At 37.4% G+C, this 72,089-nt stretch overlaps 2 protein-coding genes across 4 annotated transcripts; one reads left to right on the top strand and one right to left on the bottom strand.

Annotated features, from left to right (window-relative positions):
- Nucleotides 1–58,154: 58,154 nt before the first annotated feature.
- Nucleotides 58,155–62,657, top strand: LOC126655179 (uncharacterized). 2 transcript variants are annotated; one of them, XM_050349209.2, is made up of 3 exons: nt 58,155–58,398; nt 59,042–59,110; nt 60,419–62,657. In XM_050349209.2, exons 1-3 carry the CDS (start codon nt 58,389–58,391, stop codon nt 62,539–62,541), a joined length of 2,202 nt encoding a protein of 733 aa, XP_050205166.1. In that variant the 5' UTR covers nt 58,155–58,388; the 3' UTR covers nt 62,542–62,657. The 2 variants fall into 2 exon arrangements, with proteins under 2 accessions (XP_050205166.1, XP_050205165.1); XM_050349208.2 differs by having other exon boundaries at nt 59,036–59,110.
- A 67-nt stretch (nt 62,658–62,724) lies between these two features.
- LOC126655180 (65-kDa microtubule-associated protein 3) lies at nt 62,725–67,732 on the bottom strand. 2 transcript variants are annotated; one of them, XR_007632971.2, is made up of 14 exons: nt 67,525–67,732; nt 67,343–67,415; nt 67,056–67,262; nt 66,381–66,620; nt 66,079–66,288; nt 65,845–66,000; nt 65,586–65,745; nt 65,349–65,500; nt 65,171–65,258; nt 64,796–64,869; nt 64,624–64,698; nt 64,233–64,494; nt 64,011–64,119; nt 63,280–63,371 (listed from the first exon to the last, which is right to left on the bottom strand). XR_007632971.2 is itself a non-coding variant. In XM_050349210.2 (13 exons), exons 2-13 carry the CDS (start codon nt 67,400–67,402, stop codon nt 62,914–62,916), a joined length of 2,142 nt encoding a protein of 713 aa, XP_050205167.1. In that variant the 5' UTR covers nt 67,403–67,415; nt 67,525–67,731; the 3' UTR covers nt 62,725–62,913. The 2 variants fall into 2 exon arrangements, 1 of the variants encoding a protein (XP_050205167.1); XM_050349210.2 differs by lacking the exon at nt 64,011–64,119 and having other exon boundaries at nt 62,725–63,371; nt 67,525–67,731.
- Between the last annotated feature and the right edge of the window lie 4,357 nt (nt 67,733–72,089).

Below are 72,089 nucleotides of genomic sequence, written 5' to 3'. Positions count from 1 at the left end.
AGGACGTTTGGAAGATTATAACGAATATAAAAGTAAAAGGTATTTGGATTATTAAACGATACGACGTTTTAATTAATCTATACAGCTTGCGTCTTATCGACCTCTACCTTTACTTACCAGATATATTTAACTACTGCATTGCATTAGATGGTTCTCTCTAGAAAAAACCCTTATCAACCCCGATGCTCAAAGGCGCTCTCACGTCTTTGCGTTGCATTCCAACTTCCAAAGAACGTCTTATGCGAAGTAGCATCACTCATAGCCCAATACCTCAGTCGCTTGTACTCGTGATTGAGGAGACCTATCAAAGGTATATCAGTTTGTGGGAGCCTTAAGCTGGTTATTACCAAAATCCTCGACTCAGCCCTACAATTCCAGCTTAGACACTACCCTTTAGGAGAATACCCAAAATAATGTGTGTATTTGAGGCAAAGTGTAGATGTAAGGTTTTCAAGTCCAATTTTCAAAACTACCATTTCAATCTCAGTCTTAGGTCCGACCTAACAAATTTTCCAGTTTTCAAAACCAGGTTTTCAAAACATTTAGTTAGGCCAGACCTAAAATATAAAACTCGATCAAGTGAAACCCCTTCACTTAATTACAAACTCCAATACCAGTCCAGTCAAATGTCTTTCCATGCACTTGACCAACTACAAGGTAAATCACTCAAAATTTCAAAAACGGGTCGTCAGGTCCACCCTATGTTTGCACACCTCCAGAATAGAAGAAACGAATTCATACTTTGACTATTGTCGCTTGTCTGTTTAGAACTGCTAAACCGAGCTTGCAGGTATACGTCGACTTTTGCATTGCGATGCGAGGGTCCAAACCAAAACACCAAGGAATGAAACCTCGCCTTGAACACATGTGTGGGAGAAATAAGGTTGGAAGGAACAATTGGTCTCCGTGATATCAAACTGTTGTACGTGCTAAATGCTATGTGCTACGTGTTAATACTAACCCATGCATATCATGCATCTGCATATCACGCATCTCATGCATCCTTAATTCAAAACACCATGTACTAACCCCTTATGGATGCAGCCGCTGAGGAAGCTCGTCTGACTGCTCTCTAACACAGACAATCAGGAGGATCCACCAAACAGACTAGTTCCATCATAATACAAGCAGAGTAAGCTAAGATGGAAAAATCAAGTGAAAAAGCGCCTACAAGCCGATCTGGATGAGCTTAGGAAGGAAGTCATATGGTTAGTCAAGAGATAGACAGACGAGATGAAGTAATAGTTTATGGGACGCATGAATTCTCAGGATAGACTGGCAACCAGCCAAAGTAGTGAGCTCACATTCGCCACCAGAAAAGCGAATATCACCTCTAATGGTAACTTCACCGCGGTAAAGGGAAAGCAAGCTGAAGATACACGAGGGTATCAAGAGGAACATATCCAGATCAGGACTGAAGTCATAAACCGGCCCGCCAATGACCAGAAATGGCTCACCAGTGTCCTTAGTGAGAGCCAACGCCAAACGAAAGTGAAAAATGGGAATATAGAAATGGAGGAGATTCGATGACACATCCTGCCATACCTAAAGAGCTTATCTAATATCTAATGGGCAAAGTTGAGCAAGTTTTGATTTAGCACCATCAGATCCATCTTCCACTTTCGTGCAAACCTGGAATTCCTGCATGAAGCCGCCAACTTTTGGGACCCAAAAGCCCATGTCGTCAGATTCAACAACATCAAAATATGCCTGCTCCTGGAAGAATTCGAAGCAATCATAGGGAAGGACACAATGCAACATAATCTATTGCACTACCCACAGTGGATTTCCCATCGATACAAAGACTAGTACCCTGGTGCAATCTTTCACCTGACAACATGGACGGGTCAAGAGAAGGGAACTACCTCCATCTTCTGAATACCATCACCAGAGTCTAAAACATGGGAAGGACAAGCAACAGCTGGGCAAGAGCAACCGGCCTATGCCTCTATGCACAATTCCTGTTATGCTCAACTAACGGACATACTGATGTCAAGATCTCAGGGATCATGAAGCAAGTTGAAGAAGGAGGAAATCCCTTTCCCGTGATTCTTGGAGAGATTTTGGTCGGTCTTGACAACTTTTATGGGACGTCTTACAGGGAGCCCTCTCATATTACAGATCTAGCTACAAGAGAAGCTACAGATGATTGACCACCAAGAAATCCATTATTATACTCACCGAAGAACCTGATGAGTCACCGCATGATCACAGTAAAGCCAGACTGGAAATCCATGTTCGAAGCAGTCACTAAAATGGTCATCCACTATAAATGTACCTGGTGGAAGATCAGCCATGTCACCAACGAGGTCTACGTTGGATGCATTCCCCTACATGAATCAAGCACCACCTCATGTTTACGAACCAGCCCAACTACGCCGACAATACGGGATGAAGTAAGAAATCGTGGAGTTCCCCTCCCTTTTCTCGGGTATACCCCTTTGTGGACTCTTCTTGGATAAACTCATGGTCTGTTGGCCAAGAAGATGAATGGAACGAATTCTATACACGAACACGAATGGCATTGTCAGTGAACACTACAAAGTTTGGGTCAACCTGAATGAAAATAATATGTCAACTCTACTGAAGAAAAAGAGAACCAGAAAAGTCAGGGAAGCCCAAGACGAGGTAGAAAGGCTCGAATATAGGAGGCAAGCGAGCTCAGATTTCTGCATGCTTGGCATCCCTTGTCAACCTCAGCATCCATGATGCCACCAGTAAGACTAAAGTAGTGACCTTCCCATGTTGGGGGCACTTGTAGATCTATCTCCTAAACTATCTTGCTGTAATAGTTTAGTTTAGTTGTAGTTTTTATTTTCGCATTCAGATATTTTTGAACGATTCGTTTATTTGATTTGATTTGATCTCCAAAGTCAATGATGAACTCCAAGTTTGCTCATTTATGCGAATGTCTTTCCTAATGGACATGTTATTTTCAATCGATTTTATATACATGCATGATAAAATTGAGCCATTCGGTTAATCCATTCAATAATTAGTCTAATCAGAGATAATTCTGTATCAATGGGCCCTACCCGTGATAAAATGTGAGTTGATCAAACTGTCTCAAAAATGACAGCGGCCTGCTAGTAGGTTTTGGCCTATTAGCCAAAAAGATTTGGCCATAAATTTTTTACGAAGGGGAGGCATAAGTCAAAACGGACCGTCTAGTCAGGATAGGACAACACCAAAAACTCCACCGCCAATAGCCTCCCAACACCCTATCTTGGAGCGGGATGGTCTAAGTAGTGAGCTTAAATAGACTAATTGATAACAGGGGTACGACCACTTGAAACAGAATGTATCCCAAATATACCAACTATTGAATGAATAAGTCGAATGGATCTTTTATCATATGTGCATATCAGGATTATTGACCAGCACATATTCTTAGAAAGGACACACGAATGACCATAAATCTAAAAAGCATAACTTTTGAGACAATGGAATAAATTTTTTTATTTAAACTTTGAAATTCAAAATTTTCTTATGCATCTTCTTCTAGTAGCGCTGTTTATAGTTTAATGTGCATAAACTGTCATAAAAACTAGACAGTGGTCCGTTCAAGGCCAGATCACAAAATTGAGAATGAACGCAGCAAGAGCAAGACTCTTCATTGAACCATCCAGTCCCCTACCAGAAAAATGAATGCTTTAATGAGGGGGCAATACATAGTCTAGAATGGACAAGAACAAAAAATGAAAAATGAGGCCAATTTTCGCAAATTTGGACGCCCGAACAAGCTCATAAGCCTCCACAATCAGGTTACATATCAAGAACCACGGGCTACAAGCCCTTATATCTCAAAAACAATAGACGTCGAGCCTCTAATGCCAGGATTACCCTGACTAGGCGTCATGCCATCAATATCCTGAGACAGAAACCCAGGCAATACAGAGGGCATTAAATTCCTCATCCCAGATGACAAGGGGCATCAAGATCCCCCAAAAAGGCGTCGGGCCTTCTTCCAGAATCAAGACGGACTTACGGCCTCCTACTCCATAAGCATTCAGAAAAGGCGTCGGACCTTCCTCTAGACACAAGACGGGCTTCCGGCCTCTTACTTTAGAAAAGGTGCCGGGCGTTCCTCCAAAAACAAGATGGACTTTCGGCCTCCTACTCTAGAGGAATTTAGAAAAGGTGTCGGTCCTTCCTCTAGAAACAAGACGGGCTTCCAGCTTTTTTCTCCCGAAGTATTCAAGACAAGCGTTGGGCCTTCTTTCAAAATTAAGACGGGCTTCCGTTCTCTTACTCCAAAAATACCCGGACCAAGCGCAATGCCTCTACTATCCTGAACGGAAATCTGGATAGCAGGGGCCATCAGGGCCCTCCCATGAACTTCAATAAGCCTTTACTACCAAATAGTAGGGGACATTAGTTACGAGACTAAGGCCTCCCACAACTCAAACACTTACAGGACTACGGGCTCCCAATTACAAAGCACAAAGAGGATGGCTATTCCTCACAGAATAGAAACTCAAGCACGTATTCAAAATACACAAACAAAAGATCACGGTTAGGGCAGTACAACAACTAGAATGTTAAACAAATACAGTATAAAAGGGTATAATCTACCCATCAGAGTCCCATTCGTGTGACAACGGCTTAGTGTTGCCACCCTCGGTCTCAGAGAGAATGTCATCATCATCGCACCCAGCCTGCGCATGACTAGAAGAAGAATCATAATCTCCACGACCGCATCTCCCTCGAAGTCCATAGCCTCCAAATCCATGACCTCTTCACCTATTTTTTGGGCAGTTAAAAATGATAAGGAACTGAAACGTCCAATGATGATTTCTAGAGAAACTCATCCGGGTGACGAGCTAGCGGTCCGCATGTTTGAACTCATTCGGGTGACGAGCTAGTGTACAATGATGAATTTGAGGGATTGAAGCATAATTAGCCACAAATGGCCCATAAAAATCCAAAGGGGTCACAATAAAAGTTTAAGAAATTGGACTAATTGGAATGCTTTAGAAGTTTATATGCCAATTTGCAAATTTGACAGACGAAATTGACCATACCAAAACCCTTATGGCCCCAAAAGCCCTTGTTGATATTTCTAGGGACCAAAATAGCGCTTTAGCCACCTTTTTCATAACATACCTAATTTAATATGAATCTAAGTTGTTAATTATCTAACTTAGACTTATAAGCTTACCTAAATACTCATTTGTACAATCTTGATTTAATATGTATATCTAGTAAACCCTAGGGTTAACCTAATCCTATTTAAACAACAGTAACTCACTAACCAAGGGGAGAGACCGGACTAGAGAATTAATACAGTACAACGGAAGAGAATAAAAACCCTAAAAAATACTAAGTTTGGCCGAACCTACCACCACCACCACACACACACCAATCAATCAAACAAGCTTCTACGCTTCGATTCAATCAAGAACGAACTGCTGCCTATGAATTCTAAACTGGAATCTTTGTCCGCATTGCCAGAAAACGAGCCAAGGAATCAGAACTATACTTCTGAGGACCCAAATCGTTCTTTTATCATCTTTTATTGTGTATAAATCAAAACTTCTTAATTTCATGAAACTAGGATGCATGCTTAGTTTATTTTCAGTATTTTTTGCCATAAATTGTCATATTCATTGATTTTGCCATGATTGCCATGAATTGATCTAGAAACATATTTTTAGGATGTTTTTACAAGTTTTAATCAACATATTTCAATTCCCAAATTTCCATAATGTTTTTGTGTGTTTCTGACTGATATTTGGTTGTTTCTACATGTTGTTTTGCCAAACAGACAAACTGCCACATACCAGCTTTTGGCGCCGGCACCGCCACAACAAAGTAGTGCAGATACCACTCAAAGTTGTGCCGGATACACTCAAGGTGGCGCCATGGTTCTTCAGCTCCAAACCCTCCTAGATCTTCTTGATTCGGTCCATATTGCATTTTTATGTTTCCGAGCTCGGTTGAGCTGAAAAATTGGGCCCCGTTTGAGCCCATAGATTTTTATTAGTTGTATAAATTTATATCTGTAATGTAATGGACCTATCCAAATCACCATCGGCCTGCCACATTAGATTTGTGGGCTGCCACATCATACGATTCCTAAAGCCCAAGCCCGTCCAAGACCAGCAACTTCTAGACGCGATTCCGAGTTCATTTGACCTGGAAATCGGCCATAGTATAAACTAGTGGACTCATATCAACTAGACAAAGAACTTTTGTGTTTTGACCAAATCCAGATAGATTCCGACTGCACAGGCAGGCAGACGACAAACGAGTCCAGATGCTCCGGCTTTTCAAGGTTAATAGTATCTTTGACATTGAAAGTATATTAACTGTATATGGGCATGCTTATATTGTTTATTGCTTTGAATGTATATTAATATCCAACGTTGACAGACTTAATAAGTTAACCATATTAACTTAGCTCTAAACCTAGCAAATCACCTAAAAAATCTTAGAACTGCTATGAAAATATAATTAGTGGCTGTATAGGCATTCAAGATGAACAAATTAAAATCAATCTCACATGTACATCCAGTTTAGGCTTTATGCATGCAAAATGAATAAAACTACCTTTATCTGCTATGTGATAGAAACCCCTGGAATAGATGTTTATTTAGGAGTATTTGCTACATACTCACATGCTAGTCCAGATCGAGTCATATGCGCGTCTGACATGATCTCCAGCTTTCTATTTACTATCTTTCCGTACTTGTTTACTTTTCAATATTATCCTGTTATAATAATCCGTGTTTTCCCGGCTTGTTACGATGAACTGTCTGTTGTGTTATGTTTGATCTTTGGTGGTTTGACTCTTTTAAACCTTGGTTTGATATGCATAAACCTTGTTTTGATGTTTGATTGTGTTTCAGGTGTGTTTAAGATCGTTTGGCTTAGGCCCAAAAAATCAAAAAATTTAGAGGCAGAGCCTCTATCATGGGCGTGATAGAGGCATGTCACTGGCGTGATAGAACACTAATGGGGTCGTCGTTTTCTATAAACTGACCCCTTATTCGACCTAAAAATATTTCCAATCATTTTTAAAACCCTAGAACGGCTGACACCTCTATCAAACTCTATTCCCCACTCATCCTTATTATATTTTCATCCTTGGTAAGTAATTCTATCATATTTTACATGGTTTATTCATTGGATTCATAGTTTGTATTATCTATATTCAATAGCTAATTGGAGGCTTATAATTGATTATTATTTTTGGGTATTTGATTTCCTTGGCTTCAAAGCGGTATATGATTCCATTTTCCTTGTATATTATGAAGAGATTGTTAGGTTGTTGCGGTGGATTTTATACTTTGGGTGTTGTGGCATGTATTTTTTTATTTGCTATGTTTAAAATCTGAAATTATATATTGAGTGCTGGAATTAGCCTGTTTGTTCATGATTTTACATTGGGTGTTTTGAATCATGAATTGGTTTCAGGGTTATATTGAATGGTATGCCATGTCATGTTTTACTTGCTACTTTTAAAATGTTCAAGTGGATGGAAATGCATGACCTAGGGCTGTTTTAGTACTTTAGAATTGATGCTTTGCTTATTCAATTGCTTGGTATATTAATGGTTGATTCTCGAACTTGTTATGCATATTTATGTGTTGTTCGAATGGGTTACATGTCGAGGTATGTTAGTAGGTGCCTATGTATGTTACAAGATTGTTTTTAGTGGATTAAACATGTTGGTATTGTTTAAGTTTGTTTGGAAATCGATTCATAATGTTGTGACCAAGTTATGCTATGTTTTTCCATGGTTAAATTGGTGGTTTAAATTATTATTATTATTTCGGATCTGAGTTTATGTATTTAGAATCATTATTTATTTCATCTAAGGTGGTTTAACACATGTATCTACGTTGGGTGATTTTGCCAAGTATTGGTTAAGTTGTTTGGCATGTTGTTGCTAGTAGTTTGTTGGTTTGTTAAGCTTTGTTGAGTTTTTTGTTTTCAAATAGTTATTGGTTTTATTTAAAGGTTTCTAGATTTAACTTTGATTTTCACCTTGGTTTATATTTGGGTCGGGTTAAACTTGGATCGCCCGACATATGTTGTTAAGCTTGTAGAATGGTTTTTCATATAACACACTTTCACGACCCAATTTTTGAATCGCGACTAGCTCGAAGGATTGAGAGTGGTTGCTCCGAAACCCGTAGCAAGCCTAAAAACGATAAAACGTTTTCGTCCGAAACATGCATACTAACAAAACTCAAACAGCACACCTAGTACATGCATGTACCGTATATATACAAGTCACTTAGTAACCGATACTATATTGGTGAGCTTCTGGCTTCCGTATCTACACATGTACTAGCTCCACCACAATCACATACAAAAGCTATCATATAGACAAGCTGGTGTACCGTAACTAGACAAACATGGGCAACTATAACACCATGGTAAAAATACTAAGTCTTTCAGCCTACAAAATATATATACAAAGACAACAAGATAAACAAACACAAATGTAACACCATGTTGTAACGGCTACGACTAGCTATCAACTACTATAGCTCCTAACTGAAGTCATGCACTACACATGCCAAAAAGAAGACTCCTGAAATAGATCAGGAAGTCCTACTTGTCAGACTCTAGGTACCTGAAATGTTTAAACAACAACAGGGTCAGATTATGCTGAGTGAGTCCACAATTACTTAAGGTATTATATAAAATAACATTGCATATAAAGACAAAACTATTATAAACATACACAAGTATTAGAACCGATTAAAACCCTAATCCTGAAACAAACCTAAACTAGGTATATTCCTAGTATAAACGAGGGATATTGATTTCTTAAATCCTTATGGTAAGGTCCCGAGATAGTTCGACCGAGTTTAACCTATACCAAGTGGTACAGTCTCGGGATAGTTTGACCGGGTTAAACTAGTACCATTACTTATAACCAAAGGATCGATTAATGTGTGTCCCGAGATAGTTCTACCAAGTTCAACCGACTAGACACATTCCACCGAGTTTAACCTCGTGTCCAACACGAAAGAGTTAGTCTATTTTATTATCTAAGACTTACCCGACAACGGTGATCGCACATTCCTATTAAAGTCCAATAGGTGGCCCGTTCCCTCAGATCACTCTACTGGTTTTTGTACTTTTAGGCAAATCACAAACAATAATCATTTTGATAAAATCAATAGTATGCAATGTGTTTCATATAGTATATCATATAATAAACATCTTTATATAACAATACACGTAAGTAATATGTAAACTCACTGTAACCGCTATATGATGTTACTAAGACAACTCGTCGATCGATCGATCCCTCGAATATGCAACCTTGTCGGCCCGGTAGCTCCTCGGACCCTCTGTTGCAAACCAAAGTTAGAATGCGTATACTACTGTAAACGCTAACTCTCACAACACCATGATTCTATACAATCTCGACATATGAAACCCTAGTTCATATGTTCGTTGTTTACCTTAAAAACTCAAACACGTAACGTCTTATAACTCAACTTAGAATTCCTTAAACTTATTCAATTACAACTTAATCAATCGATGTAACATTCGTTCATTACCTCAGTAGTCCTTTTATCAATTCAAAAGGTTCTCGCTTCACTTTTGAAGTCCAATTACGTTCAAATGGATAGCCGGGGTCAAAACTTGGTCAAATTGCATCATTCGGTACTTTCGGTCGTTGTGCGGTCGCACAGAAGGCACTGTGCGCCCGCACAGTTCCGTTGTGTTGCGTACAACTCTGGAACGTCCATTCCTAGTTATTCCGACATGCTTTGAGGTCATGAAACACATGAAAACCATCCAAAACTCAAAACCAATACCAAAACATTCATCAAACATCACAAAATCACCAAAACGACTAGGTTACGGAACTTACGATCAAACCGCAAATATCAAAAACGAAACAGCCCTTAAACCCTTTTTTTCAGAAACCAAAACTTGGGATTTACCTTGATTTGAAGCCCTTGAACGATAGATAATCCTTCTCCCATTCCAACAGAATAAGAATCGTCCAAAACGGTTGTCAAACGAAGGAACCCTAAGCTTTTTAAGTTAACATGCACTTTTGATGAAGATGAAGATGATTTTCATGTTTCTGGATTATTCAAATATTATTTGAATTCATATGCTTGTGCTATATATACTTTGGTCAAAGTTCTTTCTTAGTTCCTCATCTTTTGCTTCAAACGATTACTTCTTATGTCTTTTTTTGTTCTTTTTAGTCCAACGATCACTTAATCGTTTTAACTCAATTACTTACGTATTATTTATAACCAAATAATTAACAGGGTTAATTATATAAAAAATCACGACCTTTACACGTAATTTCATTTTAATCACGACTTTTAAAAGTTGGCATTTATATGAACGACCTTTCATTTTGTATCAAATCTATCATCAAAGTAAAATTCGGTGTGTTTTTTATGACTAAAAATTCATAATCCTACATACTCTAACCGAACGATTATAAGATTTGGTGTCGATTTTATAATTTGAGTCTTTAATTAATGATTTAATGAGGAATTTAGTCAACAGAAATACATTACCTCGTGTCTGATAGAGGTTATGTATTTACCTCTTACTTCTGGAAGAGCTTACAAGAAGCGTTAGGGACGCGATTAAACTTCAGCACTGCGTTTCATCCTCAGACAGACAGCCAGTCTGAACGAACGGTTCAAATGTTAGAAGATATGCTTCGACTATGCGTACTAGACTTTGGAAGTAGTTGGGATATGTATCTACCTTTAGTCGAATTTGCCTACAACAACAGCTATCATTCGAGCATCGAGATGGCTCCATACGAAGCGTTATACTGGCGTAAATGTCGATCCCCTATCTGTTGGGATGAAGTCGGTGAACGGAAGCTCACTGGAGCAGAGATCATCCAGATTACATCGGAGAAGGTACCGTTGATAAAGCAACGTCTGAATACTGCTTCCAGTCGACAGAAGAGCTACGCAGACCCCAAGAGAAAAGACATCGAATTTCAAATCGGAGATTACGTCTTAATTAAAGTATCACCAATGAAAGGAGTAATTCGCTTCGGAAAGAAGGGCAAGTTGGCTCCGAGATATGTCGGACCATACCAGATCATAGAACGCATAGGCTCAGTTGCCTATAAGCTAAACTTGCCATCAGAGATGTCACAAGTTCATCCTGTCTTCCATATTTCTATGCTTCGGAAATATGTACTAGACCCTTCTCGAATAATTCAACCACAAGTGGTGGATGTGAGCGAGGAACTAACATACGAAGAGCGGCCAGTGCAGATTGTCGACATGCAGATACGACAATTACGGACGAAGAGAATCCCGATGGTGAATGTCCTATGGAGGAATAAGTCCGTAAAAGAGTGTACGTGGGAGACAGAAGAGGATATGAGGCAGAAGTATCCTTACCTTTTCACTCAAGGTACGTGGCTAAAGTTTTAAATTCGAGGATGAATTTATTTTAAGGGGGGGGGGGCTTGAATGTAATACCCCAAATATTTTTAAAGAAATTACGTCGTGCCACGTGTCGAAATTTCCGATAAATTAAATTAAGAAGAATTTAGTTTAATTATATCGGGAATTTAGAATAACTTTTATTAAGAGAATTAACGAGATTTAAGGATATAACTTCGAAAATTAATATAAAATAAAATATAAGTCCCGTGACGGAAATTATTTGGCCAAAGTCCGCGAAATATTTTATAGTAATTATGGTAGAAGTTTCGAGTCAATCGGAGACCTTTTAAAATTTGGACGCGAATAGGTTTTGCGCTAAATTGTAACTTTTGAAAATTTCCAAGGATCAAAGTGCAATTTAGCCAATAAATATATAAGAATGAGATGAGAAGGAATGGTCCAGAAGCATTCATCAGATCATCACTATCATTTTTCCTATTCCTTCATCGTTTGGACGCGAATAGGTTTTGCGCTAAATTGTAACTTTTGAAAATTTTCAAGGATCAAAGTGCAATTTAGCCAATAAATATATAAGAATGAGATGAGAAGGAATGGTCCAGAAGCATTCATCAGATCATCACTATCATTTTTCCTATTCCTTCATCGTTCTCACTGATTCCGTCGCTCGATCGCCGTTTCTCGTCCGTTTTCGACGTTCTATAGCTCGAATCGATCGTATTTCGAAGGGCAATCGCGGTAAGCAAGTCTTTTTTCCGTTTATTTGAGTTTATTTGATGGATTTTTGGTTAAAACGTTAAGGTTACGGCGAGATCGTATCGAAGTTACGTTTTTGATTTGTTTTAAGCGTTTTGCTTGCGTTTCTGACTAGCTTGATTGATGATTTGATGAATCTATTGATTAGGGATGTTTAAACATTGAGTTTTGGGGTCGGAATTGCCGTTTCGGACGGCTGGAGTCGTGCCCACGAAGGGGCACGACGTGCTCAACATCAGAGCACGTCGTGCAGGGGCACGACATGCACCAATGAGGTGCACGACGTGCAACCAAGGTTCACGACGTGCACTAGGGGGTTCACGACGTGCACCACCCTTCTTTTAAAGGGGAATGATCCTAAAAACCTAATTTGATGATTCCCCATCCCGATATCGACTCTCGGACTCCGAAAATGCGAGATTCGGACGTAAAACGAGTAAATTATGACTAGTTGTTTGGGATGAGTTAGTTTATGGATATCAATTGGTTTTATTAAGAAAACCTATATTCTATATTGAGAATTGAATCGAGAAGTATTAAGATCGGAAGAAGTATGAATCGCTTATCGGAAAAGATTACGTTTAAAGCACGACGGTTAATGAGTGCAGCGTGTTGTGTCTCCAGTCTAGAGTCAATCTTAGAATAGGATTCTAATACAAGTCAAATGTTTTAAAATTTGTTTTAGATCCGGCGAGACAAGAAGCAGATGGACCAGTAGTTCGGGAAGCTTGACGTTCCTAAGGCCCGACGTATTTTTGGATAAGCGTTTTCTGTGAGTTTATACGATTTGTTTTTAAAGTATTTATTCAAACAATTATTTTATATTGCTTTATGTTTGAGTTGCATGTTTTATATGCGATATTTTTATATGAATTGTGCATACGCTTGATTTGAAACCGGTATTGATCCGATGGAACGTGCTACCTATTGAGCAGCAATAGGACCGCGTGATCACCAGTTTTGATTTGATACAGCTGTGAGTTGATTATGATTATAAAATTCGAGATTTGAGGTATGATTTTGATACGAGCGAGCATTCGGTTACGGTGTAACCTGGAGTCCCCGTATCTAGTGGGTTGTACCCACCAGTGAGTTGGACTCACAACTTGATATTAATGATTGGGTTGCATGATAGATGATTAATATGTTCGAGGATTAGGGTTTCAATAAGATCTTGTACATGGCTGCATATGATTGAATATTGTTTTATGTTTTATTTGAATACTTATTAGTAAATGTATGAACTCACTCAGTATATCCCAATATACTGATCCCTCACAGACTTTCTTTCAGGTTAAAGACGCTTTTGAAGCAACGAACTTCTATCCTACTTCCAAAAGTCTGTATTTTTGAAAGTATGTAAAGAAACAGTACTTTACTCTTAGAGCTGCAGTAGATAAGTGTTTTGCAAGTCAGCTTGTAATATATGGTTTTCTGTAAATATAACTTTAATGTTTTAAAGTTTTAAATGTTTTATGCTTGCTGTGTTTTGATATTTGAGATTGCCAGAGGATATGTATGCCTGGGATGTGTGTTCAGCATGACACGTGTTATTGAATGTCATGCATGACGAATATGAATCGCAAAAAATTATTTTACGTTTTTAGGCTTGCTACGGGTTTCGGAGCAACCACTCCCATTTCCTAGCGCCGGTCTCGGCCCTGAGATTGTGTCGTGACCATGTTTGTATCTGAGCATGGTCAAGTTACCATTGCTTATGTCAGATAAGTGATTGATTTTTCTAGAAATTCTACTGCAGCACATAGGACTCGGGTCTTGCCTTTGTTACGTATTCATATGATTTCCAAACTTTCAGCTTTCCCTCTAGGATGTGAGTCTGTCATACGTGTGTTCGCATGTGATGAGATGCGCATTTAATACGATATGCGTTTGTGATGATATGCGATTATGCGGCTAAGTCACGTTGTTTATCTTGGTCAGGATGTCTGACCAACGACAAGATGTAGAGCGAGCAGCCGCTGCAGCACGAAATGTTATAGAAGGGGCGCATGACGTCCATCCAGAAGCTCAAGATGAGTCTTCTGTTCACGGAGGAGGTGGTGGCCAAGAGGCCCAGGCGCAGGCACCTAGAGTGCAAGCGCAAGCCCAACAACCTAATGTTGTGGGTTTCAATCTGAATCAGTTTCTTACGGGAATTGCGGCTATGCAAGCTAATCAGGATGAGGTGCAGATTTGCATCGTGAACAACTACAGCAGCAACAGTTTGTTGCTTTCACTGATCGAGATATCGTCTTGGCTTACAGGCGCCTCAAGCCAACTAAGTTTGACGGCTCAGGTGATGCTCTAGACTTCCTCGAAGACGTAGAACGTAATGCTCGACGTCTACAAGCTAACGAGAGACAGACCATCATTATGGTGGAAATGTCAATGTAAGGACCCGCGAAAGATTGGTTTCAGCAGCACATTCAGCCAACCATCGACACTATGACCTCGGCTGAATTCGTGAATCGTTTTAGGGAATTTTTCTTACCGTATGCGGTGATGGAGAGTTTTCGTAATCAGTTGCTGACCCTGAGTAGAGGCAATCGGTCTGTGCAAGAGTTTGTAACAGAGTTTACCAGAGTGAGTAGGTTTGCACCAGACTTGACTGCAGACCCAGTCAGAGTGAACTCGAGGTTTGTAGAGGGTCTAGGAGCCGAATATGTGAGTTTGACATCTGATATTGAAAGAACCCTAGTGCAACTGATCGACAACGCTAGGCAAATGGAAGTTTCTCCGATCCGTTTTGGGAAGATTCCCGATCCTTCCAATGTTGCGCCTATGAGGAGTGATGTGTTCCGCAGCGTACAGAGCGCACCTACCCAATCATATGTTAGAAGTCATTCTCGACCCACATCACGTCAGTAGAGAAATAAAAGAGCGCGATATGGAACTAGAGTCAGTACTTCAGGCACCAGATTTGGTGCCAGATCTATGAGTGATATGGGAGGCGGAGTTCCTATATGTCTGAACTGTAATAGGAGACATTACGGCGCGTGTTACATTGCTAGTGGAGCATGTTTCAACTGTGGTCAGCGGGTCCATTTTGCTAGAGATTGTCCAAGGCAGATGCCCCAGGGCTCGATGACTACTATGATGCAACCTTCTTAGCAGCAGAGGACTGCGCATCAGGCAGCGTCAGGATATGATCAGACAGGAAGTACCTTTACTGGCCAGAGAGGCCGTGGTTATACATATCGAGGAGGAAGAAACGGTGGGGGACGTGGTACTGGTCAGACTTTGCAGGCTGGCGGGAGTCAGGCTAGGGTCTTTGCACTGAATCCTCAGGAGGCTCAGGCTTCCAATGCTGTGGTGCAAGGTACCTTTCCTATCGCTACTCAAGACGCATTAATTTTGTTTGATCCGGGTGTTACGCATTCATTTGTTTCGCATAGTTTTGCGAGTAGGCTAGGTGTGCAACCAGCGTATCTTAGGAATTCTTTGTCTGTAGCTACTCCAGTCGGAGAGAGTGTGGAAGTTAGTATCGTGTATCCGTCTTGTCCAGTGAGAGTTCAAGGACGAGATTTGTTAGTTGATTTGATTTTACTCGAGGTAATAGCTTTTGACGTCATACTAGGAATGGATTGGCTAGCACAACATTATGCTAATGTGGATTGTCGAAAGAAAATAGTATCGTTTAACACGCCTGGAATTGAAGCTGTCTCAATTCAGGGTGATAAGATGGAATCTCCTACGAGTATCATCTCAGCTATTAAAGCTTGTCGCATGTTAAAGAAGGGATGTCAAGGATTCTTAGCTGTAAGACGAGATGTGGAGAAGAAAAATGTAAAATTAAGCGACGTACCAGTAGTATCTGAGTATCCAGACGTTTTTCCAGAGGAGTTACCTGGATTACCCTCAGATCGTGAAATTGAGATCTGTATCGAATTGGCCCCTGGTACGAAGCCGATATCGATACCTCCCTATCGAATGGCGCCAGCAGAGCTCAAGGAACGTAAGGATCAGTTAGAGGAGTTGTTTGATCGCGGTTTCATCAGGCTGAGTGTATCCCCGTGGGGTCCACCAGTGCTCTTCATGAAAAAGAAGGATGGATCACTTCGACTCTACATCGATTATCGACAGCTGAACAAGGTAACGATCAAGAATATGTATCTGTTACCTAGAATCGACGATTTATTTGATCAGTTACAAGGAGTGAAGTACTTTTCCAAGATCGACTTGAGATCAGGCTATCATCAGCTAAAGATTCGCGATGATGATATTCAGAAGACTACTTTTCGAACTTAATACGGTCATTACGAGTTTCTTGTAATGTCATTCGGATTGACAAATGCGCCAACAACCTTCATGGAGTTGATGAATAGGATATTCAAACCTTACTTGGATCAATTCGTGATTGTGTTTATTGACGATATTTTAATTTATTCGCGTACAGAAGAGGAACATGCGCATCATCTGCAGATAGTACTACAGACGCTAATAGAGCATCAGCTTTACGCCAAAATTTCTAAATGATGGCTAACAGAAGTGGCTTTCTTAGGTCATGTGGTTTCACAAAGCAGCATTAAGGTTGACCCAAAGAAAATCGAGGTTGTGATAGAATGGAAACGACCTGAATCAGTTACGGAAGTTAGGAGTTTCCTTGGCTTAGCGGGATATCATAGACGATTTGTACAGGATTTTTCAAAGATCGTCGTACCTTTGACGAAGTTAACTCAGAAGAACGCGAGATTCAAATGGACGGACCAGTGTAAGCTCAGTTTCCTGAAACTAAAAGAGTATCTGACAACGGCACCGGTCTTAGCATTACCAGAAGGAACGGAAGGATTCGCAGTTTACTGCGATGCGTCAAGAGTTGGATTAGGATGCGTCCTTATGCAACATGATCGAGTAATTGCATACGCTTTGCGACAGCTTAAAAAGCACGAAACAAACTATCCGACGCACGATTTAGAACTAGCGGCGGTGATATTCACGCTGAAGATCTGGAGACATTACTTATATGGCGCCACATGCGAGATATTTACTGACCACAAAAGTCTCAAGTATATTTTCGATCATCGAGAGTTGAATCTCAGACAGCGAAGGTGGATGGAGTTATTAAAAGATTATGGCTGCACGATACAATACCATCCGGGCAAGGCCAACGTTGTGGCAGATGTGTTAAGCAGGAAGTCTCGCGCATATTACAACGACATGGCGGAGACCATTAATTAACGAAATTCACACGATGTTTAGCCAAGGAGTGGAGTTCGAGATTTCATCACTCGGAAACCTAATGGCCCAGTTAACAATACGATCGACATTGATAGATTGAATTAAAGAGTTGCAAGCAGATGATCCTCAATTAAGGCATTTAATTGAAGAAGTACAACAAGGAAAGAGTCAAGATTTCAGTATCGTCAACGGAATACTGAAATATGGCAATCAAATGTGCGTTCCAGACGTGGAAGACTTGACACAGAAGATCATGGAAGAGACGCATGGAACGATGTATAGCGTTCATCCAAGTTCCACAAAGATGTATCACGACATCAAGACAACATATTGTTGGAGTGGAATGAAGAAGGACATTACAGAGTTTGTGGCGAAATGTCCGACTTGTCAGCAAGTCAAGTTGGAGCATCAGCGACCTTACAGATTTCTTCAGCCATTACCCATCCCGGAGTGGAAATGGGAACAAATCACGATGGATTTCGTAGTCAGTCTACCCAAGACGCAAAAAGGTTTTGATTCCATTTGGATAATCGTGGTTCGTTTGACGAAGTCGGCACACTTCATACCGATCAAGACGACGTATTCTGCATCAAAGTTAGCTCAAGAGTACATCGATAAGATTGTGAGCTTACACGGAGTTCCCGTGTCAATCGTGTCTGATAGAGGTTCTGTATTTACCTCTTACTTCTGGAAGAGCTTACAAGAAGCATTAGGGACGCGATTAAACTTCAGCACTGCGTTTCATCCTCAGACAGATGGCCAGTCTGAACGAACAATTCAAATGTTAGAAGATATGCTTCGACTATGCGTACTAGACTTTGGAGGTAGTTGGGATACATATCTACCTTTAGTTGAATTTGCCTACAACAACAGCTATCATTCGAGCATCGAGATGGCTCCATACGAAGCGTTATACATGCGTAAATGTTGATCCGCTATCTGCTGGGATGAAGTCGGTGAACGGAAGCTCACTGGAGCAGAGATCATCCAGATTATCGGAGAAGGTATCGTTGATAAAGCAACGTCTGAATACTGCTTCCAGTCGACAGAAGAGCTACGCAGACCCCAAGAGAAAAGATATCGAATTTGAAATCGGAGATTACGTCTTCCTTAAAGTATCACCAATGAAAGGAGTAATTCGCTTCGGAAAGAAGGGCAAGTTGGCTCCGAGATATGTCGGACCATACCAGATCGTAGAACGCATAGGCTCAGTTGCCTATAAGCTAGACTTGCCAACAGAGATGTCAGAAGTTCATCCTGTCTTCCATATTTCCATGCTTTGGAAATATGTACCAGACCCTTCTCGAATAATTCAACCACAAGTGGTGGATGTGAGCGAGGAACTAACATACGAAGAGAGGCCAGTGCAGATTGTCGATACGCAGATACGACAATTACGGACGAAGAGAATCCCGATGGTGAAAGTCCTACGGAGGAATAAGTCCGTAGAAGAGTGTACGTGGGAGACAGAAGAGGATATGAGGCAGAAGTATCCTTACCTTTTCACTCAAGGTACGTGGCTAAAGTTTTAGATTCGAGGACGAATTTATTTTAAGGGGGGTGAATGTAATACCCCAAATATTTTTAAAGAAATTACATCGTGCCACGTGTCGAAATTTCCGATAAATTAAATTAAGAAGAATTTAGTTTAATTATATCGGGAATTTAGAATAACTTTTATTAAGAGAATTAACGAGATTTAAGGATATAACTTCAAAAATTAATATAAAATAAAATATAAGTCCCGTGACAGAAATTATTTCGCCAAAGTCCGCGAAATATTTTATAGTAATTATGGTAGAAGTTTCGTGTCAATCGGAGACCTTATAAAATTTGGACGCGAATAGGTTTTGCGCTAAATTGTAACTTTTGAAATTTTTTAAGGACCAAAGTGCAATTTAGCCAATAAATATATAAGAATGAGATGAGAAGGAATGGTCCAGAAGCATTCATCAAATCATCACTTTCATTTTTCCTATTCCTTCATCGTTCTCACTGATTCCGTCACTCGATCGCCGTTTCTCGTCCGTTTTCGACGTTCTATAGCTCGAATCGATCGTATTTCGAAGGGAAATCACGGTAAGCAAGTCTTTTTGCCGTTTATTTGAGTTTATTTGATGAATTTTGGTTAAAACGTTAAGGTTACGGCGAGATCGTATCGAAGTTACATTTTTGATTCATTTTAAGTGTTTTTCTCGCGTTTCCGACTAGCTTGATTGATGATTTGATGAATCTATTGATTAGGGATGTTTAAACATTGAGTTTTGGGGTCGGAATGGCCATTTCGAACGGCTGGAGTCGTGCCAAGAAAGGGGCACGACGTGCTCAACATCAGAGCACGTCGTGCAGGGGCACGACATGCACTTGGGGGTGCACGACGTGCACTTGGGGGTGCACGACGTGCACTAGGGGGTGCAAGACGTGGACCACCCTTCGTTTGAAGGGATATGATCCTAAAAACCTAATTTGATGATTCCCCATCCCGATATTGACTCCCGGACTCCGAAAATGCGAGATTCTGACGTAAAACGAGTAAATTATGACTAGTTGTTTGGGATGAGTTAGTTTATGGATATCAATTGGTTTTATTAAGAAAACCTTTATTCTATATCGAGAATTGAATCGAGAAGTATTAAGATCGGAAGAAGTATGAATCGCTTATCGGAAAAGATTACTTTTAAAGCACGACGGTTAATGAGTGCAGCGTGTCGTGTCTCGAGTCTAGAGTCAATCTTAGAATAGGATTCTAATACAAGTCAAATGTTTTAAAATTTGTTTTAGATCCGGCGAGGCAAGAAGCAGCTGGACCAGTAGTTCGGGAAGCTTGACGTTCCTAAGCCCCGACGTATTTTTGGATAAGCGTTTTCTGTGAGTTTATATGATTTGGTTTTAATGTATTTATTCAAACAATTATTTTATATTGCTTTATGTTTGAGTTGCATGTTTTATATGCGAAATTTTTATATGAATTGCGCATACGCTTGATTTGAAACCAGTATTGATCCGATGGAACGTGCTACCTATTGAGCAGCAATAGGACTGCGTGATCACCAATTTTGATTTGATACAGCTGTGAGTTGATTATGATTATAAAATTCGAGATTTGAGGTATGATTTTGATACGAGCGAGCACTCGGTTACGTTGTAACCTGGAGTCCCCGTATCTAGTGGGTTGTACCCACCAGTGAGTTGGACACACAACTTGATATTAATGATTGGGTTGCATATAGATGATTAATATGTTCGTGGATTAGGGTTTCAATCAGATCTTGTACATCGCTGCATATGATTGAATATTGTTTTATGTTTTATTTGAATACTTATTAGTAAATGTATGAACTCACTCAGTATATCCCAATATACTGATCCCTCACAGACTTTCTTTCAGGTTAAAGACACTTTTGAAGCAACGGACTTCTATCCTACTTCCAGAAGTCTGTTTTTTTGAAAGTATGTAAAGAAACAGTACTTTACTCTTAGAGGTGCAGTAGATAAGTGTTTTGCAAGTCAGCTTGTAATATATGGTTTTCTGTAAATATAACTTTAATGTTTTAAAGTTTTAAATGTTTTATGCTTGCTGTATTTTGATATTTGAGATTGCGAGAGGATATGTATACCTGGCATGTGTGTTCAGCATGACACATGTTATTGTATGTCATGCATGACGAATATGAATCGCGAAAAATTATTTTACGTTTTTAGGCTTACTACGGGTTTCGAAGCAACCACTCCCATTCCCTAGCGCCGGTCTCGGCCCTGAGATTGAGTCGTGACAATGTATGTTTTACTTTGACTTGTACTTTGGTTGCAGTTTGAGATACTAGTCTTATGTGGTGTCTAGTATTCTTAGAGTTAGGGGTTGTATGGATTTTAACTTGTGCCTTTTTTTTAGACCATCGTCTGATCGTGTTTCGGAGTCCGCACATGGTTAGTTTGCTTGCCAGGATTTTCACGTGGTTTCCCAAGCATTGAATTTGTAGTGCTATTTACCTTTATTAAGTAACTTATGTATTTTAGTATATAAATATTTTTGAACTTGTTTTGAATGAGTATGGAACTGGTTTGGAACGAGCTACTCGATAGACATTATCGAGAGTGTGTGCACCGGTAAGTATTTTGGGTTCGGCTGCCAAGATATCTGGCTTACTTTGTGATTGGCAAGAATTTGTTCCCGTTTACTTTGGGATTTACTTTGGGTTTCATTTCAATATTATTTCCATAATGTTATATATATTAGTATGAAAGGGTTTTATGGTTTTAAAGTTTTTTAACTTAATAAATGTAAATAGTATCATGAACTCATCTCAATATATATGACCCTGTTGTTTTCCCCATTTCTAGGTTTATGATTTGAGTGCTTTTGGTTGATCTCCGACTTCTTTCATTCTTCGTAGGTTCCTTTAATTTTAATAAAACTAGTCAAACTATTTTAGACTCTAAGACCGCAGTAGAACTAGTTTAACTTTTATTGTTTATCTATACTTTGGTTTTTCGGATTGGTCCGACTGTTTTATTATGTTGTTGGTATGTTACCTTGGATTCAGTTTATTTATATAATTGGCATGATGTTGGAGTCTCGAGTTTGAGCCGAGCATTTGACTATATAATTATTTATATAAACTGCTAGATTTAGGTTAGAGTCTCGGTTACCCCTGAGCATTGGTTTCTTTGCATGTTTTGTTTGTTTGTATGTTATCCGCGAGGCTAGATACTATCATACCCATACCCTAGTGTTGGTCACGATCTCTAATTTTGAGTCGTGACAAAGTTGGTATCAGAGCTTTGGTTATGAAAACCAAAGCCTTTTTGCATATTATTTGTTTATCGTTTATGGCATGTTAAGTCGTTGTTGTGTCATGGGAGCCCCCGAACCCCGCTCTGCTCTTAATAGCGACTCCACTAGCAATGACTAAAAAACTATTTTTAAATATTAAGAATCCAAAACATTTTAAAAGTGTTTTTAAAAAGGCCTAATTACTTAAAAACCACCCACGTTGAAACGTTTTTTTTCGTTTATACCCTGACCTAGAAAAAAAGTAAGTTGTACCTTTTTTTGAATTTTTATGTTTCACCTCTAACCCGAACAAGGATACAATCGACGATTTAATTAATTTAAGGATGAAAATGTTAAAAACAACTAAATAGATGGTTTATATCATATATTTTTTTATTTGAAAAAATGCAAACAAGTTCTTCAGCTTTAAAAATATTCAAATAAATCCTAATAATTAATTGTTTTTAATTTTTTTTATTAAAAATTAAAGGCCTAGTCACTTAAAAACCCTCCACGTTGTAACTTTTTTCATTTATACCCCGACGTAGGAATTTTATCAATCGTACCCTATTTCAGGTTTTTAGGTTTCACCTCTACACTAATGAGTTTAATTGACCTCTTTTTATTTGAAAAAAAGTTCAAATTAATCATTCATTTTTAGCTTATATTCTAAGTAAACGTTAATGTTATTAATAGTTTAAAAACACCTTCTTCCTTAAAAAATCCAACTAAAAATAAATATTTTATTTAATTTATTCAATATTTTTTTTAAAATTAAAAAACGCAAAATAAATGCCTTTTATAGAAAATAAAGTCGATTTACGAAAAAAAATTAAAATATTTCACTAAAAAATTTATTTCTAAAAACTGATCGTTCTTCAGGAAGAACATACCCGCCGGGTTTATTTTTTCTTGAAGAACTGGCCCATTAGGGTCGTTCTTTCACTGAAGAACTGGCCCATTAGGGTCGTTCTTTCACTGAAGAACTGGCCCATTAGGGTCTGTTGTTCCACTGAAGAATAGACCCATTAGGGTCTGTTCTTCATTCTTCCATAAAGAACAGATCCGTCAAATCTGTTCTTCCCTTTCACGAGGAAGAACAAATATGTTCTTCCCTTGGCCGGGAAAGAACAGATCTGTTTTTCCCCGCCAAAGGGAAGAACATGAGTTGTTCTTCTCCAGCCACGAAGAAGAACAACTATTTTTTTCTGTGGCTGGAGAAGAACAAAGCCATTCTTCGGCCATGTTGGCCGGAGAATAAAAAAATTAAAAATTTAAATTTAAAAAAATTATTAAGTATTAGGATGTATTTGAAAATTTTTAAAGTTGAAGAATTTGTTTGTATTTTTTTAAATAGAAAAAAGTAACATAAACCTCTATATTCAGTTATTTGGAATGTTTTCATTCTTGAATTAATTAATTGTTAAAATTTTAAAATTTAGGGTAGAGGTGAAACCTGAAAACCCAAAATATGGTACAATTGAAAAAATTCATACGTCGGGGTATAAATAAAAAAAAGTTACAACGTTGAGGGTTTTTAAGTGATTAGACCAAAATTAAATAAATTACAAAATACCCCCGACCCACTACCGTACTACTCCAGTTTATGAACCCGCCAATGGATTTTTTTGTAAAAAAATAATTTTTATTTTTTCCGTTCTTAAGCGAGAAGGAGAAGGAATCTTCCTCCTCGTCTGAGAAGAGGAGTCAATGCTCCTCTTCTCAAGGGAGGAGCTGCAACTCCTTCCATGGAAGGAGGAAGACGAGCTGCTCCTCACTCGAGCAAAGTAGGAGCACGAACTCCTCCTCCTTCCATGAAAGGAAGAGTTGCTCGAGCTCCTCCTCATTCCATGAAAGGAGGAGCTGCTCGAGCTCCTCCTTTAGGAATCGAAAAAAATAAAAAAAATTGATAAATTTTGTTTTAGTGTAAATTGCCTTTTTTACGTTTTTTTATTTTAAAAAATTATTGATAGTTAATATAAATTAAACTATTATTATTAGTTGAATCTTTTAAAAATTAATGTGTTTTTGTACTATTAATAACATTAAGGTCTAATTAGAATATAGGTTAAAAATGAAGGACAATTTTAAACTTTTTTTCAAATGAAAAGAGGTCAATTTAATGCTTCGGGGTAGAGGTGAAACATGAAAATCCAAAAAAGGGTACAATTGACTTTTTTTTTGTCACGACCCGAAATCTCGAGTCGAGACCGGCGCTAGAGAACGGGAGTGGTTGCTCCGGAACCCGTAGCAAGCCTAAAATGAGTAAAAAAATGTCGCAATATAATGTATAATATAAACGAAACAACCCTTCATAAAACATTTTCATAAACTTGAAATATTACAATACTTGTAACATCGTCCGAAGCGATGTACGATAAGCCAGGATCTTATTATGCGAAGTAACACATCAAGTATATACCGGTTTGCAAAATAAAGTAGACGGTTAAAAGCTCAGTTTAAAACTTCATTTACATATCAGAGTTTGGATAAAACATTAAAACCGTTCAACAAAGCCATATTTATAACTAGGACTTGACATCTACTGCAACACTATCGATCGACGTCTTATTATTTACATACTTCCAAAATACGGACTTCTGAACAAGGATAGAAGTCCGTCACGTCAAAATATTTTACCTGAAAGGAAAGACTATTTGGGGGTCAGTCAACGCTAAGTGAGTTTATAGTTTACAAGTGACTATTATTTAAAACAAAACAATACTATAAATATTTATTCATATGCATCCAAATATAAATTCCGAATGAAACCTTATACCCAAATAAATCATTCATATTCGAGAATCATTGTAACCATAGTATATAACATCATATCATTTAATCCTTAGTGGTACGGTCCCTAGATAGTTCGACCGAGTTACTGCTACCATGTGGCATAGTCCCGAGATAGTTCAACCGAGTTACTCATGCCACTACTTAATCCCAAGGTGTGAGTCCCGAGATATTTCGACCGAGTTACTCACTATATACGGGTCCCGAGATAGTTCCACCGAGTTACTCTCGTATCTATCAAAAACATATTACTCCTTCCGATTTCACATTTCTAATCATAAAGCGCTCAGATCAAAACTGGTGATCACACAGTTCCTATTGCCGCCCAATAGGAAAGCTTGTTTCATCGGACATACATTGGTTTCAAAACAATGATGCATGTCATTTATATTAAACATTTTAATAATAAAACAATTCTATGCAATTTATATAAAAGTTTTGCATTTATAAGTAATGCACAGTTAATACGTTAAATGTAAACATATATAAACTCACCGCTTGCTACTCCTAAAACCTCGATCGATTAAATGCCGTCTAGTTTAAGGTGCTCCTTGTCCGTTAGCTACGTTCCTTGCCGGATCTAGATAAGATATAAATTAACTTAAATAAGATTCTAACTCGATAGACTTTATAGACTTAAGGTAAAACGCAAACTTAATTCGCTATAATTTAACCGCGTCTAATCTCGACGTAAAACTAACTAAGTGAACCTTTTTAAGATCTCATAATTCTTAATTATTTCCGTTGAACTTTAGTTCAACTTCTATCTCCAATCTCACACAATCCTAAGTCCAAGATTTTATTGAATAGAAGTTTATAAAACTTCTAGCAACTTAACGTACTAATAAATAAAGTCTTAATTATCGATAAAATTATTAACAACCAAAACATTCCAAGTTTTATCTCAACAATTCAAATAAGTAACATTATGTTAGTATTCAATTCACGTCGAACTCTTAATCGACATTTAACAAATCCATTTTTTTTCTTTAGGCGTTACGATTTTTATCGTAACTTAAACTTCTATTTATAGCTTTTAACTTTTTAAAAAAGTTCCATTTTTTTAACCAATCTTAAATATTATTTTATCTAACTACTAACTAATCTTAACTTAATCTAAAAATGTATATTCATACATTTTTTTCCATCTCTTAAACCCTTCTGTAAATTATTTTCTATTAATTTCGTTCATTGTTAATAACCCGTCAAACTTGCGCTTAATCGCACCAATCAAAAACTATACAAACGAGGACCGATACACGTCGAATTTCCCTCTCCCCCGACGACCGAGGGCTGGAATTGCAGCCTCAAAGGGCTGCCTCAGCTCTGCTCTTTTAGAGTAGAGCTGCTGCCCTGCGGTAGAATTCTGCCGAAGCAGAATTCTGCCCGTAAGGGCTGCTCTTGGTGAGCAGCGTTTGCTGCTCACCGGAGCTATCCCCGGCCGCCGGAAAACCTTACCCTAACGCTCCTAAGATCAGCCATCACCCTACCTCTTTCTTTGTTCAATTTTACCATCAAACAACTCTCAAACTCACCAAAAACTTAAGAACAAACCATAAATTCTATAGATGAATTTTAATCATCAAAATTACCAAAACCTAACATAATAATTCACTTATAAATAATTATATTTAATCAACCAACTTTGAAATAGATTAGATATAAGTAATTACCTTAGATTATAGAGTGAAATTCCTCCAAAATCTTTAAGCTTTGGTGAGAAAGGGAGAGGGGTATGGGTTTCGCAAAGATGAAGTTGTTGGTGAGGGTTTGGAGTTTCTTGGAAGCTTTGTTGGAAGATAATGGGAAATATGGATAATAAATATGACTTAATAATTAGTGGATTTTACAATGGGCATTAGTAAATGGGCTTTAGTAATTTAGTTCCATTTTTTTTACATTTTAATTTTCAATATATTTTATCTCATTTCCGTAAAAATAGTCGTGTCAAATCCGAATCGGTTCCTTAAACTTGACACTTCTCGTATTAATTTCATTTTTTTATACTTTATTCGGATATTTAATTTATTAGTTACGACTAATTTCTTATTTATTTATAATCCCACTAATAAATATTCTAGAAAAATACAATTTTCGCTTAGACCTTATTTTCTAGATTACTTAAATTATCTAAGATCCGTCAAAATTTTAAAGTCTAATCTCTTTTTAGTCTTTCTTACTTGAATTTCTAAACTCCAAATTTTTCCGGTACTAACTATTCCTTAAATATCTTGCGGGTTATTACATTCACCCCCCCTTAAAATAAATTCGTCCTCGAATTTAAACTTTTGTTACGTACCAGGGTCAAACAGGTACGGATATCTCTGTCGCATACTATCTTCTGTCTCCCACGTACATTCTTCGACAGAATGATTTCTCCAAAAAAATTCACCATTGGAATCTCCTTGGTGCGTAACATTCGCACTTGTGAGTCAACGATCTCTACCGGTTCCTCTTCATACGTTAATTCCTCACTCACTTCTACTGTTTGTAGTTGGAAAATACGGGAGGGATCTGATATGTATTTTTGGAGCATAGAGATATGAAACACAGGGTGAACCTGTGACATGTCTAGTAGTAATTCCTACTTATAAGCCACTTTTCCGATTCGCTCCACGATTAAATATGGACCCACATATCTTGGAGATAATTTTCCTTTCTTGCCAAAGCGAATTACACCTTTCATAGGTGATACCTTGAGGAAAACGTAGTCTCCAACTTGAAATTCTATATCCTTCCTCTTCGGGTCTGCGTAACTCTTTTGTCGACTAAAAGCAATATTCAAGCGTTGTTTGATTAATGGTACTTTTTCCGGTGTAACTTGTATAATCTCTGCTCCAGTCAATTTTCTTTCCCCAACTTCCTCCCAACAAATAGGAGATCTACATCTGTGTCCGTATAGAGCCTCATAAGGAGCCATCTCAATGGTCGAATGATAACTATTATTATATGAGTACTCCACTAAGGGTAAATAGGTATCCCAAATTCCTCCAAAATCCAAAATACATAATCGGAGCATATCTTCCAATGTCTGGATTGTCCTTTCAGACTGACCATCTGTCTGAGGATTGAAAGCAGTACTAAAATCCAGTTGTGTACCCAAGGCTTCTTGCAAGTTTTTTCTGAATCGTGAAGTAAAAACTGAACCTCTATCAGATACAATTGACATTGGAACTCCATGCAAACTGACAATTTTATCAATATACACTTGTGCCAATTTCGCTGCAGTATATCTCGTCTTTATGGGTATAAAATGAGCTGACTTTGTCAGACGATCCACAATTACCCTGATAGAGTCGTAACCTTTCTGCATCCTAGGTAAACCAACCACAAAGTCCATAGTTATCTTTTCCCACTTCCACTCTGGAATGGGTAAAGGTTGTAGGAATTCATATGGTCGTTGATGTTCCAATTTAACTTGCTGACAAGTCGGACACTTGGCTACATACTGTGCAATATCTCTTTTCATCCCATTCCACCAATACCTTCCTTTGATGTCTTGATACATCTTGGTTGATCCAGGATGTATACTATACGCAGTTCCATGGGTTTCTTCCATAATTTTCTGTCTTAATCCTTCCACATCTGGAACGCATAGCCTTGTGCCATGTCTTATCACTCCATTATCTATGTTGAAATCCTAACTCTTTCCTTATTGAACCTCATCCATTAATCGTTTTAGTTGAGGATCATCCACTTGCAATTTCTTGATTTTGTCATCCAATGTCGGTTGAATGCTTAACTGAGCTAACATATTTCTCAAGGTTTGAAACTTCAAACTTAACTCCTTGACTAAACAACTTGTGCATTTCCCTAACTAACGGCCTTCGCCATACTGCCGTAACGTGCGCAAGGATACCTGCAGACTTTCTACTCAGGGCATCCTCCGCTACATTGGCCTTCCCTGGATGGTATTGAATAGTACATTCGTAATCTTTCAACAATTCTAACCATCTCCTCTGCCTAAGGTTTAGTTCTCTTTGATCAATTATATACTTTAAACTCTTGTGATCCGTGAATATCTCACACTTTGCTCCATACAGGTAGTGTCTCCAAATTTTTAATGCAAAAATCACTGCCACCAATTCTAAATCGTGAGTTGGATAGTTCACTTCATGCTTTTTCAGCTGGCGAGAAGCATAAGCTATTACTCGACCATGCTGCATAAGGACACACCCTAATCCAACTCTCGAAGCATCACAGTAAACTGTGAATCCTTCCGTTCCCTCGGATAAAGCTAACACGGGTGCTGTCGTTTAGAACTCATTCAGTTTGATCTTACTCTCTAATAGTCCCACTTACCAACCCCAATGCTCATAGCTGATCTCACGTTCTGACATTGAACTCCAATATTTAAAGCGTCTTATGCTGAGTAGCATCACTCGTAACCCAGTACCTCGGTCGCTTGTACTCGATATTCAGGAGACCTATCACATGTATTTTAGTTGTGGGGACCTTAAGCCAATTACTACCAAACCCATCAACTCAACCCACATGCATTCCAGTATAGAAATTTCCCTCTAAGGAAATACACAACATAATGTTTTGTATTTGAGGCATATTGTCAATGTAAGGTTTCTAATCCAATTTCAAAATATCCAATTTCAATCTCAGTCTTAGGTCGGACCTAACAACTTTTATCCAGTTTTCAAAACCAAATTTTTAAAAACACCCTGTTATGCCAAATCTAAATACCATATGCAATCAAATAAGTCCATTTACTTGGTCAACCCGAATATTTAGTCCATTCAAATAAAATCTATTACTTGATCAGCCGCCAGGCTTAATTATAATCTAGATTTTCTTTCAGGTGACAGTCATGTCCACCATTTTTATGTTTGTACACTTTCCAATTAAGGGGACAAACAATTCTTACATTGACTATGCCACTTGTCTATTTTAGGACTACTAGAAGACAGCTTGCAGGTACACGTCAACCATAACATTTTAGCTGCGGCAGTCCATACCATAAATTCTAGGAATAAATCTCACCTGGAACCGTGTGTGGGAGTAATAAGATTGGAAGGAACAACATGTCTCTGTGATATCATCTGTTCTACGTGCTACATGTTAACTAACCATGTACATCATAAGCATGGATATTATTCATATCATGCATGCATCACGTACTAACCCCTCGTGGATACAGCCATATAGGAAAGATAGTTTTGACCGCTGCTCACGAAGGTAAGGGTCTAGGATATTCAGACGCTCAAGCCAGTTATCTTCAACTACATGATGACATATCGCGACAACAAGAACTAGATTGCTAGCCAGATTGAACTGAAGTTTTTCATGGTCTTATAATGACATGCCTGGTATTGAACAACAGATAACAGAATATAATCTGCCAATGAAGTTAGATGTAAAACTGATAAAGCATAAATTTCAGAGACTTAAGCCGAAATGGGCATCACTAGTAAAGGACGAGGTAAAGAAACAATTCGAGGCAAATTTTCTAGAAGTGGTCTAGTACCCAGAATGGCTGGAAAACATAGTACTCGTAACGAAAAAGGATGGTTGTATCGGGTTCTGCGTTTATTATAGAGATCTGAATAAAGCAACTCCTAAGGATCATTTTCCCTTACCAGACAGAGACACATTGATTGACAAATGCTAGCGCAGTGTTCTCATTCATGGATAGGTTCTCCGGGTATAACCAGATCATGATGGTCTTGATAGATAAGATCAAAAAAGCCTTCATCGTGGAGTGGGGCATTTATTGTTATCGGGTGATGCCATTTGGTTTGAAGAATGCAGGTGCTACATACCAAATAATGGCCATGACCATCTTTCATGACATGATCCACAAGGAAGTAGAAGTCTACGTTGATGATATGTTAGTGAAGTCAGAGATAGAAGACAACCATTGGGAAGCCCTCAATAAATTCTCGGCAAGAACCGAACGCTACAATCTAAGGCTCAATCCTAAGAAATGTATCTCTAGAGTGACGGAAGAAAAGCTGATAGGACACATAGTCTGCAGACACGGAATCAAAATCGACCCAGACAAGGCTAGTGGTATATCAAGCTAAAGAAGAATGAGAAGTCGGAGAAGAGAGGCTGAAACCCTACCATGACCAGTTAACCAACGTGTTGGCCGATTCAAAAATTCCATGTTCTCTCATCTTCAGAGAGAAGAGAATTAGTAGGTAGATGTCTTAGCAACTTAATGTGCGTATGGGATAATCCTACACAAATGAAGATGAATTCAAAAAAATATATCAATTATGTAAAAAATCAAACAAATAGAGAAAAACTAGCTTCATTCTAGGTCTTCTTTTTCGCTTATTTGCTTTGTCTCGAGCTGGGATCAAACCAATGATTTTTGATCTAGATTTCAACCTTTCTGATCATGACTTTGGCAACCCGGTTTGTCACACGATAGAGAAAACACTGGTCATGATGAAATCTAGGGGCCAGTCCTATAAAAGCGAGCAAGTAATGAATGTGTAATTTGGACCTAAAGAGAAACCATGGTTCTACGATTTCCAGAAATTCATAGAAGACATAAAATATCCAAAAGATGCGGATTGGAAAGAGAAATACGGTCTTATAAAGTTCTCTAGAAGTTTTTTATCCCACGCAGGGGTGCTATACAGAAGATCCACTGAAGAGGTATTACTCAGATGCATTGCTCAAGCAGAAACAAATGACATCATGGAAGAAGTACATGCGAAAGTGTGTGGTCTGCATATGAATGGACACGTCTTAGCAAAGAAGATCTTCTGTCACGGTTACTACTAGCCAACGATGGAACAAGATTGTATCAAAATGGTCAGACATTGTACAAAATTTCAAATGCACGGGAACATCCAGCATGCCCCATAAAGCGAATTAACTAGTCTTTTTAGCACCATGGCCATCCTCAACATGGGGAATAAACATCATCAGCGAAATCATGCCGACGACATCAAACGAGCACATATACATAATTGTGGCCATAGACTTCTTCACCAAATGGGTAAAACCAAAATCCTACACCAACATTGTGTTCAAACATATGGCCCAATTTATTAAAGAACTCCTGATCTGCATATATGGGGTCCCGCACCACGTGGTGATAGATAGCGGGGTTCAATTCTAGAAACATGCTAGTGAACTCATGAAAGAGAACGGGATTGAGCATCATAAGTCATCTCCCTATAGATCACAGGCTAACGGAGTGGTCAAAGTGGCAAATAAGAATATTAAGTTGATCCTCTCAAAGATGATTGAGACTTAAAAGACTGGTCAGAAAAGTTACCATATGCTTTGTGATGATATTAGACCACTGATCAAACATCAACCAAGATGTAACCTTTTTCTCTAGTATACGGATGTGAAACCGTACTTCCCATCAAAGTAGAATTCAAGTTGCTACGAGTTTGTCACAACCAAATTTCATAGATCGTGATCGGCACTAGGGTATGGGAATGGTAGCTCCGAAACCCGTAACTAGCCTCGCGGATAAACATACAGCACAAATAATAACACCATTAACATAAAACCAATGCTCAGGGGAAACCGAGACTCCAACCTAAGTCTAGAAATTATATCAACAACATATAAATAATGCTCCGCTCAACTCCGAGACTCCAACAAACTGGCATATATAATAATAAGAATCACCCAAAGAATAATCATGCTAACAACAATAATATAACAATCTGACAAAACACAAGTCTAGAATAATGTAAAGACATCAACTAATACTACTGCCGTCTAAGAGTTAAATAGTTTGACCATTTTTGTTTAAGTAAAAGAAGACCTCCAAAAGAAAGTGAAAACTGAAGATTGATCAGGTAAGCTCAAAAATTTTAAACCTGGAAAATGGGGAAACAACGGGGGTCAGATATACTGAGATGAGAAAATGTCTCTGTTGATCCCAAAGTAGGCTAGACGAATGTCTGCCGATCTCAAAGTACTTATCGGTGCATACAGTCTCGATGATACCCATCGAGTAGCTCGTTTCGATTCAGATCCATAATGATTCAAAGTAGTTTGAAATTACGTATACAATATATATTACAAAATATATATTTACTTAATAAAAGGGTAACTAATAATATAAACTAACAGCTTGCTAATCCCTAACACAGTCTTGAAAGCAACTGAGCCTGGTTTGACTTCGAAGCACGAGCAGTCGACGAGTCTAAGAAACAAGGCAAAAGTTAAAAGCAACTCAACCCCTAACTATAAGAATATTAGACAACACAAAGTACTAGCACAAAACCAACAAGCCAAAGCATAAACCAAAGTAGAGTAACCATACATACTCAACATAACCAAACTCATACAATAGCCAAGTCAAATTGAGATCCCACTTTGAGAACATAATCCGGAAAATCATATCAAATAAATTAGTTAAAATTATAAAACCAAGTTTGAACCAAAGTGGTGAGCTAGTAGAGTTATTATAACTGCCAAGCATATACTCACAAATTGGGCAACCCTAGTCTAACCAAAACCAAAGATCCAAGCAAAGTAAAACAATTTATTTAAAGTCCGGAAACACTTTAATAAACCAAAGTCTCAATTTGAAAAACAAGGGAACTCAAATTCAACATAAAACCCACGTATAGTATCATACTTACAAAGTGTTCGATAAAAGTTCCCAAAGGACAAACACATTCAAAACGGCCAAAATCCAACATACAATTGCCCTAGCATGCATGTTAATCACATTTGATATAACAAATTCCATAGCAAAATATCCAGAATCAAAAAACATGCTTCTCACAAAGACATGCCAATTAAGCATTCACAACACTTAAAGCAATACGGGTCTAAACATGCATCGCCAAACCCAAACACCTAATATAATATTATACACATGATAAAATCAAAAATATGAAAACAACTCGGATCCTAAGTCATCACAAAGTATTGAATCCGCAAACATAGCATTAAGGGTAAAACTAGCTAGTTTCGTACTTTAAGTTACACGTACAAATATAGGAAGGAATCAACATACCCAACTCATATAGATCAGTAGTATATAATACATAGATACAATATATCAAAACAAAGCAGATGTAATCACATGCCAAAATTTCTAATTGAATCGATAACACAAATTCGCTAAAAATTGCCTAAACATGCCAAACGAACCAAATCAAGCATTCATTGACTAAAAATATGTAATCACTTATCCTAAACAATATAAACATCATATATATCATATTATAACGATAGGTATGTTATTTCAAAACATTCATGTAACTACAACTTTTGTAAACCAAAAATTTGCCATATTACGCAACTTCGCATAATTAAGTAAATCAAAACAATCCCAACACTTAGCTGTAATACCCCAAAATTTATAATTATCTAATTGGATCAGGTGTCCAGTTTGGACTCGCTAGAGTGGCGTTATCAGAAAGTTTTCCGATAAGATTAAGATAAATAAGTTTTAGTAGGTCGGTTTTGGAAATGATTAGTGCGGAGAATTTAATATTATATTTCAATATAAAAGTTAGAATTGGAATTAAAAGGGAAAAAAAGTGTCAAGAAAGGTACAAAATAAGGTACAGGGACCAAAGTGGTAATTTATCCACTTGGTGTCGAAAACGGAAATTTTAGGTTTTGACGGGAAAATATTAATATCGAGATTTGTATTATTTATTGGATATAAATAATACGTAAAGGTAATAATTTAAGAAGTTATTGATTTAGTTATGGATTAAATTGAATAAAAGAAAAGTTTAAAAGATTAATGATAATAAACAAAAAGAACAAGGATCAAAAAGGCACTTTAGCCAAGAAATATAAAGAAAGAAAATATGAAAGAAGAAGAGCAGAGAGAGTTCCAGAGAGAGCGAGAGAAATTCGTTCGATACCGTCGTTTCGCCGCCGTTTCGGCGTTCGACGTCCGATTCATGTGATTTTCGCGGCAATTTCTTCGGAATTCAATCCTCTACTGATTTCCGAACTTCGTTTTAAGGTAATATCTCGATATTGGGTGGAAAATTTGAATAAATGGTGGTTTTGGTTTAAAATAGGAATTTATTGATTTAAGCTCGGTTTTAGCGTTTTTGGAAAAACTAAAATACGGGTTTTGTCGGAAATGAAGTGTTTGGCGTGTATGGCGAGTGATAGCACGACGGGAAGCCCGAAAACGATGTTTCCGGGACTGCGTGCGAATCGCACGTGGTGTACGATCGCACACCCGTGGTGTGCGAACGCACACCTGTGATGGTTAAGGAAATAAATAAGTTATTAAGGACCTACTGAATCCGTTAAGGATGAAAGTTAAAGATGAAGTTAATTAAAGGTTAAAGATAAGAAAAAAGTTCAGTGAAAGTTAATTAACGAGAAAGATTCTCGAAACAGTTAAATGATAAAGAAACATATGAGATTCTTATGAGGTCATCATAGATAAGGAACTGTGACGTAAAGGAAGAACATCATTGAGTAAAGAGTCAATAAGAGATTCGAGACGAACCTCAAAGAAGCAACTAGAGGGAAGTGAAGAGGATAAGAATACGAGTAGCACTAGTAAATAAGAGCAACTGTACAAGTCATACAATCGAAAGTAACGTGAAATGAAACGTTTAAGACAATAGTAAAGGATGAAGGATCAAGACCAACAGAACGACGTGAAGTTCACGATAGATTAAAGGAGCAAAGGAAAGAGAAATGGAAGATAGTGAAAAATGTATCAAGTTTAGCTACGTTAAGAGAAAGTGAAAGTATTTAACATAGTGCAAGTTGAGAAAGATTGGTTAATGAAGAATGAAGTGTCAGACAATGATAGAAAGGAGTGAGAAATGACAAGAACCAGTTAAGAAAGGAAAGTGATAATTACAGACGATAGTAAAGATCATAACCGCAGGTTATGATTACGAGAGAAAATATTCATAGGAATACGCATAAAGTAAGTACGTCATTAAGATGAAATTGACACGTCGTGACCATTCACGTATAAAGAAGACGAGTAGCAACCCTATGGCTACTAAGAATGAAATGATGAAACGAGAAAACATTAGATTATGATTAGTGACAACTAGGTGGGATTGATGTAAGGACTATGACATCAATAATACGTCCAAGGACCATTCTATCTCGGAAAAGATAACAGATGAGACGAAGGTACCAGTAAGAGAATTCTCAACGATGTAACAGCAAGCAACTATCAAGAGTTGAATAGACAATCGATTAGCAACAAGTATGAAATTATAGCTGTGCATGGAAAACTAATAGTTTCAATAAAAGAAAAGGCTACGACTAACGCGTAGCAATGAACATCAAGAGAAGTATAAGGACAATTTTAAGATCCCAAGAAGTTTTATGAAAATTCGAGGAGGAATTTTTATAAGGGGGGAAGAATGTAATACCCCAAAATTTATAATTATCTAATTGGACCAGGTGTCCAGTTTGGACTCGCTAGAGTGGCGTTATCGGAAAGTTTTCCGATAAGATTAAGATAAATAAGTTTTAGTAGGTCGGTTTTGGAAATGATTAGTGCGGAGAATTTAATATTATATTTCAATATAAAAGTTAGAATTGGAATTAAAAGGAAAAAAAATGTCAAGAAAGGTACAAAATAAGATACAGGGACCAAAGTGGTAATTTAGCCACTTGGTGTCGAAAATGGAAATTTTAGGTTTTGACGGGAAAATATTAATATCGAGCTTTGTATTATTTATCGGATATAAATAATACGTAAAGGTAATAATTTAAGAAGTTATTGATTTAGTTATGGATTAAATTGAATAAAAGAAAAGTTTAAAAGATTAATGATAATAAACAAAAAGAACAAGGATCAAAATGGCACTTTAGCCAAGAAATATAAAGAAAGAAAATATGAAAGAAGAAGAGCAGAGAGAGTTCCACAGAGAGCGAGAGAAATTCGTTGGATACCGTCGTTTCGCCGCCGTTTCGGCGTTCGACGTCCGATTCACGTGATTTTCGCGGCAATTTCTTCGGAATTCAATCCTCTACTGATTTCCGAACTTCGTTTTGAGGTAATATCTCGATATTGGGTGGAAAATTCGAATAAATGGTGGTTTTGGTTTAAAATAGGAATTTATTGATTTAAGCTCGGTTTTAGCGTTTTTGGAAAAACTAAAATACGGGTTTTGTCGGAAATGAAGTGTTTGGCGTGTATGGCGAGTGATAGCACGACGGGAAGCCTGGAAACGACGTTTCCAGGACTGCGTGCGAATCGCACGGGGTGTGCGAACGCACACCACCTTGTGCAGACGCGCTGTGGGTCCACGAGGGACTAAAATGGACTTTTACTCGGGGGGACTAAAATAGACTTTTAGCCCTAATTGAAATGGGATTTCAATATTTCAAGATTAGATCCTAAAAACGATCAAGGACCCTGATAAATTAAAAAGTAAAGTTTTAGCTCCACGTTTTACGTGAGCTATGATAACGAGAAATGTCAAGGATACTATGCGTTTCTCGAATACGAGAAACAAAGTTCGAGATATCTTAATTATGGTTGAGGAATATCGAGATTATAAATAATGTTAAAAATGAAACTAAACCCTAAAACTTAAAAGTATTATACGTATAGGAATACGAGATTAACGTCTAATCATTAAACGTTAATTATTTACCAGACGTGTCAGAGTAGAGAGGTTAGTAGACGTGGGATAGCGAGGGCATATCATTTCATCGACCACATTATTGATTGGATTGCGGTCACTGTGAGTTGCACTTTACTTTCGTGTATTATATATTAAAGTTATTTTATATAGATATATATACTGTTACACGCATCGCATTATATATAATTGATTGAAATGTTATATGTTTTATTAGTTTCTATATATGAGAACTAGTATGCTATCCGAAGAAACTAGCTACCTATTGGGTGTCAATAGGCTGTGGGATCACCAGTATCGAGTCAGTCTAGTATGTTTGCATTTGAGAAATGACTTGACACAGGTGGGAGCTGATGATGATTATGAAATTTACGTGGCTGGGCCACCAGCGAGTTGGACTCGCAATTGATATTTACGATTGGGTATATGATTTTGATACGAGTGGGTACTCGGCTACGGTGTAGTCCAGAGTCCCCGTATCTAGTGGCTGGGCCACCAGCGAGTTGGACTCGCGATTGATATTTACGATTGGGTTGAATGATAATGATTATTCGAGATATGTGTCGCATGCTAGGATATTAGTTTCGTACGGATCAAATACATGTTTATATGTTTTATATTATTGTTTTCTTGAGATGCGATGCTATGTTTTTATATTAATACCGTTAGTAAAATGCAACCTCACTCAGTATTTTCCCAAATACTGACCCCTCACCTTTGATGTCTTTCAGGTACTTAGTATGTGGACCTAGCTAGAGGCCAATTTTGAAGTCCAGAAGTCAGTTGTATATGTTTAGTATCTGACTTCTGTGAATGCAGCAGTAGTGGTCCCGTGTGACAGAGTCGTAGCCTAGGCAGCAGTACATTTTGATTGTACATATTACTTGCTGTCCTGTTTATATGTTTTTGTAGGCTACCTGTTTTATATGTTGTGCACGGCACGAGATGCCGGTGACATGTTGGATACACTAACTGATGGATATGGTACCGCGAGGCCAGTTCGTACAGGGTACGGTAACTAGAGCCCGCGAGGTTTTTGAACAGTTAGTGTAAATGTTTGTGTATACATGTTATGTATACTTGCTTCTGTTGCTTTATGTTATTTGTTTATTATTTGCGAAAAATTAATAGTGATTTAAGGCTTGCTACGGGTTCCGGAGTTACCACTCTCGTTCCCTAGCGCCGGTTGCGGCTCAATATTTTGGGTCGTGACAATGTTGGTATCAGAGCAGTTGGTCCAGTTACCACTGCAAGTTTGTCTCAGTGTTTGTTTGAGAGCAGTTGGTCTAGTTACCACTGCCAGTTGTGTCTGAATGTCTGTTTGGCTTTGAATACTCTGTCAGTAAGTAAAACTAGGAACTACTGCAGCAGAGAGTCGGACCTTAGTTGTCTGCATTCATTTGATCTGTGCATTAGTAGTATATGGCATAACGCGCGCGAACCAGGACTATTAAGTTAGCAAGTGACTAGTATCTCTTTATACGGATGACTAAGGCAACTAAGTATTTGTTGCTTATGCTAAGAGATAGAAAATGGTTAAATATTTGCAAATATGAGCGGCTAAGGCAACTAAGTGTTTATTACTTGTGCAAGGGGTATTCAGTGATTACGTATTTGCGAATTACATACATATTGATTGAATGTTAAATGTTTATAGCACTTTATAAGTTGATATTGAAGTTAAGAGAGGAAAAAGGGGCTCAGATGGTCAGTGACATTAGGAATTGTTTCTTTTCAGCATGTCTGGGCAAAATGAAGCTCAGCTACATGCTGCAAAGAAACAGGAGGAAGCGCCTCCTATATATCAGAATGGATTTCATAATGAAGTAGGCGGACCATCTGAAGTCCACCAGAATGGATTTCACTCAGATGCTAGGAGATCACTTGAGATATATTAGAATGGTTACATGTCAATATCAGAAATTGGTAGTTCTTCTAGGATTAGAGGTAGAACTCACTCGCTTGAAATGGAGTACAGTGAAGAAAGTGAGGAGAATCCTGAGGAGGATCCAGAGGAAGATCTAGCAGAGAACCTAGAAGAGGAATTAGAAGAAGAGGCAGAAGAAGAAGATCCTCAAGAGAAAGAGTATGAAGAAGAAGAACTGTTAGAGGAGTCAGATGTTGAACAGTACAGAAGCGAGTATTTCTGGTCTAGGGTACACAGATACCGTGATTTGAGAAAAGACGCGGATATAGCAAATGGTCAGGCACAGATAGCTCTAGACCAAGTTTGGAGACAGATGCGCTCCTTCTCCCGAGGAATGCTAACAGTAGGAATGTATTCTGCTGATTTTCTGAGAATGGTTGAGGGAGTTCCTGATCTGGATGAAGGTAATAGAACCATCAACCGTAGGTACGTCAGAGGCTTAGGACCTGAATTTAGTGAGCTATATGAACACGTAGGTGAACATTTTGACACGCTCACTACGATGGCTCGTAGGATCGAGACTGAGCATGAGTGGAGGGGTGATCCAGTACGACCCTTCTATTTTAGACGTGAGTACCATCCGGACTACGTCAGTACATCCTCCAGAGTTAGGACTAACCCGTACTTTGTGCAAAGAGGCGGAAGTAACTCCGGTAGAACAGCTAAGGGTCGACACACAGGCGTAGTTATTAGGGAACCTAGCGTTCCGCATCAGGCACCTCCAGGTATCGACGATTTACATGCTTTGTGAATATGTGTTAATGTGTTTGCATTGTTATGTATATATGTGCTGCATTGCATAGCAGAGCATAATAGTTAGAATATGTCTATAAGATAATACTTTAGATAGCAAGGAGCTATAGGGAGAGAAATCACCTATAACGCGCCTAATAAAAGAATGTATAAACATAACTTACAAAAACAATAACATAATAAACGATAAATAATACATTTATCGCGAACGTAATTCCTGTGTTACGTTCTAGAAGTCGTGAAAGAAAAGATGGAATACTGGAAAGGAGAGTTGATATGAAAGAACTGATACCTACACTCATAAGTGATGTGTACCAATACCTACACTTGTACATGGTATGATGCGAGTACAGTAAAGACGTGAAAATAGTAATTACGACTATAAGAAGTTTCAGAATGAATTGGGGTATCGGAAATATGGAGAAAGAAGTGATGTGACAGAAGAATAGTCAAGAAATGACAGAAGGTGACAGCAATGTAAAAATTCATAATATACCCAATAAGTATAAAAAAAAGCCGTTAATAGTCGCAGAGTGTACAATCTGAAGTAAACTTACGTTCTACGAAAAGTATGAAAGATTTTTAAGATTTTTCAAAGTACAATTGTGCTCAGTCATCGCATATGACATCACATAATCATGATAGGAATGCATAAAAGAATGATTTTCAAAGCATAGACCATGCATCATATTTTCGCAATGATGAAGAAAATGCGATTTCGAGCAACTCTTTGGTGATGAGAGGCGTCATCACTCTGAGCTACAATTGTATTATCGATTTCAAACGATTTTAGAAAAAATGATTTAAAGTGCTAGCTAGCCAAAGAATGTTTTGAAATCATTTGTTGAGTAAGTGAACTCGGATGTAAAACTCTGCGACGAATAATAAAAGATTCTTAGTAAGTAAGAATAAGACTTGTAAAGCAAACTCCAATAACCGAATAAAGCCATGTTAACGATTAATTACAACAAAGCTAGTGAAGCTAAAGGAGAATGCGAATAAGGAATTATCGCCGGAGAGCATACGCTGTTAGGATGCGATGCGCTGGCAATGTCTGAGGATACAATATCTATCCTCATGTTAGAACAAATGATGAAATGACAGAGAGTCGTATTAGACAAAAGAACATAACAAATACGTAAGGACGAAGAATATAATGATTATTCTTATGGTGAAATAAGTAGCATAGCGAACGAGGAACATAATAGAGAAAAGAAATTATAATGAAGGAACTCATACACCCTTGCATTTGGTAAGGTGGTTAGGGAAATGGAAAGCTTTAGAAATATGTTAGAGGGATTATCAAAATAGAATAGTAATAATGGAGCTATTATAAACAGAGAAAAGACGTAAAGAATACAGTAATTAAAGGATAAGATGATACTTCATCGCTATTGGATAGATAGGAGTGAACTGTATCTAAGGAGCCACGATGTCATAAGAACGAGAAAGGATATAACAAGTAAGAGACAAGACGAAAGTCGGTATTAGTATAAAGAGATCAAGTTGTTTAAAGGACAATTAGAATCATGATATAAGTGCTAAGGAAACACTTCGAGAAGAAGATGAAAGACAGAATAAGGATAAACTAAGAAATAATCGTAACTAGTACTAAGTCGATACCTTGAAGAGTAAGAATAAGGTCGTGGAATTACTCGAAAGTAAAAAGAAGAAGTATAGGACGAGAGAGGAAGTTGATTATATAGTAGGAAGAAATGACTGTTAAGGAAATAAATAAGTTATTAAGGACCTACTGAATCCGTTAAGGATGAAAGTTAAAGATGAAGTTAATTAAAGGTTAAAGATAAGAAAAAAGTTCAGTGAAAGTTAATTAACGAGAAAGATTCTCGAAACAGTTAAATGATAAAGAAACATATGAGATTCTTATGAGGTCATCATAGATAAGGAACTGTGACGTAAAGGAAGAACATCATTGAGTAAAGAGTCAATAAGAGATTCGAGACGAACCTCAAAGAAGCAACTAGAGGGAAGTGAAGAGGATAAGAATACGAGTAGCACTAGTAAATAAGAGCAACTGTACAAGTCATACAATCGAAAGTAACGTGAAATGAAACGTTTAAGACAATAGTAAAGGATGAAGGATCAAGACCAACAGAACGACGTGAAGTTCACGATAGATTAAAGGAGCAAAGGAAAGAGAAATGGAAGATAGTGAAAAATGTATCAAGTTTAGCTACGTTAAGAGAAAGTGAAAGTATTTAACATAGTGCAAGTTGAGAAAGATTGGTTAATGAAGAATGAAGTGTCAGACAATGATAGAAAGGAGTGAGAAATGACAAGAACCAGTTAAGAAAGGAAAGTGATAATTACAGACGATAGTAAAGATCATAACCGCAGGTTATGATTACGAGAGAAAATATTCATAGGAATACGCATAAAGTAAGTACGTCATTAAGATGAAATTGACACGTCGTGACCATTCACGTATAAAGAAGACGAGTAGCAACCCTATGGCTACTAAGAATGAAATGATGAAACGAGAAAACATTAGATTATGATTAGTGACAACTAGGTGGGATTGATGTAAGGACTATGACATCAATAATACGTCCAAGGACCATTCTATCTCGGAAAAGATAACAGATGAGACGAAGGTACCAGTAAGAGAATTCTCAACGATGTAACAGCAAGCAACTATCAAGAGTTGAATAGACAATCGATTAGCAACAAGTATGAAATTATAGCTGTGCATGGAAAACTAATAGTTTCAATAAAAGAAAAGGCTACGACTAACGCGTAGCAATGAACATCAAGAGAAGTATAAGGACAATTTTAAGATCCCAAGAAGTTTTATGAAAATTCGAGGAGGAATTTTTATAAGGGGGGAAGAATGTAATACCCCAAAATTTATAATTATCTAATTGGACCAGGTGTCCAGTTTGGACTCGCTAGAGTGGCGTTATCGGAAAGTTTTCCGATAAGATTAAGATAAATAAGTTTTAGTAGGTCGGTTTTGGAAATGATTAGTGCGGAGAATTTAATATTATATTTCAATATAAAAGTTAGAATTGGAATTAAAAGGAAAAAAAATGTCAAGAAAGGTACAAAATAAGATACAGGGACCAAAGTGGTAATTTAGCCACTTGGTGTCGAAAATGGAAATTTTAGGTTTTGACGGGAAAATATTAATATCGAGCTTTGTATTATTTATCGGATATAAATAATACGTAAAGGTAATAATTTAAGAAGTTATTGATTTAGTTATGGATTAAATTGAATAAAAGAAAAGTTTAAAAGATTAATGATAATAAACAAAAAGAACAAGGATCAAAATGGCACTTTAGCCAAGAAATATAAAGAAAGAAAATATGAAAGAAGAAGAGCAGAGAGAGTTCCACAGAGAGCGAGAGAAATTCGTTGGATACCGTCGTTTCGCCGCCGTTTCGGCGTTCGACGTCCGATTCACGTGATTTTCGCGGCAATTTCTTCGGAATTCAATCCTCTACTGATTTCCGAACTTCGTTTTGAGGTAATATCTCGATATTGGGTGGAAAATTCGAATAAATGGTGGTTTTGGTTTAAAATAGGAATTTATTGATTTAAGCTCGGTTTTAGCATTTTTGGAAAAACTAAAATACGGGTTTTGTCGGAAATGAAGTGTTTGGCGTGTATGGCGAGTGATAGCACGACGAGAAGCCCGGAAACGACGTTTCCAGGACTGCGTGCGAATCGCACGGGGTGTGCGAACGCACACCACCTTGTGCAGACGCGCTGTGGGTCCACGAGGGACTAAAATGGACTTTTACTCGGGGGGACTAAAATAGACTTTTAGCCCTAATTGAAATGGGATTTCAATATTTCAAGATTAGATCCTAAAAACGATCAAGGACCCTGATAAATTAAAAAGTAAAGTTTTAGCTCGACGTTTTACGTGAGCTATGATAACGAGAAATGTCAAGGATATTATGCGTTTCTCGAATACGAGAAACAAAGTTCGAGATATCGTAATTATGGTTGAGGAATATCGAGATTATAAATAATGTTAAAAATGAAACTAAACCCTAAAACTTAAAAGTATTATACGTATAGGAATACGAGATTAACGTCTAATCATTAAACGTTAATTATTTACCAGACGTGTCAGAGTAGAGAGGTTAGTAGACGTGGGATAGCGAGGGCATATCATTTCATCGACCACATTATTGATTGGATTGCGGTCACTGTGAGTTGCACTTTACTTTCGTGTATTATATATTAAAGTTATTTTATATAGATATATATACTGTTACACGCATCGCATTATATATAATTGATTGAAATGTTATATGTTTTATTAGTTTCTATATATGAGAACTAGTATGCGATCCGAAGAAACTAGCTACCTATTGGGTGTCAATAGGCTGTGTGATCACCAGTATCGAGTCAGTCTAGTATGTTTGCATTTGAGAAATGACTTGACACAGGTGGGAGCTGATGATGATTATGAAATTTACGTGGCTGGGCCACCAGCGAGTTGGACTCGCAATTGATATTTACGATTGGGTATATGATTTTGATACGAGTGGGTACTCGGCTACGGTGTAGTCCAGAGTCCCCGTATCTAGTGGCTGGGCCACCAGCGAGTTGGACTCGCGATTGATATTTACGATTGGGTTGAATGATAATGATTATTCGAGATATGTGTCGCATGCTAGGATATTAGTTTCGTACGGATCAAATACATGTTTATATGTTTTATATTATTGTTTTCTTGAGATGCGATGCTATGTTTTTATATTAATACCGTTAGTAAAATGCAACCTCACTCAGTATTTTCCCAAATACTGACCCCTCACCTTTGATGTCTTTCAGGTACTTAGTATGTGGACCTAGCTAGAGGCCAATTTTGAAGTCCAGAAGTCAGTTGTATATGTTTAGTATCTGACTTCTGTGAATGCAGCAGTAGTGGTCCCGTGTGACAGAGTCGTAGCCTAGGCAGCAGTACATTTTGATTGTACATATTACTTGCTGTCCTGTTTATATGTTTTTGTAGGCTACCTGTTTTATATGTTGTGCACGGCACGAGATGCCGGTGACATGTTGGATACACTAACTGATGGATATGGTACCGCGAGGCCAGTTCGTACAGGGTACGGTAACTAGAGCCCGCGAGGTTTTTGAACAGTTAGTGTAAATGTTTGTGTATACATGTTATGTATACTTGCTTCTGTTGCTTTATGTTATTTGTTTATATTTTGCGAAAAATTAATAGTGATTTAAGGCTTGCTACGGGTTCCGGAGTTACCACTCCCGTTCCCTAGCGCCGGTTGCGGCTCAATATTTTGGGTCGTGACAATGTTGGTATCAGAGCAGTTGGTCCAATTACCACTGCAAGTTTGTCTCAGTGTTTGTTTGAGAGCAGTTGGTCTAGTTACCACTGCCAGTTGTGTCTGAATGTCTGTTTGGCTTTGAATACTCTGTCAGTAAGTAAAACTAGGAACTACTGCAGCAGAGAGTCGGACCTTAGTTGTCTGCATTCATTTGATCTGTGCATTAGTAGTATATGGCATAACGCGCGCGAACCAGGACTATTAAGTTAGCAAGTGACTAGTATCTCTTTATACGGATGACTAAGGCAACTAAGTATTTGTTGCTTATGCTAAGAGATAGAAAATGGTTAAATATTTGCAAATATGAGCGGCTAAGGCAACTAAGTGTTTATTACTTGTGCAAGGGGTATTCAGTGATTACGTATTTGCGAATTACATACATATTGATTGAATGTTAAATGTTTATAGCACTTTATAAGTTGATATTGAAGTTAAGAGAGGAAAAAGGGGCTCAGATGGTCAGTGACATTAGGAATTGTTTCTTTTCAGCATGTCTGGGCAAAATGAAGCTCAGCTACATGCTGCAAAGAAACAGGAGGAAGCGCCTCCTATATATCAGAATGGATTTCATAATGAAGTAGGCGGACCATCTGAAGTCCACCAGAATGGATTTCACTCAGATGCTAGGAGATCACTTGAGATATATTAGAATGGTTACATGTCAATATCAGAAATTGGTAGTTCTTCTAGGATTAGAGGTAGAACTCACTCGCTTGAAATGGAGTACAGTGAAGAAAGTGAGGAGAATCCTGAGGAGGATCCAGAGGAAGATCTAGCAGAGAACCTAGAAGAGGAATTAGAAGAAGAGGCAGAAGAAGAAGATCCTCAAGAGAAAGAGTATGAAGAAGAAGAACTGTTAGAGGAGTCAGATGTTGAACAGTACAGAAGCGAGTATTTCTGGTCTAGGGTACACAGATACCGTGATTTGAGAAAAGACGCGGATATAGCAAATGGTCAGGCACAGATAGCTCTAGACCAAGTTTGGAGACAGATGCGCTCCTTCTCCCGAGGAATGCTAACAGTAGGAATGTATTCTGCTGATTTTCTGAGAATGGTTGAGGGAGTTCCTGATCTGGATGAAGGTAATAGAACCATCAACCGTAGGTACGTCAGAGGCTTAGGACCTGAATTTAGTGAGCTATATGAACACGTAGGTGAACATTTTGACACGCTCACTACGATGGCTCGTAGGATCGAGACTGAGCATGAGTGGAGGGGTGATCCAGTACGACCCTTCTATTTTAGACGTGAGTACCATCCGGACTACGTCAGTACATCCTCCAGAGTTAGGACTAACCCGTACTTTGTGCAAAGAGGCGGAAGTAACTCCGGTAGAACAGCTAAGGGTCGACACACAGGCGTAGTTATTAGGGAACCTAGCGTTCCGCATCAGGCACCTCCAGGTATCGACGATTTACATGCTTTGTGAATATGTGTTAATGTGTTTGCATTGTTATGTATATATGTGCTGCATTGCATAGCAGAGCATAATAGTTAGAATATGTCTATAAGATAATACTTTAGATAGCAAGGAGCTATAGGGAGAGAAATCACCTATAACGCGCCTAATAAAAGAATGTATAAACATAACTTACAAAAACAATAACATAATAAACGATAAATAATACATTTATCGCGAACGTAATTCCTGTGTTACGTTCTAGAAGTCGTGAAAGAAAAGATGGAATACTGGAAAGGAGAGTTGATATGAAAGAACTGATACCTACACTCATAAGTGATGTGTACCAATACCTACACTTGTACATGGTATGATGCGAGTACAGTAAAGACGTGAAAATAGTAATTACGACTATAAGAAGTTTCAGAATGAATTGGGGTATCGGAAATATGGAGAAAGAAGTGATGTGACAGAAGAATAGTCAAGAAATGACAGAAGGTGACAGCAATGTAAAAATTCATAATATACCCAATAAGTATAAAAAAAAGCCGTTAATAGTCGCAGAGTGTACAATCTGAAGTAAACTTACGTTCTACGAAAAGTATGAAAGATTTTTAAGATTTTTCAAAGTACAATTGTGCTCAGTCATCGCATATGACATCACATAATCATGATAGGAATGCATAAAAGAATGATTTTCAAAGCATAGACCATGCATCATATTTTCGCAATGATGAAGAAAATGTGATTTCGAGCAACTCTTTGGTGATGAGAGGTGTCATCACTCTGAGCTACAATTGTATTATCGATTTCAAACGATTTTAGAAAAAATGATTTAAAGTGCTAGCTAGCCAAAGAATGTTTTGAAATCATTTGTTGAGTAAGTGAACTCGGATGTAAAACTCTGCGACGAATAATAAAAGATTCTTAGTAAGTAAGAATAAGACTTGTAAAGCAAACTCCAATAACCGAATAAAGCCATGTTAACGATTAATTACAACAAAGCTAGTGAAGCTAAAGGAGAATGCGAATAAGGAATTATCGCCGGAGAGCATACGCAGTTAGGATGCGATGCGCTGGCAATGTCTGAGGATACAATATCTATCCTCATGTTAGAACAAATGATGAAATGACAGAGAGTCGTATTAGACAAAAGAACATAACAAATACGTAAGGACGAAGAATATAATGATTATTCTTATGGTGAAATAAGTAGCATAGCGAACGAGGAACATAATAGAGAAAAGAAATTATAATGAAGGAACTCATACACCCTTGCATTTGGTAAGGTGGTTAGGGAAATGGAAAGCTTTAGAAATATGTTAGAGGGATTATCAAAATAGAATAGTAATAATGGAGCTATTATAAACAGAGAAAAGACGTAAAGAATACAGTAATTAAAGGATAAGATGATACTTCATCGCTATTGGATAGATAGGAGTGAACTGTATCTAAGGAGCCACGATGTCATAAGAACGAGAAAGGATATAACAAGTAAGAGACAAGACGAAAGTCGGTATTAGTATAAAGAGATCAAGTTGTTTAAAGGACAATTAGAATCATGATATAAGTGCTAAGGAAACACTTCGAGAAGAAGATGAAAGACAGAATAAGGATAAACTAAGAAATAATCGTAACTAGTACTAAGTCGATACCTTGAAGAGTAAGAATAAGGTCGTGGAATTACTCGAAAGTAAAAAGAAGAAGTATAGGACGAGAGAGGAAGTTGATTATATAGTAGGAAGAAATGACTGTTAAGGAAATAAATAAGTTATTAAGGACCTACTGAATCCGTTAAGGATGAAAGTTAAAGATGAAGTTAATTAAAGGTTAAAGATAAGAAAAAAGTTCAGTGAAAGTTAATTAACGAGAAAGATTCTCGAAACAGTTAAATGATAAAGAAACATATGAGATTCTTATGAGGTCATCATAGATAAGGAACTGTGACGTAAAGGAAGAACATCATTGAGTAAAGAGTCAATAAGAGATTCGAGACGAACCTCAAAGAAGCAACTAGAGGGAAGTGAAGAGGATAAGAATACGAGTAGCACTAGTAAATAAGAGCAACTGTACAAGTCATACAATCGAAAGTAACGTGAAATGAAACGTTTAAGACAATAGTAAAGGATGAAGGATCAAGACCAACAGAACGACGTGAAGTTCACGATAGATTAAAGGAGCAAAGGAAAGAGAAATGGAAGATAGTGAAAAATGTATCAAGTTTAGCTACGTTAAGAGAAAGTGAAAGTATTTAACATAGTGCAAGTTGAGAAAGATTGGTTAATGAAGAATGAAGTGTCAGACAATGATAGAAAGGAGTGAGAAATGACAAGAACCAGTTAAGAAAGGAAAGTGATAATTACAGACGATAGTAAAGATCATAACCGCAGGTTATGATTACGAGAGAAAATATTCATAGGAATACGCATAAAGTAAGTACGTCATTAAGATGAAATTGACACGTCGTGACCATTCACGTATAAAGAAGACGAGTAGCAACCCTATGGCTACTAAGAATGAAATGATGAAACGAGAAAACATTAGATTATGATTAGTGACAACTAGGTGGGATTGATGTAAGGACTATGACATCAATAATACGTCCAAGGACCATTCTATCTCGGAAAAGATAACAGATGAGACGAAGGTACCAGTAAGAGAATTCTCAACGATGTAACAGCAAGCAACTATCAAGAGTTGAATAGACAATCGATTAGCAACAAGTATGAAATTATAGCTGTGCATGGAAAACTAATAGTTTCAATAAAAGAAAAGGCTACGACTAACGCGTAGCAATGAACATCAAGAGAAGTATAAGGACAATTTTAAGATCCCAAGAAGTTTTATGAAAATTCGAGGAGGAATTTTTATAAGGGGGGAAGAATGTAATACCCCAAAATTTATAATTATCTAATTGGACCAGGTGTCCAGTTTGGACTCGCTAGAGTGGCGTTATCGGAAAGTTTTCCGATAAGATTAAGATAAATAAGTTTTAGTAGGTCGGTTTTGGAAATGATTAGTGCGGAGAATTTAATATTATATTTCAATATAAAAGTTAGAATTGGAATTAAAAGGAAAAAAAATGTCAAGAAAGGTACAAAATAAGATACAGGGACCAAAGTGGTAATTTAGCCACTTGGTGTCGAAAATGGAAATTTTAGGTTTTGACGGGAAAATATTAATATCGAGCTTTGTATTATTTATCGGATATAAATAATACGTAAAGGTAATAATTTAAGAAGTTATTGATTTAGTTATGGATTAAATTGAATAAAAGAAAAGTTTAAAAGATTAATGATAATAAACAAAAAGAACAAGGATCAAAATGGCACTTTAGCCAAGAAATATAAAGAAAGAAAATATGAAAGAAGAAGAGCAGAGAGAGTTCCACAGAGAGCGAGAGAAATTCGTTGGATACCGTCGTTTCGCCGCCGTTTCGGCGTTCGACGTCCGATTCACGTGATTTTCGCGGCAATTTCTTCGGAATTCAATCCTCTACTGATTTCCGAACTTCGTTTTGAGGTAATATCTCGATATTGGGTGGAAAATTCGAATAAATGGTGGTTTTGGTTTAAAATAGGAATTTATTGATTTAAGCTCGGTTTTAGCGTTTTTGGAAAAACTAAAATACGGGTTTTGTCGGAAATGAAGTGTTTGGCGTGTATGGCGAGTGATAGCACGACGGGAAGCCCGAAAACGATGTTTCCGGGACTGCGTGCGAATTTACATGTTTATATTTTTTATATTATTGTTTTCTTGAGATGCGATGCTATGTTTTTATATTAATACCATTAGTAAAATGCAACCTCACTCAGTATTTTCCCAAATACTGACCCCTCACCTTTGATGTCTTTCAGGTACTTAGTATGTGGACCTAGCTAGAGGCCAATTTTGAAGTCCATAAGTCAGTTGTATATGTTTAGTATCTGACTTCTGTGAATGCTGCAGTAGTGGTCCCGTGTGACAGAGTCGTAGCCTATGCAGCAGTACATTTTGATTGTACATATTACTTGCTGTCCTGTTTATATGTTTTTGTAGGCTACCTGTTTTATATGTTGTGCACGGCACGAGATGCCGGTGACATGTTGGATACACTAACTGATGGATATGGTACCGCGAGGCCAGTTCGTACAGGGTACGGTAACTAGAGCCCGCGAGGTTTTTGAACAGTTAGTGTAAATGTTTGTGTATACATGTTATGTATACTTGCTTCTGTTGCTTTATGTTATTTGTTTATTATTTGTGAAAAATTAATAGTGATTTAAGGCTTGCTACGGGTTCCGGAGTTACCACTCCCGTTCCCTAGCGCCGGTTGCGGCTCAATATTTTGGGTCGTGACATTAGCGTCATTCCAAAACATGTTAGATCAGTGGTATATGACATACATACATATAATATCATGTAAAATCAGATAACATAAATAAATCGTTAAGTGAATCCATGTCGCAAAGAGTTAGAAATTGCTTAAATATCTTTCAATCATGTCAATTCATTTTCAATTAATTAACATCAGATTACAAACATTCAATACACCATTTTAATCATACTAATCAGATTATAAACTACAAACCATCAATCATATAGTTTTAATCATAGAAAATCCTAAGTCATGCATTTCTACGCAACAAACGTCAAAAACGAAACCATAAATCGAAACGGTGAGAAATCATTACCTAAATATAAAGAACAACAAGGTAAATTAGATATTAAACCCTAGTATAAAGATCTAGACCGAAAAATAAACAATACACCAAAGTACCCGCGAAGAACAAGAAGGTAGAATTAGCATAGAATTTGCGAATATGATGTAAAATCACGTTTTATTCGAATGGAACCACACCCGGACTTGTTAGAATGAAGGAAAATGGTACTTTCATTGTCTCTAGTCATTTTAGAGTTTGTGGGGTGAATGGGGCTAGGGTTATAAGTTAGATAGGCCCCTAACTTGATAGACAGGCGGCGCGTCACGCTAGCCTCTAGCGCGACGTGCTACTAGAAGGTCTCCCGCCCAGCACGCCCAAACTCGCTCCAACGCACACCGACTTTATTCTGAGGTCCAGAGTTGATCCCCTACGCCCAAGGAACTCAGAAACAAGTTCAAAATACACATCGAAGGTTTCACAAGGCAAAACATGATTACGAGGAATCAAAACACACATCAAATAAGTCATAGCAACACTGAATGTTCGTCGAAACAAACCGGAAAAGTGCGGGGTGTTACATTCTCCCCAACTTTAAAAAGAATTATCCTCGATTTTTCACACAACATAAAAAGCATAAAACAAACACATAGCGCCCACATAAATAACATTGAACACATAACAACAAACTAAACGTACCTCAAGGAAAGAGGAAAGGATTATGTTTTTGCATATCAGCCTCCGTCTCCCAAGTGAACTCGTCAACCGAATGATTACGACACAAAACTTTGACCATCAGAATCTCTTTGTTCCGCAACTTACGCACTTGTGCATTGACAACCTCAACAGGTTGCTCCTCATATTATAACTTTTGGTCAATCTCAACGCTCTGAGGTACAATCACACAAGAATGATCAGAAATGCACTTTCGCAACATCAATACATGAAACACTGGATGAACCAACGACATATCTAGTGGCAAAGCTAGACGATAAGCCACCGCTCCAACACACTCAGTAATCTCGTAAGGCCCAACGTATTTTGATGCTAACTTTCCTTTAACACCAAAACATACAGCATCCTTCATAGGGGAAACCCGAAGAAACACAATGTCACCAACCTGAAACTCGATATCCTTCCACTTAGGAACATCATAACTATTATGTCGACTAAAAGCAGTCTCCAATCTACGCTTGACCAAAGGTACCTTTTCCGAGGTAATCTCAATGATTTCCGCTCAGTAAAGCTTACGCTCACCAACCTCTTCCCAACAAATAGGAGATCGAAACTTACATCCATACAAAGCCTCATAAGGTGCCATCTCAATACTAGCGTGGTAACTATTGATGTAACAAAACTCAATCAACGGCATAAAGGTATCCTAACTATCCTGAAAATCAATCACACACATCCTGAGCATATCATCCAAAGTCTGAATAGTCCTCTTAGACTGACCGCCAGTTTGAGGATGAAAAGTGGTACTAAAATCCAACCGAGAACCCAAAGATTCTTGTAACGATTTCCAAAATCTAGAGGTAAAAACTGAACTTCTATCTGAAACAATCGACACTGGTATTACCATGAATACTAACAATCCTGTCAATATACAACTGTTCCAATCTCAAAGCTGAAAACGTAACCTTAATCGGTGAAAGGTGAGCCGACTTGGTCATACGGTCCACAATCACCCAAATTGAATCATACCCTTTCCGGATATGTGGTAAACCAACCACAAAATACATAACAATTCGTTCCCACTTCCACTCCGGTATAGGTAGTGGTTGAAAATAGCCAAACAGTCTGTAGTGTTCCAACTTCACCTACTGGCAAGTCAAACACTTAGACACAAACTCTGCAACATCCTTTTTCATTCTGCTCCACCAATACGTACCCTTGAGGTCATGGAACATCTTATTAGAACCCATATTAACACTGTAAGTTGACTTATACGATTTCTTCAAAATCTGGTCTCTCAAACCATCCAAATGTGGGATGCACAGTCTAGAACCGTATCTAAGAACTTCTTCAACAAACACGAAATTAGAATTCCTATCCTGAAGAACTTTGTCCATAATTCGTTTCAATTGTGGATCCTCAACTTGTATAGCTTTAATATAATCAATCAAAATAGGTTGCACTTGTAAATATGCTAACAAACTGCCACCCTATGAAATCTTAAAACAGAAACCTGAAGCCAGTATATTAGACCACTCACGAACCATGGGTCTACGCCCAACCTCAGAATTATAAGCCAAACTGCATGAAGACTTTCGACTCAAGGTATCGGCTACCACATTACCCTTACCCGGATGATATTGAATGGTACAATCATAGTCCTTCAGTAACTCCAACCATCTCCTCTGTCTCAAATTTAACTCATGTTGATAAAATATATATTTCAAACTCTTATGATCAATTAAAACCTCGCAAGTCGCACCATACAAATAATGCCTCCAAATGTTTAAGGCAAAAACCACAGCTGCTAACTCAAGATCATGAGTAGGATAATTCACCTCGTGCTTCTTTAATTGACGAGAAGCATAGGCAATCACCTTACCATGTTGCATTAACATGCAACCCAAACCAATCTGAGAAGCATTATAATACATTTTGAACCCCTCAATGCCAAATGGCAAAGCCAAAAAAGGAATTGTAGTCAAAATTCCTTAAACTTCTAAAAACTTGACTCACACTTATCCGTCCACTCGAACTTAACACCCTTCTGTGTCAGTTTTGTTAACGGTTCGAGAGAAATCCTACACGAAACGACAGTAGTAGCCAGCTAACCCAAGAAAAATTCTGATCTCGGTAACTGACTTTGGCCTATGTCAATCCATGATTGCCTCAATCTTCTTCGGATCAACCTTGATCCCATCTTTCAACACCATGTCCTAGAAAGGTAACCTGATCCAACCAAAACTCACATTTAGAAAACTTGGCGTACAACTGGTGCTCACGTAACGTCTGTATCATAGTCCATTAATGGTAAGCATGGTCCTCCTCGGTCCGAGAATAAATCAAAATGTCATTAATGAAGACGATAATAAATTAATCTAAGAACGGCTTGAAAACCTGATTCATCATAAACGTTGCTGGTGCATTAGTCAACCAGAAAGACATAACCAAGAATTCAAAATGCCCATAACGCGTTGGAAAAGAAATCTTAGGCACATCGACATCCTGAATCCAAAATTGGTGATACCCGGATCTCAAGTCGATCTTGGAAAACCACTTTGCACCCTGCAACTAGTCAAACAAATCATCGATGCGAGGAAGAGGATATTTTTTCTTGCCAGTAACCTTGTTCAATTATTTATAATGAATACACATCCGATAGGAACCATCCTTCTTCTTAACAAATAGAACAGGAGCACCCCATAAACTAATACTCGGTTTGATAAAACCGTTATCCATTAACTTTTGCAACTGTTCCTTCAACTTTTTAAGCTCAGGAGAAGCCATCCGATACGTCGGTATCGAAATAGGAGTTATACCAGGAACAACATCAATATAGAATTCAATATCATGTTCAGGTGATAATCCAAGTAACACCTCTGGAAAAACATCAGTGAACTCATTCACTATCGGAACGTGGTTCACATTACCAACGTCAAAATTCACATCACAAACCACATCTAAGAAACCTTGACAGTCGTTGCCCAACATCCGCTTCTCCTTAATAGCATATATACATTTTTTAGGTGTCTCTACCTTCTCCCCTTGGAAAGATAAAGGCAAGTCACTCGGGACTCGAAACATAACCGGCTTCTCTCAACACTCGATGGTAGCATAGTGGCGTGATAACTAGTCCATACCCAAGAAAACATCCAAAGATAACACGTCAAGCAAACAAATCTCTACCATGAATAACCACAAAATAAGACGGATAAACAATATCAACCTCACATCAGACATGGATGTAGACACAGATAAATGATCAAGCATACGAGACAGTGTCATATCCAATTTTCCAGCAAAATACGAAGACACAATAAAATGGGCCGCACCTACATCAAATAGCACCAAAGCATCAATAAATAATATCAAAATAATACCTTAAACCACGTCATTCGATGCATGAGCATCTTGAGGAGTCAAAGCAAAAACTCTGGCTTGACCCTGACCCTACTACTGTGATGACTGACCAGTACTATATCTATTAGAACCGCGAACACCATTACCTCAGCCTCCATAACCACGTCCTCCAGAACTACCGCCCCGCTGGCTAGCAAAAGAAGCGGCAGGTTGAGAAAACCCTACCGGTGAAGAGAATGCTGGTCTTTGTTGCTGGAACGATTGCTGAGCAACATTAGTTGAAGACATATGTTGCCCTGACATCGGACACTCTCTAACAAAATAACCCAACTGGCCACAAGCATAACAACTACCTGGTACCACATGGCAATCTCCATAATGCCGACGCCTGCAGTTTTGACCAAAAGGAACACTAGAACCTCCGTAATTGCTTAAATATCGTTTAATCATGCCAATGAGTATTCAATTTATTAACATCAGATTATAAACATTCAATACACCATTTTAATCATACTAATCATATTATAAATTACAACCCATCAATCATATAGTTTTAGTCATAGAAAACCCTAAGTCATGCAATTTTACACAACAAACGTCAAAAACGAAACCATAAATTGAAAGGGTGAGAAATCATTATCTAAATGTGAAGAACAACAGGGTAAACTAGAGGTTAAACCCTAGTTTAAAGGTCTGGACCAAAACGTAAACAATTCATCAAAGCACCCGGGAAGCACAAGAACGTAGAATTAGTGTAAATCTTGCGAATAAGAAGTAAAATCATGTTCTAATCGAATGGCACAACACTCGAACTTGTTAGAACGAAGGAAAATTTCACTTTTAATGTGTCTAGCCATTTTAGGGTTTGTAGGGTGAATGGAGATAGGGATACAAGTTAGGCAGCCTCTGGCGCGACGTGCCACTAGAAGGCCACCCCCCCCCCCCGGGTCGCCCAAACTCCCTCCAACGTGCGCCGACTTGCCTCTAAGGCCCAAAGTTGACCCCCTAGGCCCAAGGCACTAAAAAACAAGTCCAAAAGACACACTGAAGGTCTCACGAGGCAAAACATGATTCCGAGGAATCGAAACACACATCAAACAAGTCACAGCAACACTGAAATGTTTGTCGGATCAAACCGGAAAAACATGGGGTATTATAGAGTTCTCCAAGATGCCAACATTCCAGAATCTCAATGGTCCGAAGAAAGTGCTGCCGAAATTCTATTCCTTTGGGAGAAAAGGTTGAAAGCTCTTTTCCATAACCAGATGTACCGAAAACGATTGGCGAAAACTTTCAACAAAAAGGTCAGAACAAAGGAGGTCAAGGTTGACGATCTTGTTCTAAAATATACACGCTATTTGTTGAATGATCTCAGAGGAATGTTTAAGCCAAATTGGGAAGGCCGTACTTAGTACAGAAAATGTTAGGAAAAAGTGTAGTCAGAATATAAGGAAACGAATTTGCAGAGCCAAACAACATTGAAAAGATCAAGTTTTTCCATGTCTAAAGACACAATTAAAAAAAAATATCCCGATGAGTTGAAAATCCGCAAAGGATGACTCAGGAAAAAATTAGGGATAACTTCAATAAGTTGAAAATTCGAAAAGGACGACTTACCGACAAAAGGCGAGCGAGAGGCAAAACAATCAATTACGAAAATCCGCAAGGACTAATTGACGATAGGGGAATGATCGCTTAAAACAGAAAATATCTCAATTGTAATGATTAGAGCATCTTCAAAGGACTCTTTAAAATTAGCAAACTCTTTAATTTAGAGAGTTTGGCAATAAATTAAAATTCCAATGAACTCTCTATTTTTTAAATTTAGAGAAGAGAGTGAAAATGGCTCTCCACATGTAGAGAGCCATTTTTACTCTCTACTTCAAACCTTAAAAGATCAAATTTTAAATTTCAAAAAATAAATTAGTTAGTTTTACTTTAAAATATATATTATTTTTAATATAAAAAGTAAATAAATAAATAATTTTAAAATAAAAATAAATTTATATTAATATATATTATTAGTATTACTTTTTGTAAAAATCAAATTAAATAAAAATATTATTATTAAAGAAATCATTGAATTAATATTTAATAGTTTTATTATTATCTGTAAAAATTCAAAATTTAAAATTAAATGCAGAGAGCTCATTGGATCAAAAATAAAAATAGCATTCTCTATTTTAAAGATGCTCTTTATTTTATTAAAAATGCTCTTTAAAGTAAAAAGCACCATTGGAGATGCTCTTTAAAATAAAGAGCACCATTGGAGATGCTCTTATTCAGTGAATTAATAAAATAGATCTTTATTAAACATTCATGTTATGATTATTTAGCAGCGCACGTTTCTAAAAAGAACGGACAATATAAAAATGATTAAGAGACTATAGATATATAATACTGCCTCTTTAATTGTCCATCTTTAGTTGTCTATTTGTAAATTAAGATAATTTTTAATGGCTTGTCTTATAAATTTACCCCTTACTGTTAATCTTTATATCTAGTAATTAAAATAAAAATATATATTTTCTAATTTGGGTGTTATATTTTAAATGGACAAATGGAGTAGAAAGAAAAAGAAAATGAAAAGTAAGTAAAGATGATTGGACAGTGGTTAGTGGGACCAGCAAACTGGCAAAGAAGAGCTGGAGTGTGGGGAGTGCAAGTTATTGAGACATTAAAGTATTATTAATATGTTTTTGTGTTTCCTTTTGTTGCTTCCATTTGGTTGTTCCAATACAAAGAAACAAATGTACTGAGAAAACAAATGTACTGGAAATATACTACTATTTTTTTGTTCTGAATATGCTTGATTTGAAGTACAGTCTCTAAAGATTTCACAGTCTTTAATCTTTTCGCTTGTGTGTTTTTGCATTTGATTGAGTTCTGGCTATGAAATCAGGTGAGTTAATGTTAATGGAATGCTTCTAAAATGCTCAACAAATTTATTTTTTTGTTAAAGTGAATGCCATTATTTTCTTGATCCATGTGCAGTGTAGGCCATGTTTGTCTTTTCATTTTCTTTGAATCGACTTTAGATTTCATTGCAAACTGTTACTGTGTAGGATCTGTTCAGTACTTCTTCACTAACATAGATTTAAATGAAATAAGAATAGCAAACAAATGTTGCTATGAACCATAGTTAGTGTTTAAAGAAGGAATTAGATTATGTTTTTTTTATCCAAATGCAGAGTTTCAACTCTGCCTCTGCTTGTGTTTGCCATTCAAAGTTAACCATAAAATCCAAAATGTGAAGTTGAAGTTTAAATTTTGAGCACCAATATTGGTTGTTCATGTTATCTAATGCAAACTTGTAGAAGTAAAATTGTTATTTACATTCTCAGTTTCCATATGTTTTACTAAATAACTTTGCCTAGCCTTTCGACTTTCAACACATTTTTCTTAACATAATACCATCTGTCATGGTGTTGTTATGATGCTTTTTTTTGTGACTTCATCTGTGCACATTTTGTCATAGTCAGCTTTATTTTTCTGTGAAAGCATAACCTGCTACAGTAGCTCATAAATGGAGTTAATAGTCTCAGGTTTTGCACAGCATGAGGATTCATCTCCAGGACCGAGTTTGGATGGAAGTTTCAGGAAGTCTAGCTCTGGTTCGTTTTACTGCTCTTTTTTTTTTTTTCCTTAGGTATCATTTTGTTATATGAGGTCCACTTAGCTTATGAAGAATTTTACGGTAGTATTCACATTCTCCCTCATCGCTTCAATCCGTAATCTGTCATAAATTAAGGGCCTGTTTTCTGAAATTTTAACCTTTGAGCTTATTTTAATTCTCTAAATTTAACAAGTTTCTGCTATCATATTTTGATATACTTGACAATATTTATAAAGTGCCTAGAAAGAATAAACAGACTTCATATACTCACATGTGGAGAGTACTTTCTTTGCTTTTTTCTGCTTTCTTTTACCTTATAGAAAGAAAGTTTGCAAAAGAGGACAACTTTGTGGGTTAGTATTTAGTTTAACTAAATCCTAGAAATGGTAGGAATTACTGTTGCAGCTGTGATTTTTCCGAAGGAGTACAACTGGGTGACTCTAGGCATGTCTATAGTTAATGCTCTCTACAAGTAGATCATTTTTTAGCAATTAGCTTGTAATTTAGTAAGAGTTTGTTTATGACCTTGTTGACCTGATTAAGGATCAGTTTAATGGACACATAAATATCTAAAATATAAAAAACACAGGTGCTTTAGCCCTTTAAGCATGGATACTGGATTTTCCATAAGTTGACAGAAATGAGAACTAAAAGTAGTCTTGCAAGTTGCAATAAAAGCATGTATAACAAACTTTCACAATGAGTAGACACGGTTGGAGGGAAAATTTTCATTTAGTTTAGGAAGCTAATAGCTTGAAATTTGGCTATGTGAATTGTTGATATTACATAAAACTGTTGCAATTTCATGTAGCAGAAAATGTTAAGCAGCCTTCTCATTGAAAATCGTAGTGGTACAACCTCGAACAATTCACAGGGGCTTTTATAGAAAAAACAACTTATCAGGGTTTCTTATAAAAGAACAAGGAAAACTAAAATCCGGTCTAAGGATCATACTTATAGGTCCTTGGGCTTCATATCCAAGGTTCAATCCTCTGGGCATGGCACCTAAAGTTAGCTCGCATATTGCACAATTTACCAAAACATTAGTTTGTTAGACTGAAAACTAAATGGAACTTATTAAGAGCATGGGAATCTATGGACCCATGCTAATAGAAACTTTTAAAATTTCATCTTGTAATGCTGTTTGATATTTTCAGCCATTTCGCCTCCGCAATTTTTTATTACTAACAGCAATGCCAATTATATCTATGCATCTTCCTACAGAAATATACTGCAGATTTTTCTTTGTTTCTAATAAATGCAGGGGTTGGTGACTAATATGATATTTGTATTTCTGATGATGCAGTTATCTCTACCCATAGTGTCTCTAGCATCTCCACTTCAAGCAAGTTTGTTCCAACTTCTAGAAGAGTGCGCAAGGCACTAAGAGATTATACAAGGAAACTTGCTGATTTTGACTTATTTAAGCAAAGCATCGAGGATTGGGTTATGGGAAAATTGCATGCAGATTCAACCAATGAGGAGCAGCCTTTCAGGTCTCCTTTCTCAATAGATGAACTGCGGAGGCTTGATTTAGCTTTGGAGGGGGTCCTATTTCAGCAATTATGTCGTATGCCATGCTCACCTTATGCTTCAAATGATACGAAAGAAGACGAGTATTTTGCCATAGAAGATTTTCTTCATACTGTTGTGGAGGGTCTATGGCGTACATTTTGGCATAAAAGTGGGCCACTGCCTTTCTTTCTATCTTGTCCATGTCGTCCTGGATCAAAGTTTTATACTGTAGATAATGCAATATCAAGGGGAAAACTTGAAGAGCTTCGCGGTTTAGCTTTAATAACAAAAACCGGAAGTGATCCGCAGGTCCATTGGGGACAAGTTATGGAGCTTACCTTATTTAGACCAGATATATTATCGGATAACGAACTTACAATATCTGCCAGTTGCATATGTGAAGCCCTCTATTATGGCATTCATATACTTATTGCTAGGAGTTTGAGCAAGCTTGATACAGTCAGCAATGATTCTGTATTCCTTTTGGTTTTTGATTCAAAATTTGGCGGTGTGGTAAAGATTGGTGGGGATCTTAGTAGACTTCAGCTGAAGTCATCTGATCCATACCAATCTGTGACTGAATGGATCAAATTTCATGCGGAAGTTGGAATTTCATCTGTTGATCGGGTGTGGAATAAGCTAGGTAATGCAAACTGGGGGGACCTAGGAACTCTACAAGTTCTTTTGGCAACTTTCTATTCCATTGTCCATTGGAGTGGACCGCCAAGGAAATCAATATCCTCATTGGCTTCAGATCATAGCCTTCGTGTTCAAAGGCATAGGTTAAAGTTCTGCCTTGGTGAAAATGAAAATGGTTTGGTTCCTTTTCAGCCGGCGTTAGACCAAGGAGAAATTGTACAACTGGACCAAATTGATGATCCTTGTAGAAAGCAAACAGCAAGTTTGATGCTTAGGCAGGGTGAAACATTAATATTGGATGACCTGCAGCAGGGGCATAGGAGTTTCCAGATTCAAGATTGTTTTGTTGGAGGGAACAACTATCTATATAGTGCTGTTTCGATAGAGTGTCCAATGGAGTTGTTGAATTTATATGTGGGTGCTCACCCATGTAGACTAGAGCCATCTTGGGAAGATATGAGCTTGTGGTACCAAGTGCAGAGGCAAACAAAAGTTCTAAACATGTTGAAGCAGCAAGGAATCACAAGCAAATTTTTGCCAGAAATAGTTGCCTCAGGTCGAATATTGCACTCTGGTTCATGTTCGAAGCAGAGCCCTGGCGGACGTTGCAATCACCCACGGTGTGGAACCCCAATCCTTGTGACATCTCCAGTTGGCGATCAACTATCGTTTGTTATAGCACAGGAGGGGTTGTTTTCCGCGGAAGAAGCAGTTCGCTGCTGCCGAGATTGCTTAGCTGCTCTCAGAAGTGCAGCATTGGCTGGAGTTCAACACGGTGATATCTGTCCCGAGAACATAATACGTGTGATTGATCCCCGAGGACCAAGCAACAGAGTGTTATATGTGCCAGTTTCGTGGGGGCGGGCAGTTCTGGAAGAGAGAGATAGTCCAGGAATAAATCTACGGTTCTCGTCATCACATGCACTTCAGAACGGGAAACTCTGTGCATCGTCTGATGCTGAAAGCCTTATTTACCTCCTGTTTTTTGCTTGTGGAGGAAGTATAAATCAGCAAGATTCTATAGAATCTGCGTTGCAATGGAGGGAAAGAAGTTGGGCGAAGCGTTTGATTCAGCAGCAACTTGGTGAGGTTTCAGCTCTGCTGAAGGCATTTGCTGATTATATTGATAGTCTTTGTGGAACCCCTTATCCGGTTGATTACGACATTTGGTTAAAAAGGCTAAATGGGGCTGTGGATGGCTTAGCAGATAGAGGTAAAACCGTTGAAGAACTAAGCATCAAAGATATTGCAGAGTGTTCAGGAACTTCCTATTAATTATTTTGACCAGGATAGGGTTTCCTTTTTTTGTGTCAAAAATTTAAAATTTATGTTCATTATTCTACCCCATAATTAACTAGAATGAAATGCAAATGTAATTTTTTCAAAATTCACTAGTTTGTCACATGATCTCACACTCAAAATCCTCATTGCTAGCAGCACTCAGGTAGGAAATAACACTGCAGCGAAAATTTAACTTTGATTAGCTGGAAACATCTTTAAACAACAACCTATTCAACGTTCAATACTCGTAGATTTACAGCATTGTAATAAAAGACAATTACAGTCGACTAATATCAAAACAAATCCTAAGAGTTAGGAACCAATCAAAATCAAATATTTGGCAAACACTTCAATTCAACTTCAACATCAAACTTGTATCGACTTTATATGAGTTCTGGGAAGAACAAATCCAGCTCTTCTTTCCTCAAATGAATATTCAATTTCTTCAGCAACTTCTTTTGATTTTGATACTGGTAGAGGGGCTGGTGTGAAAGCTGTTTGCATTGGAACAGACACCGTTGAAGGTGTCGTCGGCACAGGGATTTGCATTGCCTTGGGAGTTCGGTTCTCCTCGTCTACTATGCAATGTTTCTTCAACGGAGTAGTAAAAGCTGGTTCATTAGTTGAAATTATCTTCTTAATAGTCTCATCCTGTGCTGTTGTCGCTTCTTCTAATACATTGGCTTTTGAATATCCTGTGAAAGAAACAGGTGAGAAAGGCTTCCGCAGCATTGGTGACTCTGGTTCATGAGCATTTACAGCATTTACAGTACTGAAAGGATGCTTTTTCGCAGGAAGACCAGCAATATCCAACCCTCTCCTACCTATACAGTAGTTAAAACAAAATGAAATACGTGGCACAGAGATGTATACGAATACAAAAGGAATAGATGTTATATGGATTTCTACTTTCTTTAAAAACAAAAGCACTTACAGGTTCCTTCCCTGAACTTAATACAATCGACTTCAAATCAATTCAATCCATATCATAAAGTGGGGTAATATTTAAGCATTTAAATTACAAATGCGACAAGTTTAATATTGATGGTTTTCCTTCTGTAACACATTAGTTGACAGTCAATAATTCACCCTAAGCAAATGGAGTAGAGTGCAGACAAATACAAAAAGTTAGATGTTTTACAGTTTTCTTTAAATATAATTAGCCTCGAGTGTACAAATACAAAAAGTTAGATGTTTTACAGTTTTTTTTTTAATATAATTAGCCTCTAGTTAGATGTTTTACAGTTTTCTTTAGATATAATTAGCCTCGAGTGTACAAATACATAAAATTAGCTGTAAGTTAGATGTTTTACTGTTTTCTATAAATAAAATTAGCCTCAAGTGTACAAATACAAAAAGTTAGATGTTTTACAGTTTTCTTTAAATATAATTAGCCTTTCTTTGATTTATGCAAATATTAGTGGACAGTTAACAAAAAAAGAAATTAAAGATGCCAAACCTACTTCTTTGACAATCAACAATTAGAAAAATGTGAGGAACCGGTTAGTCTTCTTCCCCGACCTCAAAAAGGAAAATTGGCGAGCCGTTATTGTTCAGTTTCAAATATATCATCTTCAGCAAAAGACAAAAGGATAAGAGAGGGCAAAACAATAAGTATTTAGCAAAGATCTTGTGGACTACCAATGAATATGCATTGTCAAATTTTAATAAGAAAAAAAATATACCAGCTGATAGTGCTGAAAAGCCATCATCCTGCCTGTGATTTACAGGATCATGTTGATTCATTCTGTCAAGTTTTTTTCCCGGACGTGAATGTGGTGTAGTAGTTTGATGCATTGCTCCCCCAAGGGAAAGTCTTCTGTTGCTTACACCTCCAGTTGAAATCCTAGACACTTTTTTGGCACATCCCGTCTTTGAAGGACTGGGTTTTGACCCATACAGTGCTTCTTGCTCTGCTATCAGCTGTCCTTGCAATTTCTTCTGATCCTATAGAAAATAAAAGTCAAAACAATTGAAATGGCAGGTCCATATACCCTTACAAATCAGCAAACAGAAAACCCTTAGGAATTTGACAAGCTGAAAATCAGCATAAGAATATTTATGGCAGGTCTATACCCTCTGCCTCCGCCTTTCCTCCTCTTTCTCCTGTCGTAATATGTTATACTCCTCAAGCATTGAAAGCAGGCGAACCTGGAAAATTAGCAGGTCATTCAGATATTTTTTCTGCACAAATGGAAGCAACTACAGGCACCCAAGAAATAGAAAACACTATAAATATTAGACTTACACCATCGTATAAAAATTGAATGTCTCTCTCCTTTTCCCATGCTATGGTTTTTAAAGCCAATGCCTCTACCATACCTGAACCAACATAAAGCAACTAAATATGAAACGATAAAATTAAAACAATGATCATGATGAAGGCAGTCTAGATAGACAGTTATAGAAAGACCTTTAACAATCAAGTACAATATATCAGATACAAAAAAAAAACACAAAATACACCTTTACAAATTGGAGGAGAACAAACTTGTCAAAGCAGTCAATACAGATGAGTTGGCACTTGTAATACCCACTCCACATTATGTTTCAAAAAACTAAACCCAGATGCATCTATTGAATTCTTTTAATGAATGCTATCAACCACAGAAAGGGCAAATACCTGGAAGTTTATTAACCAATGCACGGGCTTTCTCAGCACGTTTTAGAGTAAGATGGGCTCCTCTCCCAGCATTGTATCGGTTCTCATCCTGTACAAAAGCCAACGAGAGTCATTTGAATAGAAATTTAAAATAAAAGCTAAGGCCTAATAATATGTGGAGATAAATTGGAAACTTAACCCTATTATACTCCTCAAGCCAGCATTCCTCTTCACAAGCAACCAACCATTTCTCAACCTTTTCAAGTATTTCTTTTCTGCTAAAAGCTTCTTCTTTAACATTACCAATTTGAAGTTCAATCTTCTCAAGGACGCCAGCAGGATCCACATTTCCTGCAACATAATGAACAAAACAAATGTTGAAATGAAAGAGATGTAAGCAATAAAAGGTACATTGATATATATTCAAGATATGTACCAGATTCTATGGCTTCTACGGCATATTGTATTGCAGTATCTAGTTCTGGAACCATATGTGTCTTGCGACAGATCTCTTCCAGCTCTGACCTCTTCTTCAGAACAAGATCTTTCATCTTGCTTGATTTCAACTGTTCCAACCGAATTACTTCTTCTTGAACCTGCAAATCAAAGTTTCATGATCTTATCATCCAAACTTTAGAATTTGCAAACAAGATACCGAAATAAATAAACACAAGCCTGTAAAAGTCGTTACCCACATTATTGATGAAGTCCACAGATAAAGTGTTTGGTTCGTTAATCTCATGTTCTGCAGCAGCTATATTACATGTAATATTCTGGAATACTTGCTGCTCTTCAATTGGGGTATCCATCAAATGCCATAATTCCAGCATTGTTGTTGCAAGATCTTGAAGCTGTAATCAATGAAACCATCATTACAGAGGGCAAACCTTTAAGATGAAACATAGGCTGAAAAACTTAGAGCAATTTACCTTTTGCATTCTTTGTATTTTGACCTCCCGCAATTTGATTATTGCAGTAGCCAAGTTCTGAATTACAACAGTACTAATGTTCCTTGACCCTTCAGTATTACCAAAACTTGAGTGCACTTCATTAAGAGTTTGATTGAAATCAAAACCAAGCACTAAGCAAAGTGAGTTTAAAGTATCGAGATGCTCCTGCACCTGCTTCAAGCGATCACTCTGTGACAGAGATGAGATCGGTGAGTAACAAACAAATAGAGCTCCTAAAATTGGATGCAAAAAGTTAAAATAAATGGAGGAATAAAATTGACCTTCTCTTTCTGAAGTGCATACAGCTCCTTGTGTAACTCTTCAAGTTTTCTCAAAGAAATATCAGTTTCATCAACAAAAATACGATCAGCCGACCCATATATCTCATTTGAGATCTTCTGTATTTCTTCTAAGACTTCAAGGAACTGATTCCTTCTGTCTGATTTCCTTTTCCGCATCTCCTCAAGTTGTGGAAGAATTCTTTGAAGTTCTTCCTTCAAGGTTCCAGCACTTTGATCAGCCTGCAGCAGATATTCAACTTAGAGCAAGCCTGTACCAAAATTAACTGTAATCTGACCAATTTTATACTATGTCACTTCAATATGTACACCAATTATTAAATATTGCAAGAGGGTATGGCGGTCATGTTTCAAAGTGACCTGATTTAAGTGATTATCTTTAGCTTAATTTACATCATACGATTAATCCTAAAAGAGATCATATTTATCCACTAAATTGTAGTAATCTTGTCTGCATCTTTCCTTCAATACTATTAAACGGCAAGCCAATCAAAGTTGGTATTGTTTTGAAGTGCTAAAAAATAAAGTTCATATGCTTCACATGAGCTCTAATGCCATTGCACAATTATGGTTATTAAACTTGATGATGATTCTTTAGCAGTTCAGGCATAACCAGAAAAAAAAAAGTTAAGACTGATCAATGGTTTGTATGCTAACCTGGCGAATATGGACAGGAAGCTCCCCCATAGAAGAACAGACAGCAGCAAGTTCAGCTTCAGAATCAGCAATAGCCTGTCTAAGTTGAGCCCTGTTCCTATTAGCATGGTCCACTTTTCTTCTATAAACTTCAAGACATTCTTGTTCCACCTCCAACAACAATTTATCTCTTTCTTCATCTGTCTCTCCAACCTCATCCCATATTATCTGCCATTTTGTTTTGCATTACATAAACATCTTATATTAAGCAAAAGATTACATAAAATTGTATGTATATGCAAACAAACCTGAAGTTCATAAAGAAGGGATCCACACGTGGTTTCCATTTGTAGAAGCTGATTTGACATCAAACCCTTTTTCCTGCACCAAAAATTAGAGGAAACAATCGGTCAATAGCACGGACACTTCATTCGATTAGCGTATTCTGTTTGGGAGCCTGAAAATTTGGAAAAGGCGTGCTTTTTTTTACCTTTTTTTAGCAATCGGAGACCAAAACTCAGATGAACGTACGGCGCTGCTGTGTTTAGGGTTAGGAAAAGTGGAATTAGAGGTTCCGTTGATGGCGCTGCTGTGAAACGAAGAGCGAGAGAGAGAGAGAAACGATTAAGGAAAAATGCGACCGTTAGAATGAGAGAGAAGAGCAGCGGATTTTAGTTTATTTATTGTTTTGGATCCGCTTTTTAAATCCAACAACATCATTTTGAATTTCAAAATTTTCCATCCCCATCAGCCCACGCCTCTTAATTGTCTGCTTCCGTTCTCATTATGGTCTTCAATCTTTACCCTAATGGACGGTTGTGATCACGTCAACTTTTGGTGCAGTACGGTGTATTTCAGTTGCCAAGTGCAGCTCCATGTCCGTTTTTCAAAGACTTATTTAGACAAAACACGGTAATTAGCAAATGTAATTCCATTTCATACGACCATAAATTTACCATTTGCGCTTCTTTTTTCTAGTTTTATTCTTTTAATTTTTAAAAAATACGATCTCTGCTATTTTTTATCTCTAAATATATTTCTTCTTAAATAAAACAACAACTTAAGGCAGAGGAGCAAACGCCAATGCGCTCCAACAATGACCGCTCTAGACGACAGCGACGAACCGCTCCTCCAGACGATAGCGGTGGTGCTCTGACTATAATTGGACCAATTGGCGGTGGAGAAGGAGGAGTTAAAAATACCGGAGATGGCGGTAGGGGAGAAGCATTAATATCACCACCGTCACTAGCGCCGCTATTATCTGGTGAGGGAGGAAGAGGAGGAGTCCAATTAGTAATTCCTTGAATTTTACTGTATTTAATTATTTTTCCATGTTTAATTTGTTCATACGATTGATTAGTTAGTTGAATTCTGTATTTTTCAGGTTTCAAAACCGATCAGGAGACCAGTTCCGGTAGATATGTATCCGACACTAGTTGTCTTTATGTTTACGATCGGTCTCGTTATTACCGCTTCCTTCTTTATGTAAGCTCTCGATTCAGTTTTTAAAATTTTGATGATATTCATTTTTTAGATCTAGATTTTGTGTTGGAGTAATGTAGTTTGATGTAATTTCTTTGTATTAATCAATTAATTTGTCGTGTTGCTAATTACCATATTTTTTATTTTGTTTTAATTCAGATCTCATAATTATAATTTACATGTTATTTGTCATCAGTACCTGAATTATTACTTGTATCTGCAACTGTGCTACTAGTTTAAGAGCTTATGTTCAATGCCATTTGAGTTTATAACAGCTAAAAGTTGGATTAATATGTTATGACGTGGGATTTCTATCCAACGGTTCAGAAGATTTCTAAGTTACCGTGAGTTTTGAAGGACAAACAGTCGAAGATGGAGGACCTTCTGCCGCCATGATGAACAAATCGAAATTGGAAATTAGATCAACAGTAGTTTTTGATTTGTAATTTTATGAAAAGGTTCTATTGTTGGTTAACCAATGGTTTACTAATGGTTAACCGATAATGGAGCTGTTTGTGGGGCTGTTTGTATAACTTTGATTTTGAAATTTAGAAATGAGCAGATGCGATTTTTTTGGTGTTGCACAGCCTGTAATCTTAGTATTTGAAGAAATGCTTATAAGAATATCTCTTGATGTATGTAATGTTTTGGGTGTTAGGTAACCAATAGTTAATGTTGGGTAAACCATTGGTTAACTTGTAAAAAACAATTATTTTTATCATTTATAAAATCGTTAGTAAACTATTGTTGAATTTTATTTTTGTTGCTAGTTAATCGATGGTGTACTAATGGTGCACCAATAACTTAGTTTTTGGGGCACTGTTAGTAGACGTTGGGGTAAACGTTGGTAAACTTGAATTGTGTATTTTAAACACACTATACTTTTTAAAAAAATAAGAATTTTATTTTTAGAATTCCGTTAGTGAACTGTGAGTAAACCGCTCATAAACTTATAGTTAATGAATTTTTAGTACATCATTAATAATTTTTTAGTAAATTTGAATTTTGCATATAAAACATAAATTATTTTTTAGTATACTGTTGGTAATCTGTTAGTGTACAGATGGTTAAGCAAACTGTATTTCTGAGATTAAAAAAAATATTTTTGAGAATAATAAAAGTCATTTTTGTAAAAAAAAGTACAAACTATATTTTTCAAAAACAGACGTTGAGTTAGTATTCTTAAGAATATTTTATCATCTTTTTGGTATATGTCAAAAAAACCTCTTTTTCAAAACTTTTTGAAATCGCCATCCATATCCATCCGGTTCTGATTACTGGCTAAAACTAAAGGCATACATCATTTGACCCCTAAACTATATATTTTTATTATTTAAGACTCTTAAACTAATTTTGTATTTTATTGGACCTCATAACTTTTTTTTGTTCTATTTAACCCTTCAACTGCTATTTTTTTGCCGATCTCACCTTTTTCATTCAACGTGGCAAAAGCGCGTGTTTTCAAATGCTTTGAAGCGCATGAAGGATAATTGAAATGCATAAATTGTTCTATTTAACCCATAAATAACACTATTTTGTTCTACTTGACCCCATAACTTATTTTATTTTCCTACTGCACCTTCAAATTTTTAATGTTTACCCATTTAACCTTCTCGAGAATATAATTACTTAATTTTCAACCATTTTATATCAAGCATGAATGATTAGAATTGATAAATCACTGCTGACTGCACCGGTCTATGGAACCTGAGACACCAAGAACAAACAATGCAAACGAATTACCAGTGGGGGACACCGGCAAATCGCTTTGACGGTCTAGTCAGTATTTGAGAGAAAAGAAAAGAAAGAAAGAAGAAAGTTTAGAGTAAAAGAATAAATACCTTAGGTTTTGCACATAAGGTACCTTATATAGGTTCATCTCGTGCAAACCTACCACCGCTGATTATTTCTCTTCTTTTGGTCCCCACGATTCAGTTAGCTGATGTGGCAACTTCTTGTTGCGTCTCGACTATCGAGTGAGATACGCGATGCGGAGAACATTCTCTGTGGTCCCAAGAATTTTGTTGGGAAATTGTTAGCTCGGAGTAAATAAGAATTGATATGGGCACTTGGCCGAGCTAGTGTGAGAATTTCGTTCGTTGCATCGATTGCGTCTTTTACCGAGATACTTTAGTCCTATTAGCTCGACTTGACTTTCGGCTAGTAGTTTGATGTATTTCATGATGGAAGTATCTCGGTCTGGGTCCCCTAAGTGCCTGACCTGGTGAGGTCTTATCTCGTTGAGACTGCTTTGTTGCCTTTAAGTTATTAGATATGTCATCACTAGTTCCCCCAGTATGTCAGATATTTATGTCCGAGTTAGGTCTTAATATGCACCGAGATGGTATATAGAGATAAGGTCAAAGTTTCTCGGTAACGTGCTTCAGTACGGTGTGTCAGAAAATCATGTCGCTTCGTATGTCCTTGGGTATCGCGGTATGTCGTTTATAAACAGCTATTTCTGAGGTGTCAGGGTTTGCGTGTTCTGGGTTACACCTTTGTACCCAGATGGTAGCCACATGGCCTTCGTCCGTTGTGAATTTGAGAAAATTCTAATTAAATACATGCCTCTTCAGTTTTCATCCCTTTTCAGTTACTACCTATATTCTCGCACCCATTAATTTTTTCAGACTTCTTTGGTATAAAAACTCATCATTTCTTTCTTTTCAAATTTTCTCTCTTATTTTCTTAGAAAAATTTGTGCCTATTCTTTTTCACGAAGAAGATTAACAGACTTTTAGCCAGTTCGCCGTTACCTATTTGGGTTTGCTGACTTTAATCAATCTCCTGCCAATTTATTTCTACATCTTCGATCATCTGTGCAAGTAAGTTTACGCTTCACTAATTTTAATTTTCGGAGGTCTTCCGTTTGGTGTTTGTGATTTCTCTTTGTCTTTTTTATTTTTCATATTTTTAGTGAATATTATTACCTGGTTTTTTCTTGTTGTGACTGTTTGTTTCTTTGTTTGTTGTGCTTCTGTTTGTGCGTCATTGCATGTTTGATGTGTATTGCATCGTTTGGGTGCATTGCATTGAAATTAGGTTATAGTATTTTGTAGTTTTTTTCCAGAATTGCTGGGTTTTAAACTTGTCATGTTCTTCGTGTTCGTCTTTACGGAAAACTCCTTATATTCCTCTTTGATCTTTTAGATCTAAAACAATTTCGAAAATCAGTTTTTCCTATCTCGTTGCTCCGATTTCATTTTAGGTTCCTTTCACTTTCTTTAGGTATATCAGACGAACATGATAAACACGAAGGGCAGGGTTACGCCGATGATCACATGAGTGATTTGGACGGAGAAGACACCTCTTCCCCCATCGAGAGGATAGATAGACCACTAAAAGGCTACGCCGGGCTTGAGGTAAAGATTTGGAGACCGAAGAGCCAGAAGACTTTGTAGTTCTGGTGCGACAGAAAAAACAAAAGAATAAAGATTGTCTCCCAGCTGTCTCGTGGAACTGGGTAGCTGCCTAAACAGGCATCTCAGAAAGGAAATGAGAAAGTTCCCAAGACTTTGTAGCGGAGGAAAAAGATGAGGATGACACCTGATAGGAGTATTTTACTCCTATAAT

This window comes from Mercurialis annua, linkage group LG7 (assembly GCF_937616625.2).
Source record: "Mercurialis annua linkage group LG7, ddMerAnnu1.2, whole genome shotgun sequence".
NCBI classification, from domain to species: domain Eukaryota; kingdom Viridiplantae; phylum Streptophyta; class Magnoliopsida; order Malpighiales; family Euphorbiaceae; genus Mercurialis; species Mercurialis annua.
This window is presented reverse-complemented; position numbering and strand designations above follow the sequence as displayed.

Excerpts from the sequence above, each read along its gene's own strand:
- LOC126655179 (XM_050349208.2), top strand. Across the intron at positions 59,111-60,418 it reads TTTCAGGAAGTCTAGCTCTG|TTATCTCTACCCATAGTGTC; the intron begins GTTCGTTTTACT and ends CTGATGATGCAG.
- LOC126655180 (XM_050349210.2), bottom strand. The coding sequence starts at position 67,402 with ATGTCAAATCAGCTTCTACAAATGGAAACCACGTGTGGATCCCTTCTT. Across the intron at positions 66,289-66,380 it reads ATGCACTTCAGAAAGAGAAG|AGTGATCGCTTGAAGCAGGT; the intron begins GTCAATTTTATT and ends TCTCTGTCACAG. Across the intron at positions 65,501-65,585 it reads CGTAGAAGCCATAGAATCTG|GAAATGTGGATCCTGCTGGC; the intron begins GTACATATCTTG and ends ATTATGTTGCAG.